The following is a 72,089-nucleotide window of genomic DNA, read 5'->3' on the forward strand; positions in this document are numbered from 1 at the left end:
CTTTCACAGTTCAAAACAATTCTTATTGCATGGTATTAAAAATTGCAATTTTTAAATTTAAACCAATTAATTTAGAAATCAACTTTAATTTTAAACGTTACTATTTTTTAGATTAGTTTTTAATTTACTCAATTATTTTTTTGAAAGCTTTAACTTTTAATTTTAATCTGTTAACTTTTTTCATTAATTTTTCCAAATATGCCATTCCCAATATAATAGCAGATATGATCAAGAATCATTCCATTACTGATGCAGCCAGTGACCTCGTAATATGAATATACAGCATGCAATTAATTAGTTATGATAATATATAATTGAGAATGATGATGAAGCAACTGGCTTCTAGCCAAGAAGGAAACAACTACTGAAAAATGTCAATGTTCTGATGGATGACTGAACTCTGATAGCCTTGAAGTATAAAAGTGAATACTTTATTTAATTAATTTAAAATTCAATTAACGTTTATAATATTATCTCTTTTTTGACACCTCTGACATGTTGTTCTGTAATATACATAGGAGAATTATGAATTTGAAACTTTTCATAAAACGCATGATAGCTACATTGTCTTTAATATACTAAACTACTTACTAAAAATAAATGCGCACTTATTATGATACAACCTCTGGAGACCCCTGGATATTAGAATCTAGTAAATACAACGGGACGCAACCATTCCAGTACAGCCACTTTTCACGTTAACGAAGAACTGTCTCACCATTCTTTGTGCAATTCCATCAGCTAGTTGGGAAAGTGTATCGGACGCTCTGGCCTGGTTCATACTGACCCCACAAATGTTAATAAGAGTCAGATTAGGATCCTCCAACATATCTCCAAAGACCATACCATGCTGTTGTCCACTTCGATAATGGAATGAATAATATATAATATTAAATCAATATTATTAACCAACAATACTATATAGCTTCAATGATGTTGGAACTATTTCATTATCTAGAATGTTACTACACCTTCATTCCTCATTACACCATCAACTAATAATCCTATATCATATCAGGAGTAAATCGACATCATAATTCGATCACCATCGTATGATACTCTGCTATAAAAGTTTTCTTTTGAGGTAGCTCAACAACTTCACACATCTATTAGAGCAAGAAAGTGTTAATCTGTCATTACAAAGAACTTATTTCCACTGCTCCATTGTCGAAGTCCGGTATTGTGAAAATCATCATACACGTTGCTTTCTGTCGAAATATTTCAGTTACAATTTCTATCCGCAGTGTTCTCATGGAAACAACATGATCAGAACCCTGACTTACGGTTGACGTTCACGTTGAAGTTTTTCGGATATCGCATTCTGTAATGTTTTACAAGTGAAATAGTAAGTCTCTTCGAAAGTCCAGTACATGCAGATTTACATTTTCCACTACCGCAGGTTAAAATAAAATCATGATTATATTCTAAGGAAGAGGACAGATAAATAATTTTAATGAAAAAAAGTGAGAGGAAACCAAGAAAAATCGACGAATACATTCACAAATTTACATAGTTGAACATTCCATGCTGAATAACAACAAATGTTACACTTATCAATAGCTCTCGCTAAACTCGAATTCAACCCAATCCAATCCTGTAAGGTCACGCAACTCAAAATTATCCCATTTTATACAACAAACTGTCTCATAGGAGGGATATTTATATTCTTGTTTATATACAGTATAAACACTGGCGGGAACAAAATCACCTAAATATTTTTTGAGAAAATCATCTTGAAAAATTAATTTCCACAATTAAACTACCCCTTCTTTCCACAGAACACTGACTAATGTTATATTGTAGAATTCTTAATGAAATATATTCATTTTTAAAATATTAACAAAATCGTTCGAGCTGATTTCTAGAAAATTGTGCATTCTGTGATATATCATGTTGCCGAAAAAGTATTGAGCATTTGGAAGTCAAAATTGACAATATATTTATTGTAATTTGAAAATAACATTATGAAACCACATATGAGCCATTTTATTCTATGATTCTCAGCCACTTTTCCGGCAGCACCAGAACCCAGCGCCACTATAGATTTTCTGTTGCTTCTGGTTGCGACACGTGATTTTCACAGGCCTCTTTTGAAATTAACTTAAACACCATTCAGAGAATTCTACGAGATCAATTCAAATGACAGTGTGACAGTGACAGGTCCGGGCTATACAGTAGGTACATTAAAACTTCCCAGCTAAGTTCTCGCAATTTCTGACGGGTCGTTAAAGATGTATGTGCTGCCTGGCGTTGTCAGCGTGGTATACGATATCCTATCTGTTGACAAGTTTGGGACGTTTCTTTTAAATTGTTAGGTTCACTCACAATAATTGTGGATAGTACAGGTTCAAGTCTATCATTCTGCTTGAAGGTAGCAGCTCGTGATGCACGATGCCTTTCCAATCCCATCACACGCACAGAATAATCTTTTTAGGAGTTAGTGAGCTTCTCCTCGCATCGATCATGATCTTTTATGCGCATTGTTGTCACAGATTATTCACTTTTCACCATTCGTGATCAACAGCTTCAGTACGGTTTGTTATGAGTTTCAGTAGAGATTCGCAGATAGAAATTCGATCGAGTACATGTTTCTACGATAGATCATATGATATCCAAACGTCGACCTTCTCTTTGTAGCCAGTTTTCTACAAATGGTTTAACGCTATTTATTGCTGGATTGGCGATGTCACAACTGGTTGCTCGACTTTTGTTGGAATATTATCCGCTGTTGCTGTGATTTGTTGTTCACTCCAAGGAGCATCTTGCTTTTCAATTTGGAAGTTGCGACATCGTGAAATGTTGCGTGATAAACTCAAGAGTGTCGCGATGTTTTGTTATAAATTCACAATACTAAATGATTGAAGAACTTGTGATAAAATAGTACTAAATTTAATTATTTTTGTTCAGCTTATTAACTACTTGATCAATATATTGATTTCTACATTTTTGAGTAAGTAACATTCAACTATAGCGCTAGATGTCTCTGTTCTTGAAGGATAAGAACGTGAAATTGAGACTCTATAATAAGGAATGCCTAAAAATGGATTTGACGTGGTGTAGTCATGAAGGACGTCCTATAATGAAGAAAAATCAGTGAATGGGTGTCATGTGAAATTATATGTATTAATAGGCATAAGACAAGATTAGAAAGCACTGCGTCTAAGTTATCTTCATAGTCTAGACTTACCAATAGGTAGATGACGGAATAGGAATATTTCTATGTTGATCAGTTTTGTATCTTGATCATTGTACTATGTTGATTTATTATTTATAAATTGACTAGTTAAGTTCACTCTTTACCAAAGGATTGAATAAACATTATTTTTTAGTTTAACGTCCCACGATTATGCACCGAGGTTAAGGGAGACAGTGATGATTAGATGGATGATAATGGTGGAATGAAGGAAGTGGAAGGAAACGGAGAACCCCGAGAAAACATACCCACACGGTGTTTGTCCACCACAAAATTAGATTTTTTAAAAAAATTTTTATCTGTTTATTTTCAGATTTATTGAGACTTTTACTCAAGGTTCACGTTTTTTTTTTTTTTTTAACTGGAAATCTCTTAAAGACTGAAGTCAATTTAAAGAGAAACATAGCTATTTTGAGATCACTGTAGAATAGATTGACGCATCGTTAGACACTGTAAACAAATCATATCGGACGCACAGAGGATCGAAAACTTCCCTCACATAATGAAATATGTAAGTAATACCGTAATTTTACTTTAAATAAATGGGAGGAGTGATGATCATGGAAAGTATAGAATTTGAGACTTCAGCTGAATTACACCTAGCACGATCATTCATAATCCGAAAAAAATCCTTTTTAGATATTCCTCCCTCCATACACGCAGAAGTCACATAGTTCAACATATTAACATTAAATTTTAAACTTTAGATTTTTATGGATTTCCCACTAAGAATTGAATTTTCCTCACACCCAAAACGATAAATAGATAGCTTATTGAAAATGAAATTAAATGAAATTTCTTTGTTAATGTCCCGTCTATGATTATGTCTTTTAGGCTAAAGAAAACGAATTATTCATGAAAGAAGTGAGTTATTACGAAATAATTGATGGGTGGAAGAAAACAGGACAACCCCCAAAAAAACCCATGGACACGATGTTGTCCACCACGAAATCGCGTGGCCAGGAATAGAACTAGGTAGTCTTCACTCCAGAAGTAGGGCTCTATCACAGAGGAAATGTACTGCCTGTAGTTTGTTGAAGAAGGAGGAGGGAAGTTGAAAATTATATTTTGTCAAAAGTGACTCTAAGGCTTTTCTTCATATCAACTCTTTTATAAGCCATTGAGTCTTTTCCGCACGAGATGGTATGAGTGTTCGAAATTTCAGTATATACCTGTCGTAGCGGGTCCGGTCTAATGTAATTTAATAGCTTTCGGTTGAAGCTAGTAGATATAGAAAAATTGGCGAAATTCCTATAATCAGACGTAAGGGATTATGCCGTTAATATGAACAAAATTTCCGTAAAATTCTGCTATTTTTTACAATTTTATTTCAATAAAGGAGCACACGCTGCGCAGTCGCGGAAAGAAATTTGTTTTCTCTCAAGGAATTTGAAGCTTAAAATACCTATATATAAAACGATAATCATACACTGAGAAAAAAAATTGTAGGTGGCGTACTTAAAAAGATAGGTTACATGCGTAATTCCTGTAGTTTTTGGACTTAACGTACAGCAGACGTATAACTGAAAACGCATGTTTCATAATAGTTTCTGTATAAGTGTTCCATCTATACGTACTTTCCGAATGAAACAATGTAGGCGGTCAGGATCGCACATACAAACGGCCGTATATAACATATAGCTGACGAAGGTAACATAAGTATATGCATGTGATATGCGGAAAACTGTTAGATGTCAGACATTCTGCAACGGCATGATGTAACATGTAAGGCCAGTGCCTATGTAGCATACGGATAACGTATGCTCCGTACTGATTTCTATAGTAAGCAAGAGGATACCATATATTTGTACAATATACCGCTGTCCGGAGAACGGATTTTTCTCTGTGTACTTGCTCTGTGTGGTTGCGAAATATGTTCACTTTCTTCGAGGGAAGAAAGTAGACTGAAAGTATTTGAGAACAAGATCCTGAGACGAATATTCGGACCCAACAAGAACGGAAATGGGGAACTTCATAACGAGGAACTATATAATTACAGTATATGGTTTACCAAACATTGTTAGGGTCATCAAATCTAGGAGGCTCAGGTGGGCAGGTCATCTAGCTAGGATGGAAGTAGGAACGCTTTCAGTCTTAACTGGAAGACCAATCGGAAAACGAACATTAGGAAGACCTAGGCGCAGATGGGAGGACAATATTAAGATAGATCTCGCAGAAATAGGATTGCAAAGTAGAAACTGGATACAGTTGGCAAAGGAGAGAAGTCAGTGGAGAGCTTTTGTGAACGCGGCATTGAACCTTCGGGTTTCATAAGCCATAGAGTAAGTTAATTATGAGTTTTGGTGGAACGAGAAGATTGTTCGATGTTAACTTTTTACATCAGGAAAGCGTAAGATTTTAATGTTATTGTGCATTTGTTTAGACTTGTACGATGTGTTAATGTAAAGTACTTCAGTAAATTTAACCTATTCCTTCAAACTTGATAAATGTAATATCCAGCTGCTAAGTGCATAAGAAATAAGAAATACCATAATAACTGTTTAATTATATTGTAACATCTTCCGCTACAAATCGTTTGTTGTTTAATACATATAGAGAACAGTATATGCTTGAACAACAAATAACAATTGGTCATCAGCGAACCATGATACAACACATTTTGAGAGATGTTTATCAGCAAAGTGAAAGTAGTCTTTCGTATTCCAAGAGCTAGGTGGTGTGAGGGAAGGGGTGCGTGCGAGAAATAAGGAAATTCGTGCAGGTCTTATTTACTAGATTGCTTACATGTTGTCAGCACTCAACCTGATACCATTGTTACTCATAGTATTCATTGAAGGGTAAGGGTAATGATTAGAAGGAAGTTCAATGTAAAACACACACACACACACACACACACACAAACATATATATATATATATATATATATATATAGGAGAGAGAGAGACATTATACTTATTATAGAGTTGCAATTTGAATAAAAATTATTACAGCACATATATATCAAATATATACAAATATATATTACAGCACATATATAAATCGAAATATTGACCAAACAAAATTTATTTCGCTATCTTACAAGGGAAGGCCACGAACTGGTCCGCTGAGATCAGAACGACCCATCTTGGTTTCATTTGATATGTTATAACTAGACTAATCCCTAAGTTATATGTGCCACCGGTCGAGATATCGTGAGTTATAACATATTTTGTAATGTAAAAGCTATTAGATGGCAGAATAGTTTGAACCGGATCATTTGTTCGGAAACGGTTCGGTAGATTGAAACTCAACGAATATGTAACCCATCATTTTCAAGGGCACACTTTTTGGGGTAAAGCATTTGCCCCAGGGTCACCCGCAGGGTCCCAGGTGGGATCCAGCTAAAAGGTTTCAAACGGCAAGGGGTAAGTAGCACATAATTTGAAAGCTGTTGTTAAATGAAAGACGATGGAACAAGTCTCGATTCTCTACGATAGCCCTGTGCAAAATGACAGCGGGTCAAAATGCAAACACAAACTTAATTGAAAAGCCTATGGCCACCTTGAACCCAAGATGGCCGCTTAAACCTATGTCGAAAGTATAGGCACTCCAAACTGCTGAAGCTAGGAAAACCAAATTTGGCATGAATGTTGATCAGAAAGCATAGGTATTGAAACGATATGAAATGTTCAAAAACACGACATCTTGAAATGTTCAAAATGCATCAAACGCATGTCCAGCTCAAACCACCGGAGCTGGAGAAGGGAAATGTGGTATTTGCGTTTATTGTCAATAGTAGATATCCACAAAATGTCAAAGACGTATTGTCTGCAATACAATATGGCTGTCATCGTGAAAAGTAAGGTTGTATATAAATGCTGACACTTATGTTGCATCTGACAATCACAGCTGGTAATATGTTGCATCTTCATTCATTCGATCCATTAAAATAAAGAGATTTACGAATGACGAGACCGAAGTACAGAAGTTGTTGCCACTAGGCGGTAGCTTTAACCGGTTGGAAGCATCATAGAACGGAAACTATTATTCTTTTTTTTAAATTTATTTACCATTTCGATTATCTCTTATTTCTTTGTTATTCTCACTTTCATCTTCTATCCCGTTTGTATCATACATAAATTAGTCCGTCATTGTGAACTCATCTTCTTTCATTTCACAACAGCTTTCAAGCGATGTGCTATTTAACTCCCCCTGCCATTTGAAACTTTTGAGTTGGATCCCACCTGGAACGCAGCGGAGGCCCTGGAACAAGATGTTTTTACTTTAAATCGTTGTACTTTGAAAATAATGGCACACATGCTTTCCAGTTTTCACATTTGTCTTACTATATCCGATTTATAGGAGTATTCTAGTCATGGACTTTTCTATTGTTTTTGTTTACACTTCGAAGCGCCGCCATTTTGCATAGGGTTGTCGTAGAGAGTCAAGACTTGTTCCATCTTCTTTCATTTAATAACAGCTTTCAATTATGTGCTACTTAAACTCCCCCTCTTGCTATTTGAAATTTTTGAGTTGGACGCCGTCTAGGACCCTGTGAGGAACCCTGGAGCAAACTTTTTTTTTTTATCCCAAAAAGTGTGCCCTTGAAAATGATGGGATACCTGTTTGTCGAGTTTCCATCTACCCAACCGTTTCCGAACAAATGATCCGGTTCAAACTACTCTGCCAGCTAATAGCTTTTACATTACAAAATATGTTCTAATTCACAATATCTTGACCGGTGGCACATATAACTTTGGGATTCGTCTAGTTATAACATATCAAATGCAAACACGATTGGTCTCGTTCGGATTTCAGTGGAGCCAGTTCGTGACCTTCCCTTTGTTAGAAACATATTATTCCTTATCTGTGCCTTATATGTAAACAAGGAAGTCATTATGTTTGTGACTTCATATCTCTTAAACCATCTGACCGATGTCGATCAAAATTGCCACATAGATGAGGTTCGGGCCTGGGATGGGTTTTATCATTTCACTTTGACGGTGCAACTTAGGGGAGATATTTAAAAATGATCTAAAATGGCGGATGTTAGTGTCAAATAAATAGTTTTCGTGGTCGGTGAGATAAACAGTGACATTTCCGATGCCGTTTAAATCCAAATTCAGCCCCGCAGCTTGAGGAAAATTAGATATATAAAAAAGAAAGATCGAAAATTACCGATATTAGTGTCGAATACTTAGTTTTCGGGCTTGCTGAGATGAAGAATGACACTTCTGATGCCGTTTAAATCCAAATTCAACCCCGCAACTTCTAAAAATTATTGAAAATATAAAAATGATTGAAAATGGGCGATATCGGAGAGCGTCTCAGTGATAGTAAAAATGACTGACTAACCTAACATATTACTAATTTTTCTTATTTGAACCCAGCAAAGCGGGTAATTGACGCTAGTACTTTATAAGCTGGTTATTTTTTCTTGTATTTATTACACTGTATGCTATAATAATGTTGCACTTGTTTTATTCTAGGTAAATGTCTACGTGTGACTATTCTTCCCGAAAGCAGGCTGTAGTACATTTATCCTAATGTAACTCTGTTAAACCTCACGCCCTAATCACGATAAACAAAGCCACGTGTGCTACTAAAACATATTTATTTGATAATGACCTATCGATGCTTATTCTCCTCCACAAAATAGTTTCCCACTTTTAATTATAACTTTTTAATGCAAGAACCATATGCGTAAAAGAACTACATTATTGTAAATACAGATTATCTAATAATAGTTCGGTCAAAACTCCGAATAGTTATTTTGATTCTATTTTAAGTTGTAGATTTCGCCTGATATAACCTCGGTGCTGATAAAAGATGTTAAACGCCAAGTAATCAATTAATCCATCACTCGTACATGTAATGAATGAATCGTCATTCTCCGAATCAATGAAACTTGTTTCGTTTGTTTATTTGTTCATTGTCCTTCTTCAGGAGAACCATACATACTTTGCCTATTGCCAATATCTCTGGCGTCATCCACTCTGGCATATCTAAGGATAGGAAGCAAACGGAACTTCGCGTGAAAAACACAGACGATCAAACATAGAATCTTTTAATTACACTATTCAGAAATGATTACACTATTTAGAAATTGTCACCCAACTAATTGAAGGTGTGCGTTAAGGCAAAGAATTGGTTAATATATGAATAAGGCCATTAGAGCAAAAGTTCAAGCAAAAATGTTGAAAATTTGACAAGATGACTCACAAATATTTTTTTTCTATATAAAACATCAGGTAAAATTATTTTCATACTAATCACTACCATTCTTGTACAGCATAATATATGGTAGGATTTTCAGAAATATATCCGCGATTTACCTGATCAACATTACATTACATTTCAGGATAATATTTATTTACCCCTTCTCTCAATATATTATTTTAGTAGCTATCATTGTTTAGTGTTCATTATTGGATTAAAACTTCACGTTGAAATTATAGAAGAAAGAAAAATAAATCTGTACCCTTTAAATAAACAATCATTATAAGATATGTTATATGGTCTTTGTAAACTCAAGCTCACATGTCACACATGTTACATGAAAAGTTTTGGACAGATATTAACTTCAAATCTTATATTTTTAGTTTCGAATTTCTTAGAAACATCCATTAAGGATGTAAGTATAATGATAATTTCACATTAAGCACCCCTAATGTACGTCGTAATATATCTACTTAAACGCTGTTACATCATATGATTTGGAAAACCGGACATAACACAATACTTTGAGTACAGTAATTTTCTCTTTTTTTCTGATTTCTTTCTCTCTTTTTTTTGACACACAAAAAAGGGACAAAGGAAAATAAAACAGGAACAATAGAGTCAATCATAAAGAAGGGAGATATGTTTTTTGTTTTGTTTTTGTTTTTATCGGTATACTTAAAGGGTGCAGTCAACAGAATCCAATGTCTGGGAACAAAACAAAAGAAGAGCAGAAGATTAATGCCTCAGAAGCAGGTGTTCGAAAAGTTGCTCTTCTGGACCATCGGCAACAGAATGGAAAGAAAAAAAGAGAAAGAAAAGAATCATAGAGTATGAGTTTACAACATCCAAACCTGAAGCGATTTTGCAGACAAGACATTGTATATGCATACATTCATTGCTTGGCCTTTGGAACAAGTTGAGAGGACAAGGAATATTTATATAGAAAAAAACATTCCAGAAAGGTACTTTTGCTCTCAGCATGATAGAGTTAACAATGTCGTTGAAGATAAGGATCATAAAATAACATGCTCTAAGTTGTTTCGTAGCATACAGAGACTTAAAAATAGTTGTTTTAGCAAACAAATTCTACTTGTGTACCTATAATAAACAAGCTGTATATGAAAGTGCTCTGTACAATATTGTTAAAGGTAACGAGCTCTGCATTAGAATTCTTCAGAAGAGAGGTTCCCACCTTAATAATAATAATAATAACAATAAAATACTGGATATTCTCTATGTAAACACTGCTAACTCCATGCTTCGTCTCATACATTGAGCACTATAGAATGTTCAGTGTATTTGTTCGATTTCAGATAGGTATGTTTTGAATTACTATACCTCATCACTTCCTCTATCCTAAATCCAGCTATCTTGCATATGGTGCACTTCCCTATCTGACTTTTTATACTCGTAGCACCAGTAGTAATAGATTTTGGCCAGTATGACCTGATACGTCATACCAGTAGTAAATTAAAATGACACAAAAATCATGCCAACTGTGAAAAATCTATCAATAAACTCTACTATATTGAAGTTTATCTAATGCAAGTCAATACATACAAGCATACTGGTAGTGATTCATTTCCAATTCGACCTCTGAACATTACTGTGCCTTAGGTAGTGTTAGCAACGAGACGAGAAATGAAGTTTTCTCATTTCGTCTTACAAATGTTGTAGAAGTCTCATCTCAATTCTCAGAAAGCTTTTCTCGTTACGTTTTAAATTTATGTACAAAATTTGTGTCCTAGTTTTTTCTTATTTTCTTTTAGAAGTTATCAGAATCTTCCCGGGTCACGCGAAGTTCATGAATTGTGTGATACCTAGGTATAACAACATTCAGACCGTATTTATTACACGAGTATATTGTGTAATGACTTGCGCAGTGGCGGATCCAGGGGAGCGATCGCTCTCCCATAAGGGGAAGCTTTCTTATTATATATATATAAACCATATATATATAAACCATTCCAGAGTTTGAAGCTCTTAAAAGTAGCTCTAAGTAGCAGTATGACAACCCACCGCCCCCCCCCAGAAGTCGGTCCTGGATCCGCCCCTGGACTTGCGTATCTTTAAGCATTAATAAACGCTCTTTATTATGGTTGTGCAATCACTTTATCAATTCATAGTATCTATACTATGAATCATCTAACAACAAGACTATGATAGTCTTAGATCTCTTAGTCTGTTTGAGATGTAAGACTTGGGTGAATTAGTATTATCCAAGAGACACGAGAAATTTCTCTCGTCTCGACTCGAATTTGAGAATGTACTTCTCGACTTTTTTTTTTTTTTTTTTCAGAACGAGACGAGAAATTCCTTGCGCCGTGGATAACATTACTCCTAGAGATGTATCCAGTTTGAGAAGCACTGCTTCAGAATTTCCGATTTTACGTCATGTTTCTGTGGCATAGTTAACATTTATAGCATAATGAAGCCGAACGAGTTAAAAAGAAATGCATTGTAATCTGGATCGAATCAACAAATTTTACATTCTGAAATGCATTTAGGTTATATGAAGCAAGTAAATATATTAATGAATTTATTAAAATTTTAAGTTGATACTTTAGTGATATGTATCATTGTTAATGTAAAAAATACTGCTAGGGCAGTGTAATATTCGGCTTTGGGCATCGAAAATCAATATCGGCAACATATTGAAACTCCAACTATCTAAGTAGCCTATTAAAGTACCAAAATATGAAATAGGAATATAATGATTGATATGAGTTTCGATATTGATATTTCAATAATTCAAATAAATGTTGAAATTACACATGGCCCAATATCTATTCCACAACTGTACTCTCTGCGTTAAAAGAGAGCAATTATTACTGGAAGTGAATGACAAAATAATTTGATAGAAAGATGTATGAGTAAAAGGAAAAAGATGTACCCCATGAAAGTCAGTAAATATGATATTGTGAACCTTAAACTCATGTGTCTTGGAATCAAACCTGCAACTTTATTCAACAGATGTGAAACTTCTTTCTATTTATCTACCGTATTGCTAGATTTTTATTAAAATTCCTAAGAAAACCTATCGAGCAGACTTAAACTAGAAATTCGATTCCTAGTTTTTGATCCTGTACATCCTGGTCAAAACTGATGGTGTTCCATCAAGTAGTTCCTGAATTCTTTTTTGTCTCCCGGGCGGATCGAAACACGCACAGCAGGTTAGATATGATACGTTTAGTGTACGAGAGAATCAAGTACACTTTTAGTCATTTTGGACATATTTCGTGTTTAAGATCTCCATCTAAGTATCTAAAGCTCCGTTCAGAGCTTAAAAGATGTCCCTATATTGTAAATAACTCATAATGCAAAAAAATGTTAACTTTTCCATGTACTTAAGCGTACCGTAGAAATTTTGTGTCTCTTTGTCTCACAACTTTATGAATTGGACATGATTTCCGTGTGCTCTGCACACTCCATATATAAGGGAGTTTTAGTACATCATACTCTTTAAAACTCAGAAGGATCAAAAGCTTATATGTAAATCGTTAAATGCAGAAAGATACTCACCAAATGTTATGTTAGGAAAGTTGTGTTGCAAGGACTAATATAGTAAAACACAATAAAAAACGATAGAATATTTCGAACAGTTCTATGAATAAAAATAGAGAAAACTAACCTAATTGAACGGGAAAAATTCAATAAGGAAGTTTGCTGTTTGAAACATTTCAATTTTCGGCAAATGATGACAAAAAATTTGAGGATCTTACAGAAAAATAAATTTAACAAACGAAAAGAATTATTATTTCAGTATAGATCTTTGAAGTCGTTTTAAAAGATCATTTTCTATCCAAATTAGGGATTTTGCTATTGATTTACTACAATCGCTGTATTTTAATCTAAGTTTAATATATGGTTTCAGATTCGAGCAACTCGTACTTTGCGAAATAAAAATACAGTGACAAAATCAGTCGGAACTTTGCAAGTACCTTTATAAGAAAAGGAAGAAGTATAAGCCTTTGATAGCAGATGAGAACACAAGAGTTATTATGTTCAACCGAATGCAGCAACCATCAAATAGAAGCACGTCCAAATGTTATTTGCTTTATAATGCTTTATAGTACTGAAATCCAATTATTTTCAGCGCCTTAGTACTGCTTAAGATGGCCAACTTACAGAGTATTACACTTTTCATGAATCCTTAATTAAATAAAAACCTTTACAGCTAGTCATTTTTCATGTCTTTAAGATTCACACAGGATAAGATCACAGGTATTGAACACTTGCATGTGTTGATATACTTCCTGGAAGTAAATATTATGTTGAAATTGAGAAATAATAATGCCCTTTCAGTTGACAAATTTCCCACCTGAGCAACAGATTACAAGTTTTCCTTTTACACCCACCGGTCTTCTAAATTCAGCAGCAGTTACATTCTTCAGACAATCTCTTCAAGTTCGACTTTACTTTCTACCGAGATTTTCAGTTTTGGAAATCATATTTCGGTTAGGTTGGAAAAAGATGTGATGTGATTTAAATTCGCACAAATACTGAATATTTGTCTTGTGTAGTTTTCAGGAAGTCTTTTGAAACACCAATGAGTGAATCGCTTGTCAAATAGCTTACTATATTACCATTCAAAATCAAAATTATATATATATCACTAGAATATCCTCTTCTGTAGCCAACCGGCACTTCCAAATTCATAGACCAGTCTATTTCACTACGGAAAATCATTTCCTATTATCATCTCTTGAACTTGTTAAGCCAGAACTCTACTAAAACTCTACCACTACAAAGAATTATTAAGTAGACGATTGTTGGAATTTGTGTTCACCCAATCGATTGAATCAGTCTTTGTTAAAGGAGATTCAGCTGTTTCTCATTCCCAACTTCAGTTTGAACGTGTGCTTTTTCAACCTCATTTTGAGAGCAACACGATAACTATTGAGTATTGATTTCTGTGTTTCGCTAGAATTAACTCCAGACACTTCATAGGTAACACAAGTTAGTCCAATAGTGAAAGCACTAGACATCCATTCGATATAAATCTCAGTAGGCTATATTAGGCAGACCATTGTCCATTGGTCATGAGTCTCTTTTGGATGTTAATTGCACATTCATGGGTATCCACCATTCAATAATTACCAGAAACAGACAGACCCACAATGGATATCCGAATAGCGATTATGTTCAGTAGTCATCCAAGCCATGCTTATCGATATGCTATTATTAGAAACTTTCCTTTTCCACACAGAGTTTGAAGTTCAATTTTAGGATAGTACTCGAATATTTTCTGTGCACATCAAAACATAGCGATCCCTTACATGTTACGATGTTGGGTATCGTGATTACACTCGAGATACTGATGAAATAGTTAATTTTAAGTACACTGAGACTTACCTTTCTTCCTCTCCTCTTTTCATGTACTGCTATCTATTTGTTATAAACCCAACTTTTGCGATAGTAATAAAAAAGTAAGTATAACTTTCAGGCTTCAAAATAATGTGGTCAAAATTAGGCAGGTGTCCAAAGACAGACAATTTTATGAATTTCACTATATTTCAAGAACAGGTGAGAAAGTTGAAATGCTGTAGATGATCCAAATCACGAACACCTGTGGAATAGGAAGAAAATAATGTTTGGTTTCACAGGATATGATTTTGCACTTTTACAAAGTTCTTAAAGGATGAACGAAAAAGTGAAGACAGTGGAGGAAGAGTTTTTAAAAAAGGCTTGATGAATCCGTTTGCCACATGATTAGTATAAAAAATAAAATAAAAAATTGAAAGAGACAATGATGCGTTGCTAGCATCAAGCCTCGCCTCAACTGCTTCCTACAGAGGCGTTTCCGAACACCGCTTATCTCCTTATTTCCTGCCCACTGTTCCAAACTACGGCTGCGTAACCACGGAGCACGTGCTTAAGACAGACACGGTCATTTAACTTTTAAGAAAAAAGGAGGGGGAGGGCTTAAAATTCAACCTACACATGGTAGCTGTAGTAGTCAGATCCAGTCAACAGTAAAATTACTGTTTTCTCAAGTACGTGTTCTAGAACAAGGAAATACATATTTTAGGGCACTTTTCTAATCTACGGCACAAAATGCTTTAATAGTGCATATATTAGAATAATCATAATTTAGGCATAGTTTTAATTATCTATGTAATGAGGCCAGAATTGCTCAATTCTTGTCAGTGTTTCTTCCACTGACTGGGATGCATGTTCCTTAGATTTGACCAACCACCGCTCCTCCCTCATTCTCGAAGCAAAGATAAACTAAATATCACCCTTGTGCTACTGTATATCACCCTTGTGCAGAAGGTATCCTTTAGCAAATAGTCCCAGTGCAGACACCTTGAATTTTCATTTTGCCTCTCCCCGCAGACAAAACTTTGTGAAAAAAGTTTGGTTATTTTATACGTGGTATTCCTATCTTAATCTATTTTCCCGCTGCCACTTCCACTCCTAATTTCCAGTTTCCAAAATACTGTATGGCACCCAGAGGGAACAAGAAACTGCCACCCTACCACCGCTTTTTCTGATTTAGTAGTTTCCTGCCTTGCCTGACTACGTTAGGACAAGTGAGCTAAATGAAGCCTTGTTACAGACAGTTGAGACAATGTAAAATACTTAGCAAATCATTATTATAAGAATATATTGCATTTACTGAGCGTTTGAAAGTGGACTTACACTACCCTGAATTTACGAGCTTAATCGAAAAATTTTACGTTAATCTTGTTAGCAGCTGTCAATATTGTAGTGTATGAGATTTTTTTAACGTATATCCTTAATTTTCTACAGGCAAAAAAAAAAAAAAAAAAAAAAAAGCTTGTTTAACTCAACATGTTAACGTTTAATCCAAAATTATTGTTTAACGGAATTGTTCCATTCCATACTTATTGTTCTAAATAGCAACTAAGGAGTCCCCCAAATATTTGGCCAGGTTCAAGTCCCAATATTGATAGCCTGTAACTCGGTAACCAAACATATGCAGAGGAAAATATTTCGCATGCTTACTAAACATGCTGACTTCCACCACGCGTAGGATATACAGTATAGTCTATATATATATATATATATATATATATATATATATATATATATATATATATATATATATATATATATATTAAACCTCACCAGACGAATGCTGGAAAGTTTTTCTTAATACGGTAACCTGGGTTACAACATTTCAAGTGTGCAGTGTAGAAATTGCTGTATGAAAATATTATTAATGTTTAACTCTCTCTCTCTCTCTCTCTCTCTCTCTCTCTATATATATATATATATATATATATATATATATATATATATATATATATATATATATATGGGGGGAGTATCATCAGCTTTTTGTAAAAAAAAAAAAAAAAAAAAAAGAGAGAGAGAGAAAAAGTGACCTACCCAGAGGCACCAAATTTTGTAGATGGATAGATCACCAGATCTACTCGTCTACAACGGTCTTTTTTTAAAGTTTCGGCACAGAGGGGTGGGGAATTATGGTGGAGTCAAAATGTATGGACGAAAGGAGATTATAAGTACTTGAGACGTCGGATATTACTGTCAAATTTATGGTTTTTAAGGAGGTCGCTGAGATTAATAGTAAAACTCACGACGATTTTAAAATCAATGGAGTCCAGGCTCAGGGGGCCCCTAAAATCCCTTTCTTTAATATTAAAATATAGCAATCAATTTGTATTATAGGTTTCAGACCGATGCTTTTTTTTCCGCTCGCAGTATCGCTAGAGTTAGGGTCTAAGTCTTCTCCACCAGCGTCGTCACGATACTTATTTTGTGAGGGAGTGAGCTATTTTGGGCCTCTATTACAAACCATATTATTAGCTTGTGGTGACAATCCTTTTGAAATATCTCTATCATTTCAATGTCGTCTGACATAATAGAATCATTTGCAGAGCAAAAATGTAAAAAACTTTTCTAACAATGTAGCCTTATACAGCTTTACCTATTTGTATATGATTTTTTTCTTTTACTCTATTAGTGTTTTTGCAGGGACTGTTGGCCATTTGGCTTGTATTTGGCATTTGTGTATTACACTGCAGTATATGAGCATTTAACTGTTAATAATGAATGTAATTAATCTAATAATTGTAAACTTGGAGCACATTAAAATATTACAGCATAGTTCTTGGTGTTTCGGTAAGCCTATGAGGCTGTGAAAGGCAGCAAAGAAAATTTATGCGCTGGAATTATTCGTAATATATGATCCCCGTGAAATAGTCGCCTCCAGGGCCCCAAAAACCTTTATCCGCCCCTGGGAGGACATGAAACATAACGTGTCGAAAATGTTCTATATTAGTGTCTAATCCACAGTTTTTGGATTGCTTACTGATTGGAGAGAGTTCTGATGAGTGACATTTGAGTCCAAGTTTAGGCAAGAAGGGACATGGTGGCTGGTCCAGGAACGGACAGGAACAACACTGAAGACGTTGCTATTCGATATTGACAGGGGCGACGCCAAAGGCGTTGGTCTTGCATATTTAATTATTTGACTCAGTTCTTTACTTTCAAATATGATATTGCATAAACCTTATCCTCGCGTGCGAAAAATGGATATTTAAGCTATTAATAATAATAAAATAATATATGTGTGTATGTCTGTCTGTCAACAGCTTTTCGCTTAGGGAGAAACGAATTATAGAGCATCCAACTTTCCATATACATTATCTTATTAAAATGCGTTATATTTTATGGATACTAGGATATTAGGCTATAGAAAAAAAGCATAATCTTTTTCGTCGCGTATTGAAATGAAACTTCGAAAGTCTCGCATTTTCAAAGCAGGGTTTGAGCATCTGGACAACAACTTAATGATACTTGCAGTACATTTGAGCAATATTTCGTTCAAAGAATGACGACAATAGTTTTTTTCCTTTCATTTGGTTAACTCAAGAGGATCATTTGGTTAACCTCAAGAGGATCAGTGTTTGCTATTACTATCAATTTATTAGAAAAGGTTGTATCTTACTGTTAGAGCAGTAAATTATGCTACGTTCTTTACCTTTGGCTGTGGTATGCTGAACGTAGAAGTAAAAAAGAAACGAAACATAGCGTTTCCAATTCGTTAAAAACCCATAATGGACTTTGGTACAATACTTCCAGAAGACAAGGTTAAAAAAAGACCTTGACAACCGAAAGAAGAAAAAAATGCTCTGGAATTTTTTCAAGAGGTCAAGAAACAATCTTGAAGAACGTCGATCTTTTGTAACCTATACTGTTATCCCCCCCGCGCGTCTTCGACTCGACTCACAACTTCTCAAATATCTTTCTTTCTTCTTGTGTCTTCCATAAGCACGTGTCAAAGTTCTCTCTCTTTTTCTATTGGAATGTCATCTCTCCTGGCAACCACTGACGACCCAGCATAATGGACGAAGAATATTCAAAATGACATATTTGTACCTGAAATGCAATTCGTTTCGGTTTCTTGGTACGACACCACGTGACAGTCTCAAGAGCTTCTAACAGGTGTTGACGCCTGTCTTGTACGCACAATGAGAAAAAGAAAAGAAGTATCCATCATATGAACATAAATTCTTTATGTGTCTAGTACATAATGTATGGTCAACTAAGTTTTTGTTTATTGTTACGAGTCTAGATGCCACAATGGTGAGGTTCAGCATTCTAAACTTAGTTCCAGCTACACATTTCCATTAATATTACCTGGAATTCACTTATCATTACAGAAAATAACTGTTACATCCTTCTTCAGTGTTGTTTTCTGACATTACTGTTTTATATGATGCAGTTAATTCTACAAATTTAAAGAATTTTTAGATCTGTTCAACAGATATTTCCCCCTTTTTAAGATAGTTTCCTATTTGAAAATGGTGGTCTTTCTGTCCTAAGATGATTTCGTTACATAATAAAAGAAATATGCCAAAACATAGTTCGAAAAACAAAAATAATCATATCATATTATTATCCAGTATCATCGCATAATTTACTTCTTGTGTCCTTTTGCTGAGATAAATTAGAACGAACCGAAAACTAGACCAGCTACTAGAAGCTAGATCCAAAAGAGAAAGAAAGAACAAGCACAGATACAAAACGAGCACATCACAGATACAAAACGTGTGGTTTCATTGATCTGCCCACTCCCTCTATATTACTGTCTTCTTTCATAGCGACAGAGGAACGGAAACACCAGGGATGGTCAATCAACGTTAATTTCAAAAGAGTTCCCTGGAGGGAGAGACTTTAAGGACACGGGAGGAGAAAAGTAGATCATGCGATAATGCATCAATATGAGCTGCACAAATATCGTAACTCATATTGAGCACGAACGGAGGAAATAGTTCCGGAGCAAACTTCCTAAGCACGCGAGGAGGAAGGTTCCTCCTAGTCAACCTCTGAAATCATCACTGGAAACATTTACCACGATCTCAAAAAAGGAAGACTTCGAAGGGCACTGAATGGTATTGTGACTTATCAATTCTCCTCAGTATAACCCTTTCCGCACGGGGGTAGAAATTATTAGATTATTTTCATAAAACCGGTTTTTCCATACTACATGAAACATGTATAGAACATTTTTTATGAAAAAAATTGCATGGGTCCATCGTAGATTCTAAGAAAGTGGAACCGCACAATTGTGCGTGTTAGGTTTTAATTGCGACAGAAATAAAAATAATAGATCTGCACGAGTGTGCGGGTTAGGTTGCATTTGTGGTATCAGTCAAAATAGTAGAACCTCAGTTTTTGCTCGTTAGATGTTAGCAAACTGAATGCATTACACCAAATAATTTGTTTATTAAAATACTTTAAAAAAAAACTACATTTTTGTTTCTGGGAAATTATATTAGAACTACTGTAAGTACCTCAAATGCCACAATGAAATATTTTTATACATTCTTATTTTTATCCTAGTAATTTAAACATTTGAATAGCTTTACCTAACATGAAAAGCTTTGAAGCAGGTCTTTTCTTTCAACAAAAATAAGTAACTATCACATTTTTCACATCGGGTCTTTGTTCTGCTGTTACATTCTTCCAGTTTACACATTCTTGTTGATTTGATGTCATCTACTGTTGGCAAATGATAATATCTGTCGGAACACTTATCTGCTACAGGTCTGTTGGATGGCATGTAGCATTTTCTTTAAAGAAAATAAGATCCTCTGTGGAAAACAATCTGCCTCAGCGTTTGTACAGGATTCGTCCACAACTCTTTTCGAATCCACATCACGTTTATCTATTTCTAGGTGACATTCTTGATCAGGGCCGGATTAAGGGGGGCTTAGGGGATTTTAATCCCGGCCTTCCAGTTGGACAGGGGCCTCCACTCTGATCAAAATCTCAACTGACTATCTAAAAAGAATCATAAAGATACAATCATCGTCATAAAATATGACCAAAATATGAAGCATATTCTCTTAAGTTTCCTACTGTTCTTTCACAGAAATGTGTTTTTAGGTGAATTCAGCAGTACAACTTATTTTTTCTACCCCCGGGCATCCACATAGGTTAATCCAGCCCTGTTCTTGATCTATGTATTCAAGATTTGCAGGCAGTCATTTATCATTGTCCTCGCTGGACAAGTCGCTGCTATGTGATCCATCTAATAATTTTATGACGTCAGTATAAGACAGTCCTACGAAAAAAACGAGATTACTGTGTAATTTAATAGCTTGGGTGCAAGGTATTACCATTCAGAATGTCAAATGCTAGTATTTTTTGTCACAAAAAACTCATAGTCTACTCAATAGAATAAAGTGAAATAATATCTGATCAAATTATCTTCAATTAAATATGTATACACGACTCCAAAAGTGCATTACCACCTGCAATTCTCCCTTTTCTGCAATAGCAGGCAACCCAAAAAGCTCAGCGGTTGAGTTGGTTGCGAATTCGAAAGGCGTTGGACCAAACCTCAATTTTGTTACAAATATATCAGTGTGGCAAACTGCAAATAAGAGAATAAAATAAATTGTTAAGACTTGCCATTTTATTATCGTGAGAGCAATGGATGACATAAAAGTTACAAAATCATCTTACTTAAGCAGCTCAAAGAAGGTGAATGGTAAGAAACAGACATAAGAGGAAAGCAATTTCTTTCCTTTTTCCAAAAGAAAATCTCATAAAAAAGAAAAATACAGGTATTATATAATGTAAAGGTTTAATATAAAAGCCTAATAGCTCAAAAACAAACATCCACACGACACAGAAAGAGAGACAAACACAGAATAAGGAACACCAGTGGCTTAGCTGACTAGCGGGCCTCTCATGCAAGATAAAGAGATGGAACCCTAGTTGTAAACCTAATTGTTATAAGAATAATATTATTATTAATAATAATTACAAATTATTATTATTATTATTATTATTATTATTATTATTATTATTATTATTATTAAAAAATAGTCTACTTTCCAAATTTCTGACCCTACCTAAGAGCATGTCTGCATATAGCGGTCATGTGTGCACCTTTTGTCAATGAGTGGCCCTAAAGGCCAAAAGGGATGCAAATCTCTGAGAGAGAGGAACAAAACACTTTCTTATGATAAATTCTAGGAGAAAGTTCGAAGAATAGCTTTTGACAGGTGCTTTCTTGTTTTTCGGGGACAGAAAATTGTATCGGCTAAGAAATTACAGTATATAATATTGCAAATTTGCAAGTGCATTTATTTCCAATGCAATTTGAGGTAATAAAGAAATTGAAGACTTTGGGGCAAACGACCTGCAAAGTCCAAAAAGTGAAAGTATAAAAGAGATGGCGTCACAAGGGTTTCTCTTCATCTGATTTTCTTCAAACTTGGAACATATATACTAGACCGCAAATAAATGCACACATTGTTTTTTTTGTTTGTTTCTTTCGAGGAACAGGTTAAGGGAGGCAAAGGGTCTTCAAAGTACAAAATACGGGTTTTGACGTTTTTCAGCGACAAGTTTTGCAGAGGAAATGCTTCTTCGAAATGAGAAAGGACCCCGCACAATCTTTACGGGAATTGAATTTCGGTGGAATTGCTTGAAACCGTGTTATGTTTGAGATATGATGCTCCTGAGAAAAAGTCACAATAGCCACAACCAAAAATCGTTGGCCGTTTGGCCACCACGAGGCCACTTTCTTTTAAAAAAAAAGCCGAAGAAAACGACATTCAAGATTTTGGACAAAATGACTAAAACCGTGATGTTGTAGATATTGTGATTCTGAAAAAAGTCTTAATGAGGATAACCACCAATCACTGTTTTTTTTTTTTTTGGCCACTATAGGGCCACATTTTGAAGAGCCAAACATAGTGATATCCTGGATTTCAATGAAAATCAGTGAAACTGTGATGTGTTGTAGATGTGATCCTGAGAAAAAGTCTCAATAAGCACAACCACCAATCACTGACCGTTTGGTAACTACAGAACCACATTTTTGCAAACAGCAGAACAACGTTATTTTGAATTTCATTGCAATTGCTTGAAACGGTGATATGTTGTAGATATTGTGATTCTGAGAAAAGATCTTAATGAGCACAATCACTAATCACTGATCGTTTGGCCACTACGGGGCCACTTTCTTGAAAGTAACCGAAGATGGCGATGTTCTGGATTTGGGTAAAAATAATTAAAACTGTGATATGTTGTAGATATTGTGATTCTGAGAAAAGGTCTTAATGAGCACAACCAATAATCACTGACCGTTTGGCCACTATGAGGCCACTCTTTGAAAGTATCCAAAAATGTTGATGGCCTGGATTTCGGTAAAATGATTGAAACTGTGATATGTTGTAGATATTGTGATTCTGAGAAAATGTCCTAATGGGCACAACCAATAATTACTGACCGTTTGGCCACTACAGGGCCACTTTTTGAAATGAAAATGAAATGAAATCTTTAAGTTTTCCGTCCCACATATATGCCGGTGATGCTAAAGGAGACGGTGATGATGAGAGATGAGTGAAATGGTGGAAGGAAGAAAGTGGGAGGAAACGGGAGAACCCCGAGAAAACCCTCCAGCACGGTGTTTGTCCACCACAAAGTCCACACGGCGCGAGCTGGGATCGAACCCGGGACCCCAGGCATCGGAGGTGAACGCTCTACCCCTGAGCCACCGCGCAACGCTGTTTTGAAAGTAACGGAACATGGTGATGTTCTGGATTTTGGTAAAAATGACTGAAACTATGATATGTTGTAGATATTGTGATTCTGAGAAAAGGTCTTAATGAACGCAAAAAATAATCACTGACCGTTTGGCCACTATGAGGCCACTCTTTGAAAGTAACCGAAAATGTTGATGGCCTGGATTTCGATAAAAATGACCTAAACTGTGGTATGTTGTAGATATGGTGATTCTGAGGAAAGATCGTAATGGGCACAACTACTAATAAATGACCGTTTGGCCACAACGAGGCCACTTTCTTGAAAGTAAGCAAAAATGGAGATGTTCTGGATTTCGGTAAAAATAACTGAAACTGTGATATGTTGTAGACATGGTGATTCTGAGAAAAAGTCTTAATGGGCACAGCCAATAATCACTGGCCGTTTGGACACTACGAGACCACTATTTGGAAAGTAAGCAAAAATGGTGATGGCCTGGATTTCGGTAAAAATCACTGAAACTGTGATATGTTGTAGACATTGTGATTCTGAGAAAAAGTCACAATGAGCACAACCAAAAATCGTTGGCCGTTGGGCCACCACGAGGCCGCTTTCTTAAAAAAAAGCCGAAGAAAACGACATTCAAGATTTTGGACAAAATGACTAAAACCGTGATGTAGATATTGTGATTCTGAAAAAAGTCTTAATGAGCATAACCACCAATCACTGTTTTTTGCCCACTACAGGGCCACTTTTTTGAAAAGATCCAAACATAGTGATATCCTGGATTTCAATGAAAATCAGTGAAACTGTGATGTGTTGTAGATATTGTGATCCTGAGAAGAAGTCTCAATAAGCACAACCACAAATCACTGACCGTTTGGTAACTACAGAGCCACATTTTTGCAAACAGCAGAACTTAACGTTATTTTGGATTTCATTGCATTTACTTGAAACGGTGATATGTTGTAGATATTATGATTCTGAGAAAAGGTCTTAATGAGCACTGCCAATAATCACTGATCGTTTGGCCACTACGAGCCCACTTTTTTGAAAGTAACCGAAGATGGCGATGTTCTGGATTTGGGTAAAAATAACTAAAACTGTGATATGTTGTAGATATTGTGATTCTGAGAAAAGGTCTTAATGAGAACAACCAATAATCACTGACCGTTTGGCCACAACGAGGCCACTTTCTTGAAAGTAAGCGAAAATGGTGATGTTCTGGATTTCGGTAAAAATAAATGAAACTGTGATATGTTGTAGACATTGTGATGCTGAGAAAAAGTCTTAATGGGCACAGCCGATAATCACTGATCGTTTTTCCACTACGAGGCCACTTTTTTGAAAGTAACCGAAGATGGCGATGTACTGGATTTGGGTAAAAATAACTAAAACTGTGATATGTTGTAGATATTGTGATTCTGAGAAAAGGTCTTAATGAGCACAACCAATAATCACTGACCGTTTGGCCACTATGAGGCCACTCTTTGAAAGTAACCGAAAATGTTGATGGCCTGGATTTCGATAAAAAATGACCTAAATTGTGATATGTTGTAGATATGGTGATTGTGAGGAAAGATCTTAATGGACACAACCACTAATCAATGACCGTTTGACCACAACTAGGCCACTTTCTTGAAAGTAACCGAAAATATTGATGGCCTGGATTTCGGTAAAAATGATTGAAACTGTGATATGTTGTAGACATGGTGATTCTGAGAAAAAGTCTTAACGAGCATAGCCAATAATCACTGACCGTTTGGCCACAACCAGGCCACTTTTTTGAAAGTAAGCGAAAATGGTGATGTTCTGGATTTCGGTTAAAATGACTGAAACTATGATGTAGATATTGTGATTCTAAGAAAATGTCCTAATGGGCACAACCAATAATTACTGACTGTTTGGCCACTACAGGACCACTTTTTGGAATGAAAATGAAATGAAATCTTTAAGTTTTACGTCCCACACTTATGCCGGTAAGGCTAAAGGAGACGGTGATGATGAGAGATGAGTGAAATGGTGGAATGAAGAAAGTGGGATAAAACGGGAGAACCCCAAGAAAACCCACGAGCACGGTGTTTGTCCACCACAAGGTCCACACGGCGCGAGCTAGGATCGAACCCAGGACCCCAAGCAACGGAGGTGAACGCTCTACCACTGAGGCACCGCGACATCGCTTTTTTGAAAGTAACGGAACATGGTGATGTTCTGGATTTCGGTAAAAATAACTGAAACTGTGATATGTTGTAGATCTTGTGATTCCAAGAAAAGGTCTCAAAGGGCACACCCACTAATCAATGACTGTTTGGCCACTATGAGGCCACTCTTTGAAAGTAACCGAAAATGTTGATCGCCTGGATTTCGATAAAAAAATGACCTAAACTGTGATATGTTGTAGATATGGTGATTCTGAGGAAAGATCTTAATGGGTACAACCACTAATCAATGACCGTTTGGCCAAAACGAGGCCACTTTCTTGAAAGTAACCGAAAATATTGATGGCCTGAATTTCGGTAAAAATGACTGAAACTGTGATATGTTGTAGACATTGTGATGCTGAGAAAAAGTTTTAATGGGCACAGCCAATAATCACTGGCCATTTTTACACTACGAGGCCACTTTTTTGAAAGTAACCGAAAATGGTGATGTTCTGGATTTAGGTAAAAATCACTGAAACTGTGATATGTTGTAGATATTGTGATTCTGAGAAAAGGTCCCAAAGGGCACACCCACTAATCACTGACCATTTGGCCACAACCAGACCACTTTGTTGAAAGTAACCGAAGATGGCCATGTTTTGGATTTCGGAGGAAAGGTCTTAATAGGCACAACCACTAATCACTGGCCGTTTGGACATTACGAAGCCACTTTTTGAAAGAACCGAAAATATTGATGTTCTGGATTTCGGTAAAACTGACTCAAACTTTGATATGTTGTAGATATTGTGATTCTGAGAAAAGTCTTAATGGGCACAGCCAATAATCACTGACCGCTTGGCCCCTATGAGGCCACTTTTTTGAAAGTAACCGAAAATGTTGATGTTCTGTATTTCGGTAAAAATGACTGAAACTTTTGTGGACAGCTTCTTCTGAGCACTGGTGAATTTTTCTAAGTTTTACTTTCAATACCTTCTTTTTTCTCCTTTTTCATTTGTTTCTATTGAAGAAAGAACTTTAGGCACTCTTGCAGGACTTCAGGAAATTGATCATATTTGCAATTGTAATAATAGCAATAGGACTTACTTCTTGACTTTTCAGACACAGCCTGAGAGTTTTTAGAGGATCTAACTACTGGATTTTTTTAATCACCTATAATGTATGAATTATTATATAAAAATTGAATATAACTATATATGCGTGATCATCATGATCAAATTGCAAAATCAACTGAAATGACATTTGGCATATACATAGTTAGGCCCTGATCTCAATATCATTTTTTAAAACTCCCTTTTGTTGGGAGAGGGGGCATTTCTATATATATGATTTCTAAAAATAATTGAAAACGATCGATATTAGTTGACTGCCTAATATTGATATTAGGCAGTCCTTGATATGAACCACCTTGTCTGCCATGATATAAATTTAACTTCAACTGCTTCTTCAATGTTCTTCTTCTTTTTATTTTTTAGTTTCAATGGCAGAGTCGAGGGTGGAAAAAATATGCTGTTCAGAAGATGCTGTTTATAATGCAGTGAGCAGAGTGGGTCATGGTGGGTGATGGGTCGCAGTGGGTCACGGTGGGTGGTGGCTCACAGTGGGTCACATGCTGTTGACCCACGTCCCACTCAGAAAACTCGACCCACTTGACCCACCGACCTACTGACCCACTCCAACTCTGGTTAACGCTTCGGCGTCTGGAGTAAACAAGTTCTGCCAGGGGAACTTTTTTCTTTCAAAATATATATTTTATATGTTCTTATTTATTATTATTAATTACTTTCTTGCATTTGTTCCTACATTGTCTTAGATTAGTGACCGCGGTTTAGGATAGATTATATAAAGTCAAATACGGTTATGTATGTTTACACTTTCGTTTCTTTCTTTCAAAATACATTTCTATCTGTTCAAGTAGTCCAAAAACAGGCATACACCTCTATATTGATCAACTATAACGTTCTAGTTTATGAGTTCATTTGCTTTGTTTCTTCTGAGCTTAAGATGTAGGTAAAAACATATTAAGAACAAATAATAAAGAAACAAAGTCTACCTGATGGATAAAAATAAGAAATTATATAAAATGCAATGATCAGTACGGTACTGTATACGTACTTTTGGGCCACCCTGTATATTATTAATAATTTATTTCTTGCATTTAATAATAACTAGCTGAAAATAACCACTTTTCGCATGGGTCAGATAAAATATCTATGTAAATAAACTGAACAACGAAACGAAAATATATCGGTAATTTCTACTACTTCTACATATCGCGGGAAACGCCCCTTGAGACCCCCTGGTTTGAAATTTAAAAAGAACGCCTCTGGCACCCAAGCGTTGAGAGCTGTATTTAGAAGTCAACGCCTCTGGAAGAATCACCATTCATCTCAGCGACCGTGAAAACTAAGGATTTCACACTAATATAGGCCATTTTAGATTATTTTTACGTGTTTCGGTACATCTCCCCCCCCCCTGGTGACCCCGGCCCGCACGCAATGGTAGCTGGTTTTGAAACTCATCACTAATGGAAGTGTCACCATTGATCTCAGTGACCGTAAAAACTATGAATTCGACACAAATATCGGCCATTTTCTAATATTATTACATATCTCGGTGAACATCCCCCTCCCCTGAGACCCCTGGTTCGAATTTTGAAAAAAAAAACCGCTTGGTCCTGGTCTGGGGCCTGGACAAAAGTATCCGTTATTAAAATTTAGTAACTTTTTGTTAACCCGTCTGATCCCCAGGTCGCACACAGACAGACACACAAGCAAACTCGTGCTTCTTTCCTCAGAACAGATAGAACAAACAGCGTTCTTTCGCATAGAATGTTGTTGCTTCCACCCAGACTAAGTGCCGGAGGGCTTCTTTTATAGGTAAACACGTCTGTTGAACCTGCCTCTTCTATCGAAGTAATGGGTCGACGGCAACATACAGACATTTTTTTTTTTTTTTTTTTTTTTTTGCAAACGATTGCGCGTGTATAGGCAACATATCATGGTCATTCACGATCTCTACTAAAATTGAAAATGGTTTAAATTTATTATTACTTCCGGTTTCAACAACAGTTTCAGCTTTTATCGTCATAGCATAAAACGGTAACATAGCGAGAACTGATTTTTGAAAATGAGTTACCATCTAGAGACAACATCATGGGTACACAAAATATTCTACCGAAATTATAAATGGTTGAAATTTACTATTACTTCCGATTTCAATTTCCAATTTCCGCCTAATAGAAATAATAAAAGCTTCAAGATGTGGTCTTTTGCAATTAATTCAATATCCAAAGAATATATTTTATTTCCTCCGTTAACCTTGTACTCAAACCGGAATTGCTTCAAATTAGCCATTTCCGATTTCAACGTTTGTCGATATATTAAAAAAATGATAACGGATAGTGAGAGGTGGTTTCTGCAAACGATTTAGAGTCTAAAGACAAATATCTACAATACTAAATTCGGCTGTAGTTAGAATTTATTTATAACTTCTGGTTTCAATAACGGTTTCAACGTTTATCGCTATAGAACGAAAACGGCAGCAGATAGCTAGAAACAGTTTTAAGCAAACGATTCAGCCTCTCAACAAATATATCGTTACTATCCATATAACTCTACTAAAACTGGGAATTGTTCAAATTTGCTAGTACTTACTGTTCCAATACTGATTTCCGTAGAGCAAAAATGGTAAAAGATATTAAAAAGTGGCTTTTTGCAATCGATTCATCGCCTCAAGAATAGCCTCCTCCATCTCCGTGGAAGCTTTGATCAAAGCAGAATTTGTTAAAATTAGCCAGATTCTGTTTGAACGTTCCTCGTCATAGAACGGAAACAGTAACAGAAAGCGAGAGCATGTTTGTCCAATCGATTTACCGTCTCTAGGCAACATACCATAATTATTGTCAACACCCTACCGGAACAGGAAGTGGTTCAAATTACTATTACTTCCTATTTCAATTCTTGTTTCCAGGAATCAAAACAATAGGAGATATCAAGATGCGGCTTTTTCAAATCAACTCAGGGTCGTAAGGAAATGTTCCTCCTAGAATTCAGCATCCCAAGAATATTTTCCACCAATCTCTATTCAAACCAGAAGTAGCTTAAGTTAGCCAAGTTCGGTTTCAACGTGTATTGCTACAAGTTTCTAATCTATGACTAAGAGAGTCAACTTGTTGCATATATTAGACGAGTTACCAATACCAATACCAAACTAAATGAAGTGAGTATCGTTTCACAGTGTGAAACGAATATTTCCAAACTATATGAATTCAATAGTCAAACTTGAAGTAGTATTCTCATCTGTCACAAAAGAAAATGCATGTTTTTCGAGGGATAGTATCTTTCTATCACTTCTCGAAATAATTAAATGTTTTAAAAGACCAATCCCTAACCATAAATTGATAAATGTATTAACTTTCGTTTTGCAACTCAGACAAGATACGATAGATGCGTAAAGCTTAATAGAAAGACAAAACAGCTACGTTCTTTTACAAGCTTGAAGCTTACGAATATTAGCAATATATATTTACAGAGTAGGGAGTTTCTACTACGTTATTACGTAGTTCATTGGATCCGTACAGAACTACCACCCAGATGACCCGTGTTCGAAACTTCGTGCTTTGCTTGTGTTAAAATAAAAATATGATTACAATTGTAATTGAATTCAAAATCAAGTCAAGTTAGATGTGCGCACGAGACGAGTCGAGACAGAATTTTCCTGACAAAATTCGAGTCGAGACACAGCTTTTCCAATAGAGAAATGGAGTCCATTTTTCGAGTCCAGATATTCCTTTTACAGCACATTTTCGAGACGAGACAGCCTCAAATCTTGTCTCGTGCGCATCCCTAAGTCAAGTCTATGATGGAGCTCAGGAAATCAGCACTTATAATTACTTTACTGTTAGGATACAGCTGAGTTGATTCACTATGTTCTATGCTATCAAATGAAGTATAAATATTACATTGAAGTTTTCCAGACAAGATTATTGGCGTGGACAGCAAACTGTATAGCGAAAAGAAAGATAGAAAGTGAAGGGTTAACTTTAAACGGCCCGCTCCAGTTGAAGTGCTTATACAGACACAAACAGACAATGAATGACACGGAGAATCAGTCGTATTAACAAATGCTAAAACAAATTTTATGCTCTTACTTACTTTCACTAACGTGATTGCTCACTACGGACGCATCGTAAGTATATAGCCACAAGAGAATACATAGGCCGAACTCAGATTTTGAGTACAGTGTCAAAAGTTCATTTCCGTAAACTGTAAAAGGCAGTGATGCTCAAGCAATAATAGTCCACTTATGTCCTATTAAGTCCACTTGTTCTATTTATTCGATATTACAAATATTATGCAAATTTGCAAACTAAAATTAAATATAACAAAAATTAAAACAAGATGGTAATCGATACAAATGTAGAGGATGGATATGACATGCCCGAATATGATGTAGGAAGCTATTTGTTTACTTCTTGGCCAACCACTAAGAGCATTTATAAATCCATATCCTACTTTGTTATGCGCAATTAGTACATTCAATATTCACGAACGACCACGAACTGAAGGGTATGAGGATACCGTTGCAAGTAACAACTGTAGTCTTAGGGATGGTACCGAGACCGAGACTAGTCTCGGTCTCGTCTCGGTATCGTCTCGAATTATCGAGACGAGACCGAGACCGATACGGCCTTTTATATACCGCGACGAGACCGAGATCGAGACGGCCTTTTATCTACCGAGACGAGACCGAGACCGAGACGGACCTCTATAAATCGAGACGAGACCGAGACGAGACTTAGGTCAGTCTCGAAAGTCTCGGTCTCGTCTCGAATATTGATATAGACAACTATTAAGATTGACCTGTACTCAAATTTTCTTTCGTTGCTCTATTAGGTAATATGGGAACGGTTGACTAATGTTCAGTGGCGTATTTAGGGGATGGCTATCCGACTGAAGCCCCTCCCGAAATAGATTTGTGATCATTTTTTCGCATTGCACGTACAACACAAATATTTCTTACTCGTTCTCAAGCCTCTTCCGAAACAAAATCCACTGCTGATGTGTATAGTCATCTCTGTCTCTCTCTCCCTCTCTCAACACACACACACACACACACACACACATATATATATATATATATATATATATATATATACAGTGAAACCTCTGAATAGCGGACACCAATGGGGCATGATTTTTTGTCCGTTATTGAGAGGTGTCCGTTACAGAGAGGTTCAGAAATTTAATTTCTCACAACGGCAATTGCATATTTGAATTACTGGGAAGGATGATGGAGAAATTCATTTTTGTTAAATAATATTATTGCTGGGGGATGTGTTAATATATTCGTATACCGGGAATACTGCAAAAGATAATGCGTATATGCTAAGTACATGTAATAACTCTGTAAGCATTTCTCATTTATTTCAAATTCTCAGAACCTTCTCAAAAGATGCGTTAGGAACTAACTAATCGGATAAACTCTTTTGTTTAGCGAGAAAAGGCGTAATTTCACCTCTACAAGAGTAATAAAACTCATTAGCAAGTGTCCTCTGAGAATCCTCGGTACGGTTGCGGAAAAAACGTGTGTGTGTGCGTTTGTGTACTGGAGCGGTATCTTCGTTGGCGGAATGGATGACAAGGCATATGGGATTGCATATGTTTATTGACCCAGCCCCAGTCACTAAGAATATCCTCTTAGAGACAGTGAAAAAGGAAGCCGGGAGAACTCCAACCCAGACTTGTTCCAGTATCATCAGTAAAAGAAAAATGTTGCTTGTTCAAAAAAACGTAATAGAGGAAACATTGCTCGTTGAAAATGTTATTGTAAAACAAACAATGTTTGTTTTGTTACCTATAAAACTGTCGGGAAAGATACAAGGCCCAGAGGCAAAAGGACTAAATTTGTTAGGGAAGGAAAGATAGTTCGCATAGAATTCTTGGCCATACGAATGATCCTGCATGAGTTTTATCGCATATTGAAGGTTTTCTAGGATTTCCACCAGAAAACAGTTTATTGAGGGCAGAAAAAAGAATAATTTCAAGTTCAGTTTGAAGCTGTTCTGTTTGATGGTTCACCAGGTCTAGACTCATGATAGATACGCTTGTGAGGAATAATATATCTCAGAACCGAGAATAATTCCTGTCCGTTATGAAGAGGTTTATTGAAAGGTCTAGGGGGAAAAAAGGACTGTCCGCGTCCGTATCTGAGAGGGTCCGTAAAAGAGAGGGTTTTGTTCTATAAGGGAACATATATTTTTGCAGGGACAAAAAAATGTGTCCGTATTATAGAGGTGTCCGTTAAGGGGGTTTCACTGTATATATATATATATATATATATATATATATATATATATATATATATATATATATATATATATATATATATATACACTAGCGGATCCAGGATATGATCAAGGGAGGGGCTAAACCATAATTTGACATTTTATCCAATGTGAAGAAAGAAGTAGGATTGAAGCCCATTTTATACAGTGTATAGCTGAGCGTCAAGGGGAGGTATAACCCCTTTAAACCCTCCCCTTGGATCCTCGCCTGTATATCACATCTAATATAATAAGTAAAAGGAAGAGTTTGTTTGTCTGTGTGTCTGCGTGCCTGTCTTTCTGATTGCCTGTGTGCGGCCTGGGGACCAGACGAGAGTCCAAGAGTTACGAAATTTGAGTGACAGGTATCATGTCCCAGGCCTCAGACCAAGAAGAAGCGTTTTTTTTTTTTTTTTTTTAATTTTGAATCAGGAGGGTAGAAAATGACCGATATTAATGTCGAATACATAGTTTTCGCAGTCGCTGAGATCAATGATGATACTTCCATTAGCGATGACTTTCAAAGTCAGCTACCAGTCCATGCGGCCCGTGGTTCACTTGCGGGGGAGGGGAGTAACGAGACGTAAAAATAATACAAAATGACCGATGTCAGTGTCAAATAGTTTTCGCGTTTTCTGAGATCAATGGTGAAACTCCGATCGTATTAACCTCCAAATTCACCGCATTCAGCTGCGAGCCGAAGTTCACAGGAGGGATACCGATACATGTAAAAGTAATCCAAAATGGCCGATATTAGTGTCAAATGTATAGTTTTTGCGGTCGCTGAGATCAATGGTGTCACTTCCATTAGCGATGACTTTCAAATTCAGCTACCAGTGCATGCGGGCCGGGGTTCACCTGCTGGGGAGGGGGTACCCAGACATGTAAAAATAATACAAAATGACCGATATTAGTGTCAAATACAGTAGTTTTCGCGGTTGCTGAGATAGTGATACTCCCACAGGCCTTGACTTCCAAATACTGGTCCCATGAGTAAAATGGGTATTTCATCTAGTTATATATAATAGTCATATATATTAAAAATGCTGATTTTTTAACATGCTGTGTGAAATATGGAAGGGGAAATTCTTCCAGATACTCTGCAATACCACTAGAAAAAGAAGCAATGTTGCCAACGCAACATAAAGTTGTAATTTCTCAAATTGCACTACGTTTGATATTACATATTTCTGTCCACTTAATTTAGTTTAGTGCGTGAGTTTTCTCGGGGTTCTCCCGTTTCCTCCCACTTTCTTCATTCCACCATTTCATTCATCTCTCATCATCACAGTCTCCTTCAGTCTCCTTTAACCGGCATAATCGTGGGACGTAAAACTCAAAAATTTCATTTCATTTTTTTAATTGTTTAACGCCTCTTTCAGTAGCGAGGTTATATGAGACTGAACCTACTGATTAACGTTGAATCTAAACCACATGAGCTCCCGTCGGGAATCTAACCCGGGTCTCTCACGCCATAGGCTAACTGCTTAGCCACGAAAGAGCTCTACATATTTCTAATTTAGATATTAAATTAAACCACAAAAGCACATATCTTATTCAGTGTAACAAAGGACGATACATATCACTAACATCAACATTTTGGAGATCTCTAAGAACTCAAATGGCAGGAACATTATAACATTAGTGTTCAGTAGTGTTTAATTACAACAAGTCGCAGGTACATTATTTTAAGCAGTGTTGCGAACTTAAATAAATTGCTAAATATTATTATAAATATAGTGCAAATAACGTAGCTAAAGTACAAAATATTTAAAAATTACTCGTAATTTGTTTTATGGTGCAAGAATGTTTTCAAAACACGATGTTTTTCATAGTCTTTGGGCTACTTATAATGTTAATGTCAAACTTTTCGTTCCAGCAATACATGTAAAAGCAAATTGAAACTGAAATTAAACGTAACTGACAACTTTTCAGTAGCACCAGTTGTTCTCCCTAAGCCTTAGGCCTGGTGTATTTTTTAGATTAAAACACTGCTTTATTAAAATTTTAATTACACCCTAACTGCATTTCATTTGTTATAGTTTGACCACCGACCACCTCAAACTCGATCCATATCATATAGCTATATGCAATTATTCAAAGACTTACAGTTAGTAATACACATTGTGTTGATTTTTGGTTTGTTTTGTTTTAGTTTAACGTCTCACGATTATGCTAGGGCGGCTAAAGGAGACGTGGAGTTACCGATTATAGTGGAATCCGAAAAACTTCGGTCGTTGAACATTACCGCCACCGGGAATCGAACTCGGGACCATGCGAACCAAAATCAAGAGTACTAGGCATTACAGCAAATCGGGGGTTCTTACATTGTGTTGATTTAAATAATTGAGTCAGTGTTGCCAGATCCGAATATCAAAAAGTAGCGTGTCTGTACTCCAAAAGTAGAGGATATGAACTATTTGTAGCCAAATATATAGAAATGAATTATTTGGCAACTAATGACTGGTACTAATGAAATAATGTTTAAAATAGATCGGAAAATGTTATGGACATATTGCAAGACGAAATTATGATCGATAGACGAAAACAATTTTAGATTGTATACCACGTGACGAAAACAGCCTAGGAAATGTCCGCATACAAGAAATTGTGACCAAATCAGGAACCACTGGGAAGTAATCTGGAAAAGAATTACCCAAGATAGATAGTTGTAGAGAAAACTTGGGAAGACTTCATCCAGCAGTGGATTGATAATGCTTGATTATGATGATGGTGATGATTTTATATCAAGACCTCAGAGGTAAACTAAACCAAGTCATAATTTCGTAATTTTACAGGAGAAGCGAAAAACCGGTTCCTTAACTAAGATCTATAATACTGTTTTTAAAACTATACTAACAAGGGAACCTTCCGAAAATGATAGTTGCAGTGAAAGATGTGGCTTATGCCAATTGAAAGAGCTGTAACAGAGATGTTCCTTCCCAAAAAATTAGCTGCCCATGGCAATAGGTTCAAGAAATATAAGGGATGGAAGTTCGGGAAACAGCAAGGTTGGACAGGGGGAAAAGTGCAAATTCCGCAAAAAGGGGGCACGGCAAAATACAATGCTAACAAGTGATGTATAGAAAGAGACTTGCCACAATAGGGAACAAATGAAGGCCAACAGTGGGGTTAACAGTGTGCCAACTGCAATGAAAAGTACATGTATTGCAAAGAGCACTATATGAAGTGAGTGCAATATTCAGTGCCAACCTGTCATGTAGAACATAAGATATGACTTGTATAATCAGTGGTACAATCTAACAAAAGAAAATAGAAAAAACAGAAGTATGAAAAATACGGAAAAGACGGAGTTGGTCATAATGCGCCACATTTGTCACGAGCTGTGCATATTAGAATGAACAAAACAAGAAAGCACCGACTATGCTGGAAACCGATGTACCTAGAGTCGAAAAGAAAAACGAGTTCCAAGGTTGGCAACACTGGCCATGAAAATCCAGACAAGTCTAATATAGTTAGGCCACTCGATTCACAAAAAGAAAATTCCGGCAACAGGCATCACTCGGAATGCATCAATGCTAGAGTGATTGAGGCAATATCAATTTGGGGAACATGAAATGGTTGGGTTGAGCCAACAACCGAAAATAGAAGTAGTGAACATTATGTCATGGTTGGGTCGTATGTGGGAATATACAGGGTGTCGCACCAAACTTTGTGACTTAAAATATTTGCGAAACGAACAAAAATGTGACGGATCCAATTGTGAAGTAATGTACCAATATCAGCGGGTGATAAAAGTCTGTGAGAAGCAAGTGTTCCCAGGATCCCCATTATAGGGTCCCAGGAGCCAACTTCAAATTTTCAAATGGCAACAAGGACCGAGTGGTACCTCTCTCGATAGATTATGGAATGTGCAATAACATCTATAGGAAACATTTGATATATGAAGCATGTTTTTCAAAATGGCCGCCACAAATATATGTTGTCTTAACATGGCATCGAACATTGTGATCCTAAATTGCTGCGAAGCGAAAAGAGAGGTTGCAAATCCAATTGCACAGGAATGTACTCATGTCGAGGGCCAAGAAAACTTTGTAAGAAGCAAGTCCCCCAGGGCCCCCATCATAAGGCTCGAAGGGTCAACCGCAACATTTCAAATGGGAAACAGGGGCGGATGATATTTCTCTGGATAGATACAACACCGCCTATAAGAAACATTTGCTATATGAAGCATGGGTTTCAAAATGGCCGCCAAAAAGGGACGTTGTTCTTGTCACCGAGTAGATATTTTTGGCGACTATTTTGAAATTCCATATAGTAAATATTTCTGATATGCGTTGTTGCATATTCCAAGATTTATCGAAAGAAATATAACTCGACCGATGGTGCTATTAGAAATTTTGAAGTTGGCCCCTGGGACCCTATGATGGGGGACTTGGGGGCACTTGCGTCTCACAGAAGTTTGTCGCCCGCTGACAGGGGTACATTCCTGCACAACTGGATGTGTCACATTTTTTTCGCTTTGAAACTATTTCAGTCGCAGAGTTAGGTGGGATACTCTGGATATATCATATAGGCAGTGATAGTACTGCAAACAGCAACACACAGCAGATCAAGCCTTTGATTAAGTTTCCTTTCTAGAGGTGTGGATATGTGATAGAAAGACCACCAATGGTTCCGACACCTCTAGAGTATTTTTCGAGACATTCAGAAGCGATCATTGTACCATGTGTGACGGATTGGCAGTATTCCGCTGTGTTCACTCCAAATGTATCTTCTGTTTGGACCATTGTCTCATCGAACAATTGCACGTACAATGCGGACGAGCATGTACAAATGATGCGAAGGCTAATGCGCTGTTGCCGGAATTTTCTTTTTGTGAATCGAGTGGCCTAACTATATTAGAATTGTCTGGATTTTCATGGCCAGTGCTGCCAACTTTGGAACTCGTTTTTCTTTTCGACTCCAGGTACATCGGTTTCCTGCATTGTTGATGCTTTCTTGTTTTGTTCATTCTAATATGCACAGCTCGTGATCAAATGTGGCGCATAATGGCCAACTCCGTCTTTCCCGTATTTTTCGTACTTCTGTCTTTTTCTATTTTCTTTTGTTAGATTGTACCACTGATTATACAAGTCATATCTTATGTTCTACATGACATGTTGACACTGAATATTGCACTCACTTCATATAGTGCTCTTTGCAAAACATGTACTTTTCATTGCAGTTGGCAACACTGTTAACCCCACTGTTGGCCTTCATTTGTTCCCTATTGTGGCAAGTCTCTTTCTATACAGCACTTGTCAGCATTGTATTTGGCCGTGCCCCCTTTTTTGCGGAATTTGCACTTTTCCCCCCTTGTCCAACCTTGCTGTTTCCCGAACTTCCACCCCTTATATTTCTTGAACCTATTGCCATGGGCAGCTAATTTTTTGGGAATGAACATCTCTGTTACAGCTCTTTCAATTGGCATAGGTCACATCTTTCACTGCAACTATCATTTTCGGAAGGTTCCCTTGTAAGTAGGCTTAGTTACAAAGTAGTAAGGTGGCTTTAGGCTTACATTATTACACCACTAGAAAGAACAGTCTATTTTTAAAAAGTATTCTAACTCAATTTGACCAAAAAGTGACTTAACATAGTCTACCACTAATGTTCAGATATATATACTGTATAAATTTACTAGGTAAGGTGGGATAAAATTGGATCCAAAATTTAACGAAAGTCATACAGCGAAAAAAAATATATTTTTGACTATTTAATACTTCATGTTGCTGCAAAACTACGAAAATGGATACAAAAGAAAACTAGAAAGTTAAGAACCACTTGTTTTGGCGAGAGAGAGAAAATAGATACAGCTAGCTCGAATTACCTATATACTTATATGATATGTATGTTCATGTTTCGCAAGTAATTTACAATCAATATAAAATTTTAACGTAATGAACGCACAATTGGTTTTCTCGAATAAAGATCACATGCACCGCTAAGAGCTCAGGAATAAGCTTAATCTATGTTACGGCAGTGGATATACGTATGCGTATGTAATGCATTACAACTTTAGGAACTTGTATAAGAAACAGAATGTACTTAAATTTAGACGCGAACTATGCGAAACATCTGACTTTGAATCTAACTTGTTTCGTGATGCAACCCGAGGCCACACATAGCAAAGATGAGTGCTGTAGCTCCCATCACAAAGTTCAGGAATTTCGTGTTATAAGGTGTCAATTAAATACGTAGATGTAAAACAGTAATAAAGCATTTGATCAATTTTAAACAAAATATATTGTAGTAATAATTTACTACTATTTGTTACTAATAATTTACTACTAATAATTTACTGTTTGTTTAGATAATGAACGTTATATTATGCTTTTAAAATGACAGTCAAAACAGAATGTATTGGATAATAAATGAGAAATTGTAAAATTTCAATTTCGGTACGATTAAATACATTCGTGCTGCTATGTGTTGCGTTATAAGTTAGAATGTATTGAACAATTCTTATTCTAAGGAAGGAAATAAACTACTGTATAGTACTGAAGTTAATTTAATAGAGTTTAATTGTATAGGCAGTACTGAGGCCATATGAGAAAGTCTTTTGCTGAAAGTGAAATATGGGTTACTATTAGAATTTTATCCCAGATATGATATACCCATTAATGATTGAAACTGGAACAGACGCATGAAAGGCATCAGCGCTAGCAAATTAGCTCTGAAGAAGTACACCATACTATAATTCTAAGTTAAAAATAAGGCCAAAAATAAGAAGCAGAAACGACAGACTTTACAATAATAATACTTTTACAATTTTAATTTCACCTATTATATTTCGAGACTTTCGAGACGAGATAGAGATTTGGCCCTCGAGACCGAGGCCGAGATCGAGACAAACATTTGTTGACCGAGACGAGACCGAAACCGAGACGGCGATTTTTGACTCGAGACGAGACCGAGACCGAGACAGCTATTTTTAAACCGAGACGAGACCGAGACTGTACAAAGTCTCGTCTCGTCTCGTCTCGATACCATCCCTAATTATAGTTAAACTAAGCAACTGTGAAAATAGTGGGGAAATTAGAATGACCAATACTGAACAGTTTACATCGCTCATTTTGAAATACGGCTAGCAGATTAAACTTACAAGAAATGACAAAAATCAGTTAAATTTGGCGTTATACTAAGCATGGTTTTTGGGGGAAAAGCGAGGATCTCCGGTGGGGAAATTTCAGTTGATATCTTGGGGGGAATAAAATGTGATTGAGGGGGGACAAAGCCCCTCATCCCCCCGGTAATTCGCACCCTGAAAACAAGGGTACCATAATTAACGATATACAGTAAGGGGTTAATATGAATAAACTGTGTTCTGATGAGCAGGTCTACTGTACTACTAGAAAATATTTTGTTGATGGTATGTAATATTGGAGTTCTTTCAGATCAGTTTGCATATCCCACGCTTCTCTATATTCTGTATTTTTAATTTTACATAACAACATTGTTATTATTATATAATTAGTTTAGCAGAATAATAATAAGCTGCCATATTTTCTAATGCCTTGGGATGGGCACGAGTCGAGCTAAAACACGACTCGAATTCAAGTCGAGTTTCGAGTCGAATCAAAGGTAATTTTCTAGAATCGAGTTCCGAGACGAGTCAGTTTTTGACGTCGAGTTTCAGGTCGAGCCATTTGATAAATGGCTCCCTCGTTCCGCTTGTTTTAGAAAGACTTCCAGCATTTATACACAGCATAGGTTGGAAGGTCATTTCTATATCAACTTCATGAATTAAAGGGAACTTGTATTCCTCGAAAGGCATTTGTTTTGTCCTTCGAGGCCAATAGAAGAATGAAAACGCTGATACTAGGAGTATTTTAACACGCGATTCACTACAACGATATAACAGAATGCTGCCTCCGGCTGTTAATGAAAGGCTTAACTAGCTGGAACTCGCTGGTACAGTAGCAACGTTCTATGCCACACAACGTTGTGCTGTGTAAGAAATGCTAGGGGTTGTTCTGTCCATGTGCGCCGCCTCCTTGGTATTCCCTGGTTTCAGCACTCACACAAATAATCTTGTCAGGGCGCTGCAGGCAAGATTTTTAGTTTCAAAACAATAAACATAAGAAAATAAATATTTCTCGCTTGACACTATCAAAAAATAAACAATTAAAACATCGAGATAGAAGTTAAAATTTCTAACCTCTAAAGCATAATTGTTTGTTTCAAGTTTGTTTGTGCAAAGGCAACCAAGGAACACACTAAGTTAGTCACTTTATACTTTATGTCCAAAATCCTTGCAATTTCTTTCTGCAATAACATTCTTTTATGATGATTTTTTTCATTTTAATTTGTATGAATGTAGTATTTTCTTTTAGTAACGTATTGATAATATCACTGCTTCTTGCACTCATTGTGCATCATGTAAGTTGTTGAAAATATACACTAAATATCATGATTGTATATGTTGGGAATATGCATTACAGTAATTAAACTTGATCACGGGTTTAAACCTGTTTCTTTACGTTTAAGTCAGCCGTGTTACCGACTGAGCTAGGACAGCCCCAACTTATCCTTATACTACCGGTATATTTTACTTTATCACAGCACAGCCTTTTATGACAGCGTTCATAAAAGATCTTAACTGAAAAGAAATCAATCAAAAAAATATCGAGACTCCCCTGAAAACATATAACACGCTCCGCCATTGATATGCACCCACATATATTTTTGAAAGTCGGTGCCGTTGGTTCTATCTGTTGTGTTTGAAATCAGTGTTTCTTTCAGAAACTATGTTCCCGGGGGGCACATTTCGTATTCCGGGGGACACTGTTGATATTATTCTATTTATTATTATATTATACACGTATTATTTTGGTCTCTTCCGGGGTTACTCTCACAGCTCCGGGCGAGCAGTGCCCCCTAAAAACACTTCTGAAAGAAACACTGTTTGAAATATACCTAATCTAATATAAATAAAATAAAAAGTTTGTTTATGTGTCTGTCTGTCTGTTTGTATGTATCTGGGGATGTGCACGAGAAAAGATTTGTGGCTGTCTGGTCTCGAAAATGTGCTGTAAAAGTGATGTCTCGACTCAAAAATGTATATTTCACTATTGGAAGAGCCGTGTCTCGACTCGAATTTTGTCAGGAAAATCCTGTCTCCACTCGTCTCGTGCGCATCCCTATATGTATCTGTGTGCTGCCTGGAGACCAGACGAGAGGACCGAGAGTTACCAAATTTTGGTCTTGCTTACCTTGGTCCAGGCCCCAGATCAAGATGAAGCGTTCTTTTTTTAAAAAAAAATCGAACCAAGGGGTTTCAGGAGACATTTACAGGGACATGTAAAAGTAGTAGAAAATGACCGATGTTAGTGTCGAGTTTTGGCGGTCTCTGAGATCAATGGTGAATCTCCGATTGCATTAACTTCCAAATTCACCCCATTTGGTTGCGGGTCGGGATACCGGAGGGGATACCCTCACATGTAAAAATAATCCAAAATGACCGATATTAATGTCAAATCCATAGTTTTCGCACTCGCTGAAATCAACGGTGATACTACTACAGGCGTTGGCTTCCAAATACAGCCACCATGCGAATAATGGGTTTTTCAGATAGTTATTAATAAACGCAAGAAATAAATTATTAATAATAAATGGGAATAGATAGGAATACATTTTGAAAGAAAGAAACGAAATTGTAAACATACATAACCATATCTGACTTTGCATAATCTATCCTAAACAACAATTACTAATCTAACAAGAAGAAAGTAGACTTTGGTAAATTAACTTCGGTGTCATTTTTCGCGAGGTAGTATTGCACATTTAAAATATGAATATTTAGGGATGCGTACGAGTCGACATGTCTCGAATCTCGACTGGAATTCGAGTAGAGACACACTTTGTAAATTCGAGACGTGTCGAGACAAACGTATTTCTCGAGTGTTCGTAAAAATCTCGACTCGACTCGAATGTCTCGAAAATCTTTCTATAATTTTTAATATTATTTTGAAGAAAGTATTCACTCAGAAACAGCCTTAAAACTAATTCCAGCATTTATTACTTTAGAAAGGTACAGAACGGATAAACTTAATAGTTAATCTTTCGAAATCAAGATTTAATTTTCAGCTCAATTCAGTTAATTAAAACTAATAATTAATGTCGTGATATTTGATTTGAATAATAATAATAATAATAATAATAATAATAATAATAATAATAATAATAATAATAATAATAATAATAATAATAATAATAATAATGCTCTGAGGAACATTCACGTGAGCATCCATGTGTCTAGTGGAGCTCGAGCAAGGCACAATGACGGCCGAGGCGTATCGCACACTGCTTGCAGACTACGTACACCCCTTCATGACAACCATGTTTCCCAACGGAAGTTGCATTTTTCAACAAGAAAATGCACCATGTCACAAGGCCAGGAGTGTGATGAAGTGGTTCGAGTTATGTTTAACAATGTTCTATATCTGTTGACGGTGTGCGAATTACAAGGGGAATGAGGGAAATCCCCATTGGTAATACTGGATGTTGCTATAACCAAAGATTTCCCTCTATGCCAAAGAATATGTGCTGTGTAATTAAAATTCTATGAGTAGTTCTATCTGTAGTGAGTATGAAATAAATTATTAAAAAATGCAACCTATGTGGCTTTTCGATTGCAAAAATGGCTTTGGTTCGAATAACATCATAAAACAATAAAAAGAAATTAAATTTTATTGTCCAAACAGCATCCTTTCAAACTCAGACAGAAAAAGGCTGACACGTTTGTGTCTTTGTTCGGAACGAGAAAACTCATGAAACAATGGTTAGTCACTGATGAAACTGGCATTAAGAGAACTTGTATTTTTATAAAGGATTTTTATACATACATATAACAACCAGCCCTCGGAATGAAATCTTCTGAAACACTGATTTCGATGCATAGTTTAACATTTTACTTGAATCTGGAACACTATCACAAAATATTTAAATTGGAATCGATTGGAAAATGGAAATGAAAGCTGTTTGTAAGAATCATTTTACAAAAAAACTTTAGGTATTACTTGTTTTTAGGATAGTCCTCATTTGAAATAATAAACGCTGGTATACTTTCGAAGGTAATAATTTATTCCGAGTTAATAAATTTTTAAACAGTTTCAAAAACTGTGTTTACATTTTTGAGACATGAGACGAGACGAGGCATTTCAAGAGACGTCTCGTCTCGTCTCGGAAACCTAGCCGCCGAACCAGGATATGATCAAGGTAGGGACTAAAGCATAGTTGCCAACTTTATCCAGTGTAAATAAAGTAGGATTGAAACCCATTTTATCCAGTGTATACCAGAGCGTCAAGGGAAGGGCGATAATTATTTCATAAGTTCTCACACGGCACGATCAAGCACTGAATCTATTGAAATCTTACTACGTAATAATTATCGAGTGTCTGCAGTTTTTCTATTAAAATTCATAGTATATTCTATCATAATATAAATTGTCACTCATGTACTGTATGCTAATGTAACTCATGATAAAAGTGTTTTGTTTTAAAATAAAATGAAACGGTTGAGGTGGACTCTGGCGAGTAGAAGACATGCTATTTATTAAATCGCCTCGCAACCTACTTGGCCACACACTTAGGTTACACTCTTCAACTTTTTTCCATGTTATCTAAAGTATCGACTAATCTTAAATTCGCATTGCCAATTCGGATTTTCTAACAATTAATCTGTTACAACTTAATTTGGATGCAAAATCCTGACTTAATTAGAATTTAAGAACTTTACAGTGTGCATTAAAATGACAAATATAGTGAAATCTCAGTTTCAAATTTCATGTCTTCCTTGAACCTAAATACCTGTGTCGTCATTTTCTTCAATGTTGAAAGGAGCCAAACTTTGCAATAGATCTCAATTTTTCGCTTATATAATCTTTAATTTCCACTATTTGTTCATAAAATTTTAAAGAAAAAAATTAAATGAAATCTTTAAGTTTTACATCCCACGTTTACGGCGGTTAGGCTAAAGGAGACGGTGATGATGAGAGATGAGTCAAATAGTGGAATGAAAAATGTGGGAGGAAACGGGAGAACCCCGAGAAAACCCACGAGCACGGTGTTTGTCCACCACAAAGTCCACACAGCGCGAGCTGGGATCGAACATGGAACCCCAAGTACCGGAGGTGAACGCTCTACCACTGAGCAACCGCGCCTCCAAAATTTTAAAGAAATATTAGTTACTATTAAGTAACACTTCCGATGTGTAACACTTCGATTTTGATAAAATTTGGCAGGTAGATATTACACATGAAATATACGAATACCTGTCTCCTATTTCCTGCGGAAAAACAGTTTTAGGGGGCAAAAGCCCCCACGCAAAATTTTGAAAGTTGACGCCCGCAAGGAAGAGAAATTGAACAGAAGTAAACGAAATTTTACACACATAATGCAGACAAAATTAGGGAATACGTGCTTCGAATTTTCCTAAAAAAAAAAACGGTTACGTGGAACCCTCCAGAACTTTCATCACGAAATATTGAAAGTGCTAGTAACAGTATGTCAGATGTTTGTAAAGGAGATGAAAAATTGCAACAAAACTTTGTGCAAGAACAATACGCAAAAAAATAAAGGAATACGTTTTTTTTATATTATGCGGAAAAACGGTTTTAGGGGGGAAAAGCCCCACCCGATTTTTTTTTTTTGTAAATTGAGGCCCGAAAGGTCAGAGGAAGTTAACCGAAGTCAATGAAATTGTGCACAGATATTGTAGATATAAAACGAGGAATACGGGTTCTTTATTTTCTTGAAAAATGGAAAACCGTTTAGGTGGGACACAGACCCCTAAAAACTTTGATCGTGAAATATCAAAAGTGCTAATAACAGTGTCAGAAGTGCTTGAAGGACATGAAAAATTGGAACAACACATTGTGTAGTGACAGTATGGAAAAAGTATACGAATACTTCTTTTCTATCTTCTGCGGAAAAAAGGTTTTAGGGGCAAAAGCTCAAACCCAAAATTTTGAAAATTGAGGCCGAATGGCCAGAGGATGTGAACTGAAGTGAATAAAATTGTGCATAGATATTGTAGACATAAAATTAGGGAATGCATGTTTCTTATTGTCCTGAAAAAAAGAGAAACCAGTTTAGATGATACACAGACCCCTCCAAAACTTTGATCGTAAAATATCAAAACTGCTAATAACAGTATGTCACAAATGCTTGAAGGACATGAAGAATTGGAACAACACATTGAGTAGGGACAATACGCAAAAAATATCGAATACGGTTTCTTATTCTTCGGAAAAATGGTTTACAGGGGGCAAAAGCCACACCCAAAATTTTTAAATTTGAGGCCCAAAAGGCAAGAAGAACTGCACCGAATTGAATTACATTGTGCACAGATATTGTAGACGTAAGATGAGATAATTGGGTTTCGTATTATCCTGGATAAAAGCGGTTGAGTGAGGCACGGACCTTACAAACCGTTGATTACTAAATATCAAAATTGCAAATAAGCGTATGTCGGACGTTCCTAAAGAATATTTCGAATTGCAACGAAACTTCTTATATTCCAAAACAATAAATGAACCGTGTTTTAATTTTTGCGGAAAAACACTGTTGGGGCCGAGGCCCCATCCGAAAAAAAGTAAATATTTCCTTAATAGCGCAGGAAGGAGTGGACCGAAGCAAATGAAATTGTGTGTAGATTTTATATACACCCTATGTGAAATAAACGCTTTCGTGTTTCTCAAGTTTCCCTATCCGTTTTGCTCCAAATTTGGCAGATCAAGAGCAAACTGCAAATAAATCGACACGTATTTTTGTTTATGCGCAAAAACATTATAAGGATTAAAAGTGTCTTCTGAAATACTATAAAAACGCTATATTGTTTGTGCTTGTAGTTGATCTAAAAATTTAAAGAAATCGGATGGAGACACGACACATGTGAAACACGAAGGGACATAGTTTACACATCCAATATCTACATACAATTTCATTCGCTTTGGTCCACCCCTCTCGCCCCTCAAAGCCTCGGTCCAATCAACAGTTTTTTGTTTCAGGAAGAATACGAAACACATATTCCCTCATCTTACCTCTGCAATACTTGCGCACATTTCATTCATTTCGGTCCATTTCTTCTTGTCTTTCTTGCGTCAACTTTCAAATTTTTGAGTGGGAGCTTTTGCGCCCTAAAACCATTTATCCACAGAAAATAAAAAAACGCGTATTCGTTTATTTTTTGCCTATTGTTCATACAAAAAGTTTCGTTCAAATTTTTCATGTCCTTTAAAACATCTGACATACTGTTACTAGCACTTTTGATATTTCGTGATCAAAGGTTTGGAGGGTCCGTGCCCCACCTAACCGTTTCTTACAGGAAGATACGAAACTCGTATTCCCTCAATTTATATCTGCCATATCTGTGCAAAATTTCATTCATTTTGGTTCACTTCTTCTTACCTTTCGGGAGTCAACTTTAAAAATTATGAGGTGGGGTCTTTAGCTCCCTAAAACCGTTTTTCCGCAGAAAATAAAAACAACAGTATTCGTTTATTTTTAGCGTATTGTCCATACACAAAGTTATGTTGCAATTCTTCATGTCCTTTACACACATCTGACATACTGTTACTAGCACATTTGATATTTTGTGATCAAAGGTTCGGTGCCCCACACAACCCTTTTTTCTAGGAATATACTTAACTCGTATTCCCTCATTTTATGTCTACAAAATCTGTGCACAACTTCATTCACTTTGGTTCATTCTTTTGGCCTTTCGGGTGTCAATTTTCAAATTTTTTGGTGGGGGACTTTGCTCCCTAAAACCGATTTTCCGCAGAAAATAATAAACAGTATATGTTTATTTTTTGCGTATTGTGCATAGACAAAGTTATATTGAATTCTTCGTGTCCTTAACACACATCTGAAATACTGTTACTGGCACTTTTGATTTTTCGTGATCAAAGGTTTGGATGGTTCGGTGACCCACCCAACAGTTTTCTGAAGGAAAATACGAAGCTCGTATAATCATTTCACGTCTACAATGTCTGTGCAAAGTTACATTCACTTTGGTTCAATTCCTCTTAACATTCAGCATCAACTTTCAAAATTTTCTGGTGAGTTTTTTTGCAACCTAAAAACCGTTTCTCCGCAGAAAATAAAATAACTATGCGTTTATATTTGGCGTTTTGTCCATACACAAAGCTATGCTGCAATTCTTCATGTCCTTCACACACACATCTGACATGCTGTTACTAGTACTTTCGATATTTCGTGATCAAAGGTTTGGAGGGGTCGGTGCCCCAAACAACCCTTTTTTCCAGGAATATACTAAACCCGTATTCCCTCATTTTATGTCTACAATATCTGAGCACAACTTCTTCACTTTGGTTCATTTCTTCCTGCCTTTCGGGCGTCAATACTCAAAATTTTGGGTAGGGGCTTTTTCCCCCAAAACCCATCTTTTGTCAGAAAATAAAAAACAGTATATGTTTATTTTTTGCGTATTGTCCATACACAAAGTTTCGTTACAAGTCTTTATATGCTTTACACACATCTGACATACTGTTACTAGCACTTTCGACATTTCGTGATCAAAGGTTTGGAGGGGTCTTTGCCCTACCCAACCCTTTTTTGCAAGAGTATACGGAATCCGTTTTTTGTCATTTTACATCTACAATATCTGTGCACAATTTAATTCACTTTGGTTCACTTGTTTTTGCCTTTCACGTGTCAACTTTCAAAATTTTGTGTTGGGGATTTTGCCCCCTAAAATGTTTTTTCCGCAGAACATAAAAAACCCGTGTTCGTTTATTTTTACGTATTGTCCATACACAAAATTATGTTGCAATTCTCCATGTGTTTTACAAACATCTGACATATTGTTACTAGCACTTTTGATATTTTGTGATCAAAGTTTGGAGGGGCCCATGCCCCACCCAATGTGTTTTTTTATTAAAATACAAAACCCGTATTCCTTCATTTTACGTCTGCAATATCTGTGCACAATTGCACTCATTTCGTTTCAGTTGTTCTTGCCCTTCGGGGGTCAACTTTTTAAATTTTGATTTGGGATTTTATACTAAACCTTTGCATTATATAACTTTTCTTTTATGAGATTCTCTTTTGGGGGCGAAGGAGAGAAATGGTTTCCTCTTATATCTGTTTCTTGCCATTCATCTTGTTTGAACTGCTTAAGTAAGAACATTTTGTAACTTTTGATGTCATCCAACTCCGTCACGATAGTAAAATTGTCATTCTTAACAATTTGTTTTATTCTCTTATTTGCAGTTTGCCACACTGATATATTTGTTACAAAATTGAGGTTTGGTCCAGCGCCTTTCGAATTCGCAACCAACCGAAGCGCCGAGCTTTTTGGGTTGCCTGCTATTGCAGGAAAAGGAGAATTGCAGGTGGTAATGCACTTTTGGAGTCGTGTATACAAAGTAAACTAAAATGGGTTAAATGAGTTCCTTTACTATTGTAGTACGTTCCATATGAGGCCCGTGGTAGCCACTAATTGTGGAGCAACATAAAAATTTTGCTGCAAAATATTCTGAAACCAATACTTTGTACACATAAAAATTGACTTGATATCGGGTCAGGAAAATTTTGGAGAGGGTAACTCCTCTTTGTAGGAAGCGTGTACATAACATTAAACATTATCCTAAAATTTCAGTAAATTTAAGTATTTTTATCATGCTATATTTGATGAAAAGGCTCAAGAAGAATCTAGTGCTTCTGTCGATCATATTATTTACAAGACCAGAAATAAAGCCTAACCCGCATGAGCGTGCTACTTGCATTTTATTTCTAAATTACATACCATAGAACAATCGACTTTACTACATTGTTAACATATTAAAATTCTTTAGATATTTAAGTCACAAAATACATTGATATCAAATATTGAAACAACAAGGAAGTTAAAAATTAAAAATATTTACCTTTACGAGCCATGCCGCCTCCAGTTCAGCTCAATGAAACTCTTCAAAGTCCATATGGTTTGCTAAGTTGCAACGAAGAAACGAATTGCAATTAAATTCGTAGTGCATAACTTGCACAAATGATAGAAGCCGTAATGAGCGTTAAAAATGTAATATTCTCTCTTATATAATAGAGAAAAGGTACCCTCACGATTGTATGGGTACGGTCGGAAAGTGATAAAGGAGAAGGAAACAAGGTTATATATTCGGACAATGCAAATAAAACGTCTCCTCCAGATGAATCATTTCCAAAGGCCAAGAAAATAAAACCTACAACACTTGGTTAATCAAAATAGTCGTTGTCTCCAATCACATACTTTTACCATCGCTCTGCAAACGATTGGATTCCATAGCTAAAGACGCCTGAAGTCTTCGATGTGAAGAAGTCGTGAACTCTATGTTGCATCGCCCAATCATCAAGGAAGGTTTTCCCTTCCAAGAAGTGATCGAGATGCCGTCAGAGATGGCAGTCAATGAAATCGAGGAATACAGTGGGTGAGGAAGGGTTTCATACTGCAACTCATGCAGAGTGTGCACAACAACATTGTCGCGCAACATGGCAATACTATGTTTGTTGACCATTGCTGGATGCTTGTGGCGTATTTCATGTACTTCAGCACTGTAACGATCTACATTGATGGTTTGGCCTCGTCTAACAAAGACATGAAGGATCACTTCTACCATAGACCAACATACCAGCAACAACATCGTTTGTAGATGGAGAAATCCTGACCTATTACAATTATCGTGACAGCTCTAGTTTTCATCTGAATTGACCATCCGTTACAGAAAACTTTCAGGGATATTTCTTACACTCAGAGAACTGTACAACTGCAGACGGCGATTTTTGTTGGCCGGTGTTGACACATGTGGCATCCATAAATCCGACTTTCTTACCTTATTGATTACACAGGCACAGACACAGAACAACAGTGGTACAGTATAGTATATGCCTAACACATTTACAATAGCACGAACACTGTTCCGAGGATCTGCTTCCACGGTGTTTCTGAGAAGCTCATCCAAATATGATGTTAGTCGGTGCCTACGGGGCTCATTTTGCAATGCTGGTAACCAGATTAAAATTTCATAAACCAACGATGAATGTCCCAATTTGAGTTCGTAAGAAAAAAAAATCACTCACAATTGTGTGTTCTTCATGAGATATTTTCATATGACCCTATTGAACAAAGTACTATCATTGATTGTCTGGATATCTCAACTTGTTTGCTGGACGTGTATGAGTTTGTGATATAAGACGCATAACCTTAGTCCATTCCTATGTTGTGCTGCTGGGGTGAGTTTCCAACCAGACGTCAAAGCGGACAATTCCTTCTAATAATTCAGTCTGCAGTTCAACGCAACTGTTTCTCTAGATTTGAACAGTTTACTTCAAAAATATCCTTTTTTTCCTTATTTATTAAATTTTAACAAATACCCTTAAATTTGGGAAATTTCTCTCAATCTACGAACACTGGTCTCACATACGGGTTGAATTTAAATGTAAGTCAACAATTACATTTAAATTATACACGCAGAGGCGGACTGGGCCGCCCGGATACCCGGAAATTTCCGGGTGGGCTCTGCTCTCTGCAAAATCACGTAAGATGTTGCTCGATTAGTTATAACTAATTAAAAACTCCGTTCTCGTTCATAGTAACCAGTGGCGTAACTAACTATCCCGCAATGCTAGCGAAGGTGAGGGGGCACCAGGGAAAAGGGGCCCCTTCCCAACTCATAGCATTGTTTGTTGTAAAATCAATAAGACAATAAAAAAATGTCTCAAAAATACATGTAAGTTATTAACTCGAAAATATAATCTTGTCCATAATTTATGTATTCAATAGTGTGATGTGCAATCGATAACATATAAAGATGAAGCATGGAGCTGATTCTCCTACTGTAAGAAAACCGTGCTAGACATGGAGCTGTTGGACGCGAGTGATGGCGATAAATAATGGTCCCCTGAGCATAGCGGTGATCTCAGGAAACGGGCCCGAAGTCCTAGAAAACGTGCCCCGAAGTTTCGAGCTTGGGTCCCTTCTATTCACCAATGAAATATGTAGTTCTCAGACGTGGGTGGTTGCATTGGAATGGGTCAGTTTCCCCTTAACATACCGGTGATGTCTTAAATCTGTCCGGATCCCAAAGGATACCATATTCTCTATGTTTTTTTGCTCACAAAAGTAGATTTCCTTATTATCCTGCCTGAATGTTATTCAACCGAACATTACAAGACAATACTGTGATGCTGCATGTCAATAAGGGACAGCGCAATTCGTATATTTAATATCAAATAGAAGGGTCCTGAGCCCAAACATGTGGGGTCCGAATTCATAGTGAAACGTGACTGCTTTCGAGTTCGGCTCACGGGACCGATTTTTAACATCATCGCTGTACTCAGGAGTCCTGGTTCTCTCAACGCCACAACTCACGTTTCCAACTCCATGTCTAACACGGTTTCCTTTCTATAGGAGGATTTTCATGGAATATTCTTTATGTTCTTATCCAGGAGTAACAAAGATATTACAAAGCTGTGGGAATTAACAGGGCATTAGAATCGGACAATTTCTTTTCATCGTATATATAAAGTACATGGAAAATAGTGAACCCCAATTCTAAATGCACCACTCCTTTCTTGCAAATCATAATTTTTAAACTTATGATTTTTTTACTTGTTTTCAAAACTCCGGTAGAAGGACGCACTCAGTTTTTTTTTTTTTTTAAAGTTCGAGTCGATAAAGAGGAAGGGGGATAGCAAGATAGTTTTTTTTTTTTTTTAATTCGGTATACCTAACAATAGTGCTCGAATATTGACAGGAGCCCATTTGCGAATGTTGCGAGGGGTTGGGGGCACGCGATCATAGTTACGTTACTAATAGTAACATTAAAAATAATATAATTTGATTTGTATTTATACGTGTATTATGTGGGATAATTCATCTTAGGGTAATGTATGGATTACACAGGTCATATGGGTCTTTAATACGAAGGGCCCCCTGAAGCAAAGATATTACAATTACTCATTGTAGTAACTTGGAACCCGATTAACGATGAGCTTTCTGGTATTTTCTTACCACTTCATTTTACAGCGATTAGCAATAAAGCATAATCTCACCCTTTCCAATCCCTAGAAAATAAATTTTACAGTCATAAATCACATTTTTTTATTAAGTTGCAACACCGATTGTTTTCACTAACCATCTAAAACCTCGAGAAGATAAAAGGAATCACGCTCATTGTTGTAATCCGAACTTTTTTTTAAAGGTAGAATTGAAAAGCGTTTTTTTTTAAAAAAAAAAATAAATAAACTCCATTGTAGCGAAGTAAACACTATTCTGAGTACTCTAGTTTACTTTCAGTACAATTCCGCTAGGCTTGCGAACCATTGCTAACAATTAGAACGTACAGTACGCAAATAGCTGCGTATTTGTGACGCCAAAACTGTAGTAAGGATTATGTTCTATATGCGATACTCTAAGTGTAGAACTGCTTCATTTGGCGAATTTAGTTCCCTTTAAAATCTGAAAGTGATGGAATCGAGAAAAGGCATACGATTAAAATCGAAAGAAAGAAAAATCTGGATATCAGAAACGTAAAGAAGCAGAGAATAATGTACTTGTCGCAGCTGAAAGTGATCCAAAGCAGCGAAAACTGCTTTTTCTACCAACTTCTCAAACGGTAAAGGTAAGCTTTATATTTTGTATATCTTTCATTCATTTATTTGAATTTGTGGGATGTCAGCAACGCAGTAATTTACTTCAATAGAAATAACAAGGGGAAGACGTTACCCACGGCCAGTGCCTGATTAATCCGCGTGGAGGCTTCGAAACTACTCGAAAAATCGCTCCTGTTCATTCCTAAAAGGACAGTCCAGACTCCAGACCAACTCAGTATTCATCAAGGCCCTTAAGCATCATTCTCCGGGTGGGTCCTTGTACTCCCAGCCAGCCTCTGTACACATGACTTCATTTTGCAAGATTTTACGAGTTACACGCATGTGTTATCGAATTATTGCAATCAAACGTACACATGCATTTTTACGTACAGAGCTTTCACAAAAATGTGTCTTTAATTTGTATTGAACATCAGTAGTATACAGGATCAGTAAGCAGATAATGTACTTTGAATATATTTCAGATTAATTGAAAATTCTCGATTAGCCATAACGTCATTGATATTTAAAAAGCTATTGAAGTAAAAATGAAATAAATATTGAAGTACTCTTAAAAATATAGCAGGCAAAAGACATTCCCAAACCCAATTAAATTGATTGTTACAGAAAGCCATAAGTCACGTTTACATAAGATTGAGTTATGAACACATTTTGAATTTCTACGTACTTATATGTATACATATTTCTTTTAAACTAACAAGTGAGTTTCGCTTCAGAGCATGAACTACGATAGACTTCCAAATTATGCGAATTCAATACTCAAATTGAAATTATATCTTTTACCGTTCTTGCTCTATGAAGATCAATATTGAAATCGGAAATACCAGTAGATTTAAACCACTTCCGATTTTGGTAAAGTGTTGCAGATTGTTATAATATGCTCTCTTCAGACACTGAACCTATTTTAAAAAAGAAAAAAACTGCTTGTCACTATCTATTACGGTTATTGTTCTATGGTAATAATCGTTGAAATCGGAAATGGTTGATTTCTACCACTTTCGGTTTGAACAGAGAGCTGAATGAGTCAGATGGAACCTATTCTTGAGACGCTGAATCGATTGCAAGAAACCGTTTTTCGATATCGCTTACCATTTTTGCTTTGGTACCTGTGGACAGACAGACAGAACGGACGGACATAGCCGGGCTATAATGTTTCTAATGCTTACATATAGCATAGGTGGAAACTCTAAAAATATAGAACTTCTGAAAAACAGGACGTTTTCCTGAATATTACTGTAACATTACCTGCACTTTCTTTTCCAATTCAATTCAAATAGCATGATCGTATACTTTGTATCAAAAGAAGGAATTAAAGCTTTGATCCACATAAAGATCACAATAAGAAAACTTTCTAACGTAGTTTGTACCATGTAAAAATGTTTTAATTTTTTAATATATCCAATTTACGGAATATATGACTGCATAAAGAATTTTGATCTGGGTTCACATTATACGATTTTATCTATATCGTCTTTCGTCAACACTTTTTATACGAGAATAAACTTTTCTCATCGTTTCATCGTTGTAACTGTACTTCCTTGAGAAGAACTGAAGTTATAATTGCAAATTAAAGCTGGAGATAATATAAAGTTAGTATACTTAATTTTGTATGGTACGTATAAGTTAAAAATTTAGTCACAAATCTGTCTCTAGTTTCTTCCTACTCCACCCTTAAAGCAAAGAAGAATGTGAACTCTTAATTGGAATAAATATGATATATTGTTCATTCTGCAAATATTTCCGTGTAGTTTTAATATTGCTCAAGCTTTTATAGAAGGAAGATACGGAAATGAAACACGAAATATTAGAAAAATATGACACATTTTATTTTCGGAAATTTAAAGATCAGAGAAAATATCTATATATTTCCTGAAAGGTCCGCTTCCTGAAAAAAAAAAAAAAAGTGCGGTAAGAGAAGTGGTAAGAACGAAATCCAACCACTCAGTTATTTATTTATAAGTAGTATGTACGTTGTCACTGTTTGGACCATATTATATGAAACCAAGCAATAATAGATACAATACTTAACAGTATATAGTTTTCTAGTACACAGTACATAAATAAATAAATAATCTATTGCAATAGAATTACATGAAAAATAATTAATTACAATAGAATTACGTAAATAAATAGTAAATTCCAATAAACTACATAAACATTAATAATCATTCCTAAAAGAATTCCATTAATAAATAATCAATTCCAATGGAACTACATAAATAAATAATTAATCAATTCCAATAGAATTATATAAATAAATTAGTAATCAATTCCAATAGAATTATATAAATATATAAATAATCAATTCTAATAGAATTAGGTAAATAAATAAATAATCAATTACAATAGAATTACATAAATAAATAAATAAATGCATACATACATAAATAATCAATTTCAATAGAATAAAAACTATCAACTCTATCAGATTAGCAACAAACGATATGCCTTTTAAGACCATTAAAGTTTGTTTCTTTATAATTATTTTTAAAAAACTACTCATTAGAATTTACTATCATGCATGCGATCGTGTTCAGCTCGATAGCATCTATCTATTGATATATATCTCATCTATGAATAATGTCACGGTTGAAAAAAAATAAATTTTAGAGTTAGTGATCATTTTGAACCATTATTTCATTAACTGCACTGTATAACGTGGCCATAATGGAAATCAAAAGTTTGATTCATGCATACCTTAGTATTAGTTTAATTTTAATAGATGGTGTAGTTATCGTACAGAATCAAATTTCCAGGTTTACCCTAAAAAATCGTTTTTGTCTATTTTCTTCGAAAACTACGAAGAGAAATTACACTCACCACATCATTTTGTTAATCTTAATGATTTTTATAGACTCATTTAGGAGTTTTTTTTACTTATACGTTGATAACATTGCAGAGTATATTAACAAAATTGAAATGAATTTTTTCAGTTTAACGTCCCGTGATAATGCCCTTTAGGCTAAGGTAGACTATGATTAAAGCAAGTGAATTATGATGAAAGAAATGGTGATGGAACTGGGGATCGAACCAGGGAATCCAAAGGTAAGCGCTCTACCACTGTGCCACCTTTCCCCCAGTATACAACCAAACTTACAGAAACAAAAGAAATGAAATCTTTCAGTTTAACGTCCTACAATTATGCCTATTAGACGGATGTTTAATGCAAGTGAATTATGATGAAAGAATTGGTGAAATGAGAATGTGGGAGAAAAGGAAGTACCTCAAGAAATCCCATGAACACGATGTCCACTCCACCACAAACTTATTTGGTCGGGGATCGAACCAGAGACCCCACGCACCAGCGCGCTACCACTGATCCACTGTGTCCCCCTCTTGCAGAAATAGTGTAAAAGTCATTTTATACTAGATGTAGAGACAACCTTAGCGGAAAGAGGAAAAAATATTGAGAACGAATTCCTTCTGAGCCTATATGTTAAATGTAGCATCCCGGCCCTCACTTCGTGGAACTAAGGAAAAACGTGTACTTTAAAAAACCTTAGTGAGCATGACCAGCTTGAAGACATTGAATGAATTGCAAACGACAATCATTTATCAACAAATAAGACTGAGACGCCTCAATACTTGAACTACAATGTTGGATGTGGTTCTATTTAGTTTTAGATCCCACTGTTACAAAGTTTGTTAACTGGGGACAATCTCATCGACTGGTTTGAGTCTGGGACCTAATTTTGCTTCTTAGCAATGATTACAGTTTAATTGCTTCTTAAGAACTATTAAAGTTTCTTTAACCCACCTGTAGATTGAGACTATCTTGTCAGAAGCTGCACTAAAATCGTAGGGAAATAACGTGGTTTTCTATTTAGGATATCTGTTACTTTTAATTCCTTACTCCGTAGAATGTAATATATGATAAGTACGATACTTGACTCTGTTTTTTTTTTTTTTTTTTATAAAGCATTAATTTAATGATACAGTTTTATTTGTCTAATTTTTGAGTCAGATTTTTTAATAGTTTTTTTTATGTAACACTTGCTCAGACTCTGACAGACCTATGACCCGGAGTGACCCAGGGTGACCTGTGCAGATTGATGATTCACTAGGACCCGGAGTCAAAATGTTGTCATACACATGGGGAGTAAGTATGAGGCTACTAATGCAATTCTAATAAACATTATTTTCTCCTCTCTTATTGCCTTTTCAGTAAATACAATTTTCTTTCTCGCTTGTAATTTGCGTCTGTGTGTTTGAGACATTAAACTGAAGGATAACTACAGGGTTTATCAGGGTACAAACCTGTCAGAATCACAGAAAAGCTAAGCTACATGCTTTTTTACGGGGGATTCAAAAAATTTAATCAACTCGTAAAACTTGTCATTTAGAATATTATAAAAATACCGTTGAGCCCAAACAGTGTTTTGTTAATTATTTTTGTATAGGCTATGTTCAAAAACCAGGTATGAAAAAGGAATAAATATGAAATTATATTTGTGTAAACATTAAATATCCAAAAAATGATAAAGAAATGTCCCACCAAGAATAAGACAAATGAATATTCGAGCTTGAGTAGTGAACGTTAATCAGCTATAAAATTCTGCAGTAATGTCGTGGGGAGAATTTCGGCTGCTTCAGGGTCGCCAGGTCTGTTCGGGTTACTGGGTCTGTCTGGGTCTCCGTTTCTATCCGTTTTACTGGATCTGTGTGGATCACCAGGTCTGACTCTGTCACTAGATCTGTCTGGGTCACCGGATCTGACTGAGACACCCGTTCTGTCTGGATCATCGGGTCTGATTGTGTCACCGGGTCTGACTGGATCACCGGTTCTGAGAAGCGAGATCCAGACGCAGATGACCTGGACAAAAGACGTGACCCAAGTGACTGATGACCGATGACTCATTCCATCATTGATATTGACATTATGAAGGATTGTCCCTTACTACGTGGACTGCGAATCAGTTCCAGTGTTCACAGATCATCATGCAAGGTGAACTCTCACAATATATGCTGTTATCCACCACACTACATCTCAACCAAGAGAGTTGGATTATAGAACCAAACCATTGGTCCAGGCCAGAATAGTATTTTGATAATCAACCGTCATCTTTGCCAGAACATTGGCGCGATTGAGAGATTATGATGCAGTACGGCCCCCATCACATATATTCATGTGGGAACTGTAATATCTTCTTATTTTCCTATCATTAGTATTCATCAAAAAAAGGTAATTAATATAAATAAATTCAAAATAAAGAACACACATCTGCCACCAGCACAGTAGTTATTGATTAACTGGAGTTTCATGTAAAGCATATCCTTAAAAAAAAAAATGGCTTATATGTGAACGTTTTCATTGACAGTTGTTTTAACAGCAATTTAAGATATATTAATATTAATCATATTTCTCGTGTAATACATCATTTTATTTTAATACAGTTGAAGAGGTACTTGTAATAAGTTTGCTATAGACTCATTGTGGTATTTACTGAAAATCCCAAAGTCAGATTTTATCCAAGTACCTAGTACAATTTTGTTCGTGCGATTAGGCCAGTGAAATCAGAATGGGGTGGTCGGATTTTATCCTTGTGGTTCTAAGTAAGGGACTATTCATTTGTATTACCACTTTCTTCTTTTTTAGTTTAGTTTAGTAGCAAAATTACTACCAACAGTTGACAAATCTACTCAACATTCTATCTTTTTAAACATTTTAAATTCTAATTCTGTGTAGGGTTGCCAACTCTGAAAAATAAAATTACCAGCACCCTCTTATAATCTTCAGAACATATAAAGAGTAATTGTATTTTAAATCTTTATATATATATATATATATATATATATATATATATATATATATATATATATATATATATATTGCACCTGACAAAAATACCGGTTACGTGGTGCAACCCTGATCCCGAGTAGGACTCATAGTGACAAAAACCGGACGGAGCCCGAGTCTACGTGAGATATTAAGTAGGATATGTCTCTCTCACAGATATCTTACAAGGGTAGTTATCGGTTCCGAGTTCTGTGGAAAACTTATTTAAATTTGCACCTATACGAAAATCACCAGAAGAAATTATGAATATCTTCTATGTTAAAAACTTTTGTAAGTTTTCTTGTTTTGCGGTGTTTTACTTAAAAACAGGATTTAGTTTGTATTAAAATCATTTTATTTTTCCTTTGTAGTAAGGAGTAGTAAGAATGAATATGAATGGATGAAGAGCAAATGGTAAACAATATATCACTACCACCGAATGATTACAAAAATAAGCAAGTTTTGCATCATTTCCTCGTTATGTTTCTGTTGTGTGTGTGTGTTTTTTTTTTCATGTAAGTAAAAAAACAATTGTTTGAAAGTAATATTGTAAAAATTCCACCAAAAAAAATCAATAAATGCATTCATCTATTTATTAAAATGTTAGGTTTATATGTTTGTCCCCGAACCTTTCGACAGTGAGATCTCGAAATCCACAAGTGCTAGAAGTGCTAGAAACGTGCCGTTTTCGCTGATCGATTCCAAATTTTGTGTAGCTTGTCCAGTTGTAATTGAATATTTTTTAAATGTAGCAGTTATTTCTTTATTACATTATTTAGGGGTACACTGGAAGTGCTGATTCTTTCTTAAAAAAAAAAAAAAACACCATATCCTTTGAGTTATATATTCCAACATAAATAAGTTGTATACAGGGGTTGTATATATCTCAGACGATTGTTTCATGGTCAGATGATAGTGAAAACCGAAGGATAACCATTTCTTCAGGCTATTATGAATCTTTATTGTTTCGAGTGTTTTGCGCAGTGAACACCGTATATCATTGACAATCGGGCTTCTCACAGCTGTCTTCGGTATTGAAATTGAAGCAGCAATAAACAAATGTCATGAATGCGCCAACTGTTGTTTGTAAATATCCAATTTTGTAAAAAGCATATCTAATCATAGTTTGTAACCTTGGTGCTGTAAACTGTAAGTGTTTGAGTGATTGCAAGTTAATGAAGTTGTCCCGTTGTCATATTTTGAAGTCAGGTGACAGAAAAGCGGTGTCATATATTTTACGACATTCTTATATGGACGAGAAGAAGAACACATCCAACGGTTGTACAAAACGTGAAACCCTCAAGGATAAGGGGTCGGGCAAGTTCAATGTTGTCCTATTCTGCACCAACTCTTCATCTTTATTGGTCTTCCATGAATAAACGAGGATCAGCAGTTTTATCTGCTCTACAGAAGGCCAGAAAACATCAGTCATATTTGCACTTTTACCAGCAAATGAACGAATATTGGTTAGATCGGGACGTTTGTTGACTAGAAAGTGACCTCATTCACGCTTGTGGTTGTTCCTCATTCACGTCACATTTACGACAGTATTTATAGATTGACATATCGTGGAACACCTCCTGTTACACAGGTCTCAAACTGTATTGGCCACTATTGATTTCAATAGACGGTATGCATCAAGAGCCATGTGTCACATGACCCCTTTCCCTATATACTTCTTGCGCTGATTTCAACATGGTGGCTTTTCAGATATCCCCCATGATTTACATTATGCCTGTTCAGTGGAGCTGTACACGCATTCCTCATATCCAACATTTGACCTCAATCCCTCTACTCGTTTCAAATTAACATGCCATTTCTAGACATTTCTACGTTCTATATTCACACTTTGATCTCATTTATCTCCCAGCCTGTACAAGGTCTGCCGCTAAACCATGTTTTTCTCTGTTTCTTTTGGTGCTGAATCCAGTGCTAGCAATCATTTTCAGCAATTGAATTCACCAAATCGGAATATTTCCTTGTAAGATTAGTGAAGTAATTAATAATACTTCTGATGACGTCAGACGGAATAGACTGAAATAGTGACGTCGTCATTTCCTCTTCGTTACCATGGTGATCGCCTTTTTTTTTTTAACAAATGCATGAAGCGATAGGAATACTATGAAGTATACTGTTAATAAGAACACACAGTTAATAATAATTTCAGAATATTTTGAAGACAAAGTAAAATTGGCAGGAAAAGATTCAAATTAAGAATATGGATGCACTATTTAGAAAATTTAAGAGTGAAACCTAGTAATTATTGAAGTAACATATAAAGAACCTTTTTCTACTGGAGTCATATCTCTAGGTAATCTGGTAAGACAGAAATTGCCAGCGCCATTACCAGGTAATGCAGAGTGAACAAAAGCAACTATACGCAATATAAAAACTCTAAGGTACCGACCGATGAGCTGTCGGCACAATGAAAATAGAACAAATTAATTGTTTTCTGTTAAAAGGGCGTATGTAGCATTTTTTTTTTTTACGATTTTCACTTTTTTTAATTGAGTATTTTAGAGGTAGATGCAACGATTTGTGTTAAAAGGAAATGTATTCCTTGGAACCTGTAGAAAATATAAGCCTTTGAATTATATTATTATAATATAATATATTATTATAATATTATACTATGATATATTATAACATATTAATGTGCTCTGTTGGTTGGTCTATCAGCTGTACTGGAATTTGGGCAAACGCTCAGGAATTTGGGGAATAAAACATAAAGAAAACTCGCTTGGCTTAAAAATAAAAATCCCACAATTAAGATAATACTTTCTTATGCAATGCTACTTACTTACATTCCTAATTATGTCTCATCCTACAACAGAGATAAAAACCAAATTTATAATTGCCTTCTTTGACGTTAGACCGCCTGAAGTTCAGTTTCTGCTTTGTCGCCACAGTTAGGCCTACCATGAGAAAATTTCACCTTTTATACTGGCACAATATTAAGGTTTTCAGGACTTTTATTTAGCATGTAGGTGGCCAAGGTATATTCCAGCATTAACCTCAGTATTTCCCGATATGGATTCAAAGACTTTACAAGTGGGAGTAAGACAAACAATGACGACAAGTGTTAACTCAGAACTTATCCTGTCAGACATTTAATTTTTTTTGAAAAAGTAATTTTTAGAAGAAAAATGTTTGCTTTCAAATTATTATTAGTACTAATTACCATTATTAGTATCTCTGTCTTTCATTAATATACTACCAATGTAACAGTGTCTCAAATTTTAGATATATTTTTAAAAAACTGGTTTCACATTTTGTGTCACCATGTTTTCTGTTAAAAGGACGTATGTGTCCAAAGTTTAATACTTTTTGTAAATTAAACCATAATTTTTCCAGTTTACGTCTTTTGCATTACTTCCCTCTGATTTTGGAATACGTAGAATTCTAAGCTCTTTGGAAAGCTGCTTGAATTTGAGGATATCACTATGCTGTAGTTCCACTACCTCAAAAGGCTGATTTGTACGAGCTAGATTGATCATAGGGACCAGTTGTGAAGGCACAAAAATATTTTCTGCTTGCTTAAACAACATATTAAAATAAATAACGCATTGAGGTGAACACACACGCAAACAACGATATACATTTGAGATACGACTCTGTGTGAACAATAGAAATTTACTAATAATTTTTACTTACTGTTTAATTTTTCTTGCAAGCTGTCGTATGTTGAGTTACGGCAGTTCGAGAGAAATTTAATTCTCTACAATTGAGATACGACAAACATCAAACTGCTTATTTCACAATTATATTTAGGAATTTAGATACGGCTATTAAAACAGAATTGTAGAGCTCCTAAAGGGGAATTCGGGGCTGGTCCTTTTTTATTTTTGGGGGGGATATGACACTTTGCAAACAAAGGGAAAATATTATTTGTCTAAATGCTTGTTTTTTTTCTTTTTTGTTTGTTTTCGTAATTTCATTCATTGGAATTTTTTAAACATATACAAGTGTTTCTTTTACTCTAATATTTGAAATCCGAAAGTTTTCGCTACGTCACTGTTTTCGCTTTGTACTTAGGTTCTTAGACTATGTTGTTTAGAAAATAAAACTACGATCACTGTAGAAGGCCGAAGTCCTTCTCCTTCATCTGCATATCAAAATGCAGATGAGGGGCACATTTACATATCATTATGTAAATAGATTAATTTGCTATACAATTAATTGCTTGAAAATTGGTATGCATATTGAATATTATTCTATTATTATGATTAAAATGTTTAAACACCGAGCGTAGTACGGAAATATTAATACAATATGGTATTATATTGTATTTATTCCTGTACATTATTTCCTTTATAGGCTAATGATATTTGATTTTATTTCGTGCATCTCATTACTGGGTCATTGTTTTATATATTGTATACATGGGGATGAAGGAAGATAGATATTATAATACTCTACATTGGATTAATTAACGAAGAAATAGGCATATCCTATGGAACCATGCATTGAGATTAGAACTGTGGAAGACGGAGCTACGCTGACAGAGAATTTTTTTTCTCTCTCGACTCTTCGTCGCCTGGCATACTGTATGTGAGGTCCTTCACAACTCACCGTTTCAAGAAAGCACCAAATGAGTGATAGTATAAGACTCATTATACACAGGAAGAATCCTACTCACTTCCTTTAGTGAAGCAACGCTGAATTGGAAACAGTGCTTACAGACGCTCAACTTCTATTGTTGGAAATGTAAAACTTTTAGCGTCAACATGTGAGTTTTTGGATTTGTAAAGGTGTGATTTTGTGTGCAGCGAGCTCGAAGCATCACTTCCGCCCCCCCCCTTCACCCATGGCCAGTATCGTCAGCGGACGGACCTAGAATTTTTACTCAGGATGCACAGCAGTTTTGAAATGTTTACCTTATTTTGATTCATTTTTCTATGTAAAATATTAATATTAACGTATTACGCTCACTCGTTCTTGGAAATACCGTTCTAAATTCATGACTATCTTTGTCAACGTGTATCCCTTTCGTACAAGACATTTGGCTCTTGTAATTGTCAAAATTAATAATAACCAAAGATGTTTCCTCTTTCTCTCTCCTACAAACATGGATGCCAATTGATAGCAGACAGTTTGAAAGGCAGCCGCAGGAAAATAGACTTATTTCCAGTACTGTGAGAGATGACAGTTTATGACAATTGTATCAATGTATCCTATGTATATTTTGCTTTATTTCTGTATATAATATCAGGTGTTTCTATTATTCGTAGTACTAGTTACAAGTGAAAATAATTAAGTTGTTTGAAAACTTCATAGACTTCTGTTGTGAGCAGAAGCTTCAATTGTCACCACCATTTGAAGTATTGGCAGCACCTGTCAAAGGATTGCTGGGAGTATGTGCAACCAGAGGCAGGTTTTCGTGTGATTTTTGCAAGAGACCTCCCAGTAGAATCGCCTGAGGCACAAAAACCTTTGTTGAAAGACTCGAGAAGGAGCGAGTCCTTCTTTTTCTTAGTTTTTGTGCGGTAAATATACTTGTTCTGGGGTGAACAAGGGAAGTTCGTTCTTAGCTCTAGAGGAGAAAACACTATCAATTTGCGGAAGGAAGTCAGCTATACTTCCTTACTTTTCGGGCAGTTTTGACCCAGGAAAACGTGTGAGCATTCGGTTCTCCCAAGGAATTCCTGTTGAAAATACATGAACCGTCATGTATCGGGGAACCGTGTGTGTGGTGAACTTTGCTTTTACTTATCACCTTCTATAGTGAGATACCTCAAAGTGTTGAACAGTGTAATATTTAAAAGTTGTAAAAACTACGTCATCCGTATGAACAACCATTTACATGAAAAGTTACTGTTAACATTTTTTTATCACGGCACAGTGCTATCTGTACCTTATGAAGCAGAACTAAGTAGACATTTTGTCTAAAAACCAGACCTTAGCACAGAGGAGCATTTACAACTTCCTGTATGGAAGTGGAAACCAATATATACAATATCTCTAGTTGAGATTTTATAGGCCTGTCACGTCATTTAAGGCAGTGCCTCCTTGGACTTTTGCACAAGGATCCAAGCAATAGGTAAATCGCTTGTTTTACGGACATATAATATGTCCACGTCAAGATAATTAGTCATTCAGCTTAGTAAATTGGAAGAACATTGCAGCTTCTCCAGTGGAATGGAAATGTACAACGACGCGGTGACTTCAAACCAGAACTGTGTGTGTGAGTGATATATCCACTACAGGAACAGTGCGCCGAACATATCAAAATACTTGATCAGTTTATATTCGTGTAAAATCTATATTCATCAAAGTATTGCATTAATATGAAAATATGTGTATTGAATTCCTCCTCTCTGAGACTGTCAGAGACTTTGAACTCGCAAATGAGGAGCTAAAGAAATTTTGTATATAAAATTAATATCATTTTCTGAGGTCAAACAGATCTCTAAAATTTCAAGTTTCAATACCTCCCCTCTTTTACTTTTTTTTTATTTAGTGAAAAGAAAATTGTGATATATATATTATATATATATATATATATATATATATATATATATATATATATATATATATATATATATAATGTTATAGTGTATGTGTTAGTAGTGTACTACGGAAGGAAAGTCCAAAGTTAATGTGTAAATGGAGTGTTAACATATTATCAGCACTCATCCTATGATCTACATACATGGAAATAAACCGCCATCTTTACCCAGTATTTGTCTTGGTCTGTTCTTGCTGCAGGGTGAGTACCTGTTACTAATAAAAAATGTTTTGTTTCAGGAGTGTGAGACAAGGAAGCATTTTCCCTTGTTGTTTGTATATCTGACCAGCTCTCTGAATGGGGCCCAGAGAGTATTATGCCCATAGAACCAATGCTTACAGTCATGAGTATAGTGAGTTTTAAAACAGGCTGCTACCTGTTAGTTTAAAATATATATATATATATTTTTAACCTATTTGTTATTTGCATAAACTCACTATAGTAACTTCTAGGCCATGACTGTCATACAGATTACCCTGAGATCTGTTGTGCTGATTAACTAAATTTCACATGCTCTACCGAATTTATATGTGGCAGTGGCGGCTTCACAGGAGATTACATCTCACTCCAAGCAGGGAATTAGGTATGCAGATGTCTGTAATTTACCTTTTATGTAAATTTTGAACCTTGTCTTGAATATTCCCAGCCACTCCACCTTATTTTATTAAATTTATTTGTGTTGGTGTTTCTTGGTATCCTTAGTTTCGGCTCTGGCTACCTGCACCTCACAATAATCTTGGCGCCAGCAGCGTTAAGGGCAATAGAGTATTCTTTATATACTCCTTGGTCAGTATACAGTTTTAAGTAAAATTTTCGGTTTATGTTTGTTTATTCCCCTGAAATTTCCAAGAACTGCGGTGTCGTGTATGTTCAAATTTTATGTTTTGTGTTTTGAATTATTTTGCTTGTATCAGTGTATTAGAGAATTCAGGCCTATTGAAGTTTTGGGGGGAAGTTACCTTTTGTAAATTTTTGTCTTTATGGTCGTAACAAGAGCACAGGCTCGTAAAGTACAAAACATGGACCAACAGTTTGTTAATGAAGATTTCGCTCAGAGAGCTGACGAGCTCTCAGAGGAGAGTGTTGTTGAAGCGCAGAGCGCTAACGAGCGCACGGACAGCGTGGTGGGAGACGCTGACGTGGTGGAAACGGTTCTGCCAGCCACCGGTAGGGAACCGGAAGTGCCTTTGCGGGAGGAAAGGGAAGAAACAACTGTAAATCCGAGTGTTGTTAGCCCAGCCAGTAACATAAGTAGCACTATGGATAATATTAGTAGCTTAAATCTAGCAGCAATTTTAGGCGAGATACTGCAGGGCCAGCGGAAATTAGAGGAAAGTACGAGGAAATTTGAGGCTAAATTAGAATCAAAATTAGAAGAAAGTTCAAAGGGATTAGAGAATTTAGAGAGTAAATTAGTAGAAAGTTCACACAGTATAGAAAGCAAACTTGAAAAGAATATAGAAGAGAGCAACAACCAGGTCGAGAATAGTTGTCAGAGGCTAGAACAGGCTATAGAATCAAGTAATGCTCGTCTTGAACTCCAGTTAGAGTCCGTGAGTTCGAGACTTGAGCAAAGTGAGCGTCAGCTAACAGAGCGGTTAGAGCTCACCACCACCGAGTTAAGGGGGGAGATCCACAGCACCCGCGAAGAATTGTCTAGTCGTGTAGACGAAACAGCAAGTAGGCTAGACGAGGTGCAGGAAAATGCTAGCAGTGTAGCCAGACAGCTAGAACAAAATTATATCGATCTTACAGAAAATATACAGCGGGTCTCGTCTCGTGTAGAACAGACCACTCTACAGTTAAATAATCAGGTCAGGAGAGTGAAAGTGAGTTTCGCTTCCCAACTAGCCAGACTCAGGGGGGAAATCGAGCAGGAAACGCAGCTCGAGGAAATACGATCGGAGTGCAACGGTAGCATCCAGCAGATGCATGATACCGTTCAAGATGTATGCACTCAGTTAGAAAAGAAGATAGAGGAGTGGAAAAACTCCATGCAGAAGGAGACGAGTGAGGTGATCGAGGGGCGACTCGCGAGCATCTCCGTCTCCGCCACACAAGAACGACCTCCTTCGCCGAACAACACCTCGAGTCGCGACTTGCCCGGTTCTCAACCTGGGAACCTAGCTAAAGCCCACGAGACAGACCCTGTCCCGTCAACGTCTCGCTCATGTAATCATGAGACGAGACAGAATCTCGCCACCGCTTGAGGTCTCATACACAGAGATGTTACTTTGCCTGTTTATATGGGAAACGAGACAGAAACCGAGACATATAATTTTCTGCAAGACCTGGACCGATACTTCGAGGTTACTGGGGTACCAGACGAGATGAGATTGAGCTTCATCCCGAGAGCTGTGAGAAATACCTCGTATCAGTGGTTCCAAGTGAACCGAAGTAAGATCAGAACCTATGAAGATTTTGTGCATGAATTCAGGCAGTGCTACCTAAGTGAAGAGCGGTTGGCGAATTTGAGGGCTAACATTCTAACTTCACATTTCGATAGTCGTGTGCACAAATTCCCAGCAGAATATCTGCTGGATTTGCTGCACAAGAACAGCATCTTGGAGCCGCGCATGTCAGATGCTACATTGTTGAAAGTACTCCCACGGCACTTTCCAAATTGGTTATTTCGGGCTATTGTCTCGTCTCGCCCGAAAACCATTGCTGAGCTACTTAATTTAGTACAAGAACTGCAGTCTTCGATGACGAATCGAGACCAGTTCTACCAACCGTACCCTAGGAAAGGGGTCAACATGCTCCAGGTGAGCATTGACAGCGAGGAAAATAACCCCTCAGGCCTTAGCGGTAAGCAGCTGGCTCGTAAGAAAATAAACAGAACACGAGATAACCAGCGTCCTTACCAGAGACGCAGACAAAACACGAACCAAAACAACCAGCACTCACCTCCTCGTAATCAGAGCAACGGAAGTGGGTCAGCTGGTTGGTCACGTGGGGGGAACTCCCACACCCACCACAACAACAACAGTCGTGTAGCCCGCGGTAGGAGGGGAGGAACACGCAACACGGATAGTCAGCGAGGGAATTCCTTCAGACGAGAAGAGGAAGAGATACAATTACTCGAACACTATGACCGTGCGCCCCCTCCTCCCACTCAGAATACAAATGTTACCAGGAGTAACCAATCCTTATCTCCTTCTTCAAGGGAATGAGGATTGTCCGCATATACTTGCGGCGGCGGTAGGATGGACACGGAGAGAACTTGTTCGCCCGAGTTGACGAAATTACATCCCAAGTATGTGCGAAATTCAGAAACTAATTTAGAGAATGAAAATGTTGATAACTCTTGCGAAACTGCAGTAAAAGAAATTTTTGTATCAGAAGAAGAAAAAGAAGAAAATTGCAATTTGTGTTTACAAATACAGGCTAAGAAGCATTTTAATGAAGGCATGTTAGAAAATAAATTAGTATTACTAAGTAGGAACGGAGAACATATAGACATAGATAGGGAAATTTATGAGGAAGCGAATGGCATTTTTAAGAACCTTTTTGACTCTTGTAACGAAGCATTACCTGCAAATAACGTCATATCACTACCAGAGATAAATGTGTGTTTATTTGGAAAAGAAGTAAATTGTTTGTTGGATACCGGGGCGACATGCTCCGCAATTTCAAAAGAAATTTGGGACACCGTCTCAAACAGCCAACCCCCACCCGCATTTTTGAGTGCGAAGAATATACGGGTAACGTCCACTTTTGGTAGTAAATCAGCTACACTAATTGGCCAAACTCTGTTAGTCATTGTGATACAAGGGAAGGAATATCATACATTAAGTATAATAATTTCAGGCTTGAATAGATCTTTGATATTAGGATCCAACTTTTTCACAGAATCTCGTGCCGTGTTAGACTATGACACCGGCCTTCTACATCTCAAACATCCTCATGATGTAGAAGTGGCGTTTAGATCAGTAGACTGCGAGACTGAGGATCTAGTAGTTCGATGTTTGGAGTTGAATGGAGAGTGCATAAAACCATTTAATTTAATGGATGAATTAGATAATATTAATTGTAATTTTTCCCCGTCAGACGAAAGACGGAAGGCCATACTGGTTATTGCACAAAATGAGTATAAGACCTATAGAGAGCAGGCCACTCGTGCACCGAACTTGGACGATGGAAGGTTCCCAATTGCCCAAGAAATGGCAGTTCACGTATTCCCACCAGAAGAGTGGATGAAAGTGAAGACTCGCGCCTCCCATTCAGAGATAGAAGAGTTTGTATCGAACTAGTCAGATCTCTCAGCCTCCCAAAGAGATAGTTTAAAAGCTGTGCTGCTCAAGCACCAAGCCCTTTTCGATGTCAAGCCAGGTTGCATAGCTAACTACGTGCATGAGATTGGAGTAACGGACGAACGTCCAATCAAGACCAAACTCTATCCTTACCCTAAAAGATACAGGAACTTAGTATCCAATGAAATTTCGAGATGGTTAGCGTGGGGGGTGATCAAGAAACAGCCTACGGCGTATATCAATCCACTGGTAGTGACACCTAAGAGTGATGGACGTATTCGAGTCTGTATCGACGGCCGAGCTCTGGCCAAAATATCTGGCGATCTATCTGACAGACCAATGCCACCCTTATCTGTTCTCCAAGACATATGTGATAATTCTTGGTTCAGCTGCGTGGATGCAACTGAAATGTTCCTACAGATAAAAGTTAAGGAAAGCGACCAAAAATACTTAGGATTCATACATGAAGGCATATCCTATGTTTTTCAGAAACTACCGTTTGGAACTACACAAAGCCTTGCTTCTTGTGTTAGAGCTTTAGATATGCATATAGGAACTGAAGCGCGAGAGTACTGCGGCGCGTATGTCGATGACCTGATTTAGGCGACAGGAGCTTCAGTGATCATCTTGTACACCTCGACAGAGTGTTGGGTTTACTTACTGCAGGTGGCCTAACTCTCAGGCTGAAAAAGTGTAATTTCGCAAGGAAAAGTTTAAACATACTTGGTTTCCAACTTTCTCAATCCGGTATCGGTAAAGATCCGGAGAAAGTGAAGTCGGTGTTGGATTTCAGAACACCCCGGAACGTGAAGGAACTGCGTTCCTTCATTGGCTACTGCTAATATTACAGATGCTTCAGTAGGAAGTACTCGGAAGTTCTCCATCCGTTGTTCAACCTACTGAAGAAGAACGTGAGGTTCAAGTGGGAACCCGAACATCAGGCAGCGATGGAGAAGATTAAACAGATCTTCCAAGAAGAAGTTGTGTTGAAGACCGTCCTGCCTGACAAACAGCTGATATTAGAGTCTGATGCGTGTGACATTGCATGTTCATCTCTATTGTACCAGCGTGATGATAATGATGACATTAGGGTCATCGCGTTCACATCACGCGTGTTCAATGCTGCGCAGAAGAATTACTCCGTAACTGAAAAGGAGCTCTTTGGACTGATAGATGGGGTTGTTAAATTCAAACAATATTTAGTAGGAACTAAATTCATAATTCGCAGTGACCACCTTGCTCTTAAGTTTATTCTATACTGTAGGCTTACAAACCAGCGCATCACCCGGTGGGCGATGCTGCTCTCCAATTTTAATTTTGAATTTCAGTTTGTAAAGTCCAACGAAAATTTGAGTGATTATCACTCAAGGTACCCTCCTCACACAGAAGAAGACCTCAGTGTTGCACGGAAGCCTATCCTCCAGGAGTCGCTGATGTCCATCCTGACGGAAATTCCATGTGAGTTGAGGAAGATGATAGCCATACTACCGGAGATGCAGTCTTCAGATCCTGTCTACGGCAAGATCAAGAGAGATGTAGAAGAGAAGACAGACTCAGCAAGAGTGAATGGTGCTTGTCACCGTTTCGAAGTTTTGAACGAACGCTTATGCAAGCGTTACCGGGAAGGAGTCCGAATATGCATCCCAGAAGTGTTAGTGATTCCACTGCTTGATTATTACCATTCAGATCGAGGGCACATGTCGGCCAGTAAATTACTTCCACTTCTATCTGAATTCTTCGTATGGCCCAAGATGCGAGCAAGCGTGAGGAAATTTTGTGCTTCCTGCGAATTATGTCAGAAAAGCAACCCTCCCCACTGTTATCGGCCGGGACCACTGAATCCCGTCATCGTTGAGAAGCCAGGCTATTTGGTCTGTGCTGATTGGTTAGGACCCATAACCAAAGGAATTGGGGGAGTCCACTACATTCTAGTGTTCTACGATGCATTTTCTAAGCTTATTGGTTTATATGCTTGTAGGAAGGCAAACACTACCACTGCAATAAGGAAACTTAAGGACTACTTAAAAGTAAACCCTAGTGTGGAACTCGTCTTGACAGACAGAGGGTCACTTTTCCAGTCTGACCGCTGGAAAAATGAGT

This window comes from Thermobia domestica, chromosome 2 (assembly GCF_964235325.1).
Source record: "Thermobia domestica chromosome 2, izTheDome1.hap1.1, whole genome shotgun sequence".
Classification (NCBI taxonomy): Eukaryota; Metazoa; Arthropoda; class Insecta; order Zygentoma; family Lepismatidae; genus Thermobia; species Thermobia domestica.